Source organism: Lactuca virosa, chromosome 7, assembly GCF_052849685.1.
Source record: "Lactuca virosa cultivar CGN04683 chromosome 7, Lactuca_virosa_CGN04683_v6, whole genome shotgun sequence".
Classification (NCBI taxonomy): domain Eukaryota; kingdom Viridiplantae; phylum Streptophyta; class Magnoliopsida; order Asterales; family Asteraceae; genus Lactuca; species Lactuca virosa.
Genome location: NC_136432.1, coordinates 23,739,382 through 23,811,470, shown reverse-complemented (window position 1 = coordinate 23,811,470; position 72,089 = coordinate 23,739,382). Strand labels below are relative to the sequence as shown.

General features: G+C 38.4%; 1 protein-coding gene across 3 annotated transcripts; it reads left to right on the top strand.

The window, feature by feature from the left end:
* The first annotated feature begins 57,545 nt into the window (after window positions 1–57,545).
* Window positions 57,546–60,645, top strand: LOC145125150 (uncharacterized). 3 transcript variants are annotated; one of them, XM_079060641.1, is made up of 7 exons: window positions 57,546–58,095; window positions 58,643–58,702; window positions 58,984–59,023; window positions 59,382–59,433; window positions 59,621–59,712; window positions 60,095–60,197; window positions 60,460–60,645. In XM_079060641.1, coding segments are annotated over exons 2-7 (336 nt in total). In that variant the 5' UTR covers window positions 57,546–58,095; window positions 58,643–58,654; the 3' UTR covers window positions 60,461–60,645. The 3 variants fall into 3 exon arrangements, with proteins under 3 accessions (XP_078916767.1, XP_078916766.1, XP_078916765.1); XM_079060640.1 differs by having other exon boundaries at window positions 60,445–60,645; XM_079060639.1 differs by having other exon boundaries at window positions 60,442–60,645.
* Window positions 60,646–72,089: the final 11,444 nt, after the last annotated feature.

The window sequence follows — 72,089 nt, the reverse complement described above, 5'->3', positions numbered from 1 at the left end:
TGACCTACTCGCCGAGTCCAAGAAGGGACTCGACGAGTAGGAGCTGGCAGATGAAACCCTAAATCTCGGGGTTTTGCACCCTATTTAAAGGATCATTGGCCTCCCCCAGCCTCCCCTTTACTGCTCCTTGTCCCCCTCAAACCCTAATCGAGTGTGTGTGTTCCAATTGTGTATTCTTAAGCTTGGAAGAGGATTTTGTGGAGAAGGGAGCTTGGAGATCAAGTGTTTAGAAGCAAGGAGCTGGTGGGATCTGAAATCTATCTTACTTGGCATCTTCTGGAAGGTATATATCGCTACCCTGACCTTATCTCACTTCTAGATCCCCTTTTTGGACAAATTTTAGGGTTTTCCTAGTATTTTTGGAAGCTTTTCATGTATATGAGCTAAGATCTGAAGTTGTAACTTCAGAACTGAACTCTCTTGGGCTTCTAAGTCCATAAAGTTTCCAGATCCTCCAAGGATGAGACTCTCCCAAGGTGTAAAGCTCCATTAGAAGCTTAGATTGGTCATTTAGGGCCTTTAGGCCCTTTCATGTGCGTAAAGTTTGCAACTTTACGTGATAAACATGCCTTAGAAGCTTGGATATGTAATCTGGAACCTTGACATGGGTTAAAAAAGTGTCTGCATGGATAAAGGTCTGCAAGGACTCTGCGATTTGCATAGTCAACTCGACGAGCCGCATGAAGATGGCCATGAACTCGATGAGTTGGATGAACAACTCGGCGAGTCCGTTGAAGATTGCCTTGAACTCGGCGAGTCGTTCGAAGACTCGGCGAGTCGGCTAGGGTTTCTCCCAATTCTTGAACACGTATGAACTCGGCGAGTTAAAGGGGAACTCGACGAGCCAATCAAGGATTTCATGACTTCTCGAGTTCAGGAAGGACTCGACGAGTCGGTGAACTGCACTCGGCGAGTCGAGTCAACATGGACTGTTGACTTTGACAGTGGACTTTGACTTGGACCAAGGGTTGACCAGTTGACTTCTGAGGGTATTCTGGTAATTTGGAGATTTATGAAAAAGGGTTGTATGGTAACTATAGGTGGTGGAGTTCGTGTTGGTGATCCGGGAGTTGAGCTTTCTAGTTTCAGACGACAGTTGCGAGGTGAGTTATCCTCACTATACTAAGGGGTCTAAGGCACCAAGGCCGGCCCATTGGATATGTTATCCTAGCAGTGTTAGAGGTTGAGTACGAGTTAGTGTTGCATGCTAGTGGTTATGCCAGTTAGGTAGATCTGTAGGACTACCTGTGATGTTATGTGATTATTGCATGCTCAGTGGTTATGTTATGTGTTTGTTATATGGGATGGGTTGAGGTTGTACTGCTTCGTGCGGTAGCCAACAAACCTTAGGAGCATTCCAGTTACGGGCTAATACTGTGGGCTCGGGAGCATTCCAGTTACGGGCTAAGGGAGACTCGTACTGTGGGCTCGTGGGTATTACAGTCTGTAGGGCTGTGGACCCGTTATGTGTTGTTCTGTTCAGTTTGTTATGATATGTTGATGTGGACTGTATGTGTATCGGTATTTTGGGGGAACCCACTAAGCTCTCGGGCTTACAGTTTCAGTTTATTGTTTCAGGTACATCAGGGGATCGCGGCAAGGCGACGGCATGATCGTACGGTTCCTCACTTTATGTTGATGTTTCTGGGATATACTCTGATAAATAATATTTTGAAAACAAAGTTGTAATGTTTGACGAAGTTTGTGTGCTTTTAAAAGTTTAAATTTGCTTGAAATTTTTGGGTGTTACATCCTCACCCTTTTATCTCATTATCCAAACCATCTTTTATCACACACTAACAATCTCATCTACCCATGTTCTACCCAACATATTTGTAGATACAAATATATATATATATATATATATATATATATATATATATATATATATATATATATATATATATATATATACAGTTTAACTCATTTAAAACCTATATAAAACATCCATTCCACACTCATCTCAAATAAACAACAATATACAAACACATAGCATGTATTTCATAGCAAATACTTCATATTTATGTGTTAGAAGAAAGTAACTACACACTCACCTGATAATACGATGATCAGACAGCACTACGGCTCTTAAAGCAGTAATTCTTCGGTGAAACTGTGATCTCTTCACACACCGAGCTTCTCGCGGGCAGAGCTTCGGCTCAGAAACTCTTTTCTTCTCGGGATCTTCGGAGCTTCGGGACTCGCTTCGGGTCTCGGGATGATAACGAGGCTTCGGGGGTATAAATTGCATGTAAAACAATGTAATATGGGAGAGAGATGAGTGAATTAGCAACCTTGGCCGGCTGCCCCTTCAACTCTATTTATAGGGCTGTTTTCATGAAATTCACGTCGTGAACAGTACTCCCTCATTGTGGGCTTGATCGTCACTGCATCCGTCATCACAAGTTGCGTCTGACAGGCTCTGAAAGGTCAAATCACTGAGTCCACGTCGTGAACACTGTTTTCACGTCGTGGTCTCTGACACAGCTTTGACGTTCGCGCCCCGAACTTCAGAAATTCATAACTTTCGCATACGAGCTCTGTTTCGACGTTCTTTATATCGACACGTAGGTGAGATTATGCTCTACAACTCTCGTTTAGACTTCGTCAGCTAATTTTGACTTTATTTTTATTATATTATTTTTAGTAGGCCGGGATAGGAAAACTCCGTTAGAAAATCATAACTCCTTCGTCTGACGTCCGTTTTCGTCTGTCTTTTCACTGTTGGACTACTATCGATGAGATCTTCGATTCTCGTTTAGATCGTTTCGGCTAGAAATCACTCGATCTCATATTCGAACTTCGGGTTGCATACTGCTAAGCTGAAACTTAGAAAAATCATAACTTCGTCATACGAAGTCAGATTTGGACGTTCTTTTTATGCACGCTCTCGGTTTAACGTATTCTACGACTTTCATTTAGATCGCTAAGGCTAAAAAGTCCTCCATCGTAAATTCACTATTTACGTCTCCCGGTGCCGTGCCGGCTTTGCCGAAAAACTTCGACGGGTCATAACTTCTTCGTTATAACTCGGATTTCGGCGTTCTTTATATATCTGAAATCCTTGTCACGACCAATACAACTTAGTTAAGATTATTCATTCTAAATAATCTTCTATCAAAAAGTCGTTTTCGACACTTATTATCTCTTAATTGACTAGCCTGAATCTGCGGGCGTTACAATTATCTCCCCCTTAGGATGATTACGTCCCAGAATCATCAACGAAATAGGGCTTGTATAATGATTCCATACGTCATACTTCCATCCTAAGTAATCACCGTGATGCTCAATCTTGCACCTGCTCTTTGTACTATGTTCGACTTTCAATCGTAACCTTCGAGTTACAAAATAAATCCTTATTGAGGACTCCTTCTTCTTCTTAGGATAAGTACTTCCCCTTATATTGTAACAGATCAATAGGTCATGTTCTAATGACCTTTCATCGGATGATGCAACGCCTAGGCTCAAGTCTCTTTGAGTCAAATTCCAGAATGGAATATACCTTCCTTCATATTCTAATGTGATATAATCACATTTTAGCATATAGCATTTCTAGCTACAAGCTTCATTAACAACGAGCGCGATGCTATCGGTTGCATTGATTTCCATATTCTGACCTCAGTCAGATGCTACATCGAACTTGGTTCCATGAACCACGTAACAAACTCATCGTAGTTGGACTCAATTTGATATGACCACTAGGGTCAGAATATCAATCATCTTTTTAGTCAATACCGAAACAATGGTAACGACAAACTTGAATAAAAACGAACTCAATTACAAGCTACTTGGTAACCTTGTGACTTTCCCTGATCCAAGCGTGAGTCCTGTGCTTCCAGTAGTATAGATCTCTACTACTATTCACACCTGCTCATACTCGTCCCAAGTATTGTCTCGCAGTCCCCAAGTCCTAAAATCAAAAAACAATTTAACACATACGAATGTGTCCAAATAATCATAGAAATTTTCCTAGACTCTACTAGGACTTCTTCCATGCGTATCTTCAATCATCAATTATACTTCAACTCGGTTGGTGATGGAAATTCCAGACGATGGGACAACTTCAAGAATTGCACCAATCGTTCCATCATCCTGCCAATCGAAGGTATACTTCAGACGTACCGTACTCCTCTAAACGTTCCTTTATTTTATCAGACATATTCTAAAGGCAAGATACCACTCTTACGATATCTTCCTATAGGTGTCATTCACTATCATAAGCCTTTTCCTTTCCTCCATTTACTCAATTCTCTACGAGTCTTTAACATGACGTTTTGTACATCCAAGCAGACGTTCGGTGTATCGGGCGAGAATTTAAGATAAGAAAGCTTTATTTACGATAGACGTATAAATCTCCTTATCACTCCGAAACGTTTACATGCTAGTTCTAATACCGTAGGCGTACGCTTGGAATCCTGAACACATAAGCTTTCCCGATCCGGTCGGCAACAGACCATACATCCGAACAAATAATATCATATATGGCAAACATATAACATTTAGCACATAAAAGCATTTTAGGCATCTTTCCTAAAATATACTAGTGCTCGTGTCTAAAATATGGTAGACACTCATCTCACAATCATCGCTTAGCATTCTAAGTTTAAGTCTAGAAATCCTACAAATTCCTAGTTCGCTTAAACTAATGCTCTGATACCAACTGTGACATCCCCAATTTCACGCCCAGAAAAGACCGATTTGTTTATGCTTTGTTTTAAAATCAGAGTAATATTTTAAAGAAAACAGTTGCGGAATTTGTTCCCAAACAAAATATGATAAAACTTTATCAAAACATTTATCAAAGAGAATGTACTTTTCATTAAAATAATAAAACCTCGGGATGTCATGTTCCGATACAGACCAAAAAGCATAAACAGTACAATTTAACCTTACAGCAGTTATTTACAACTACTGGTCTATAATCCATAATCTCTCGTCAAGTCAACCAACTTATACTCTTGTACCTTTACCTGTAATGCAAAGAAAACTGAGTGGGTCAGACTTGGGAGCCTGGTGAGCATATAGGGTTTTCGACCCACAATAATATATATTTATTATATTCAATCATCAATCAATAAGTCAATCAATCAATCCAAATTACCCATCCCCATTATCTCCTTTATTTTTTAATGATTTACCCTAATAATCAACTATCATTTATTCATTTATTCCTAAGGACTGACCTAAGGCATTGACACAAAGTCCACCGCTGCACAGGTCCTCAAATTACAACCGGTAAACACTTAGTTCACCATACTTAGTGAACACCTAGTTCTAACACTCCTAGTGAACACTCAATTCAAAACATCTGGTGAATACTTAGTTCTAAAACACTTAGTGAACATACTCAATTCAACAACACCAAGTGAACACATCTAGTTCAAAAATACTTAATGAACACAATCCTCTAATGAACACATAGTTCAAAAACACATGTTAAACACATAGTTCAAAACGTCCATTAAACACTCAGTTCGAAAATACCTGATGAACACATAAGTTCAAAACATCTAGTGAACACTTAGTTCAAAATACTTAATGAACACCTAGTTCAAAAACAATGTGATAATAATGTATATCTAAATGCGGCAAGACCACTATTATTAATTAACACATATATATATATATATATATATATATATATATATATATATATATATATATATCATATTTCTAAAACAATCTATCCCATCCCGTCGATCCCCACATACTGACCCTACACAATGATATTACGAGATCTAGTCTAAGGAATCGATATGAACAACGAACTGACGAAGCTGCTTTAGAAATTCCCTGGCAGCAAACGAGGATCAATACAGACATCAAATGAGGGGAATGAAATAAGTTTCACCATGAAACTCCGTTCGTAAAAAGAACCACAAGACAATTAAGTCAGGGGTAGTTATCTAGATAAAAATGTCTAGCCGTGGTCCGAATATCATGAGGTATTTTACCCCCAGACTCACCCTATCCAGCATCGAACTTTACCTAGCAGTGGTCTGAATATCGTGATGTATTTTACCCCCAGACTCACCCTATCCAGCAATATAACACCAGACATGCCTATTAGTGGTCTATTACCGACACACTTTATTAGGCAGTCTACGAAGTTCCCTCAATTACTTCGTGAAAAGAAACGCTGACATATGAAGCTCGTCCGATCACTTCATAAAAGAAACGATGACTCCAAAGCTCTTTCAAAATAAAAAGTATGAGGAAATACTAATAGAGTACTCCTATACGCTCCCGTAACCGACACACAATAGTGTCAAAAAAAGACTTTGTACATGATAGTACTTCTGGCACATTATAGTACTCTGGTATGCATAGGACCCATACCCGAGAACCGAATAATACCTCGACGCAAGTAGCATCAAAGACACAGGGCTTTGAAAAGGACTTCGTACATAAAATGTACTTCTGTACGTAAGATGTACTCCACCGATCATCGATCTCACCACACACGTACTCTTAATAAGAGGCTACCCAATGTCCGAACTTAATTGAACTAAACATCCCTTTTTAAGTCTTAACCCATCACTAGGCAAACCTACGAAGTTTATAATCAACTTTCGATACTATCTCCGTTTAGGCAACACTAACTGGTGTATACTTAACACCGAGTTTTAAATAATAATATCATATATTCACATCTTAACAAATATTGAACCATAACTGATTCGTATGTTGCATATCATCAAATATATCTAACACGTATTTCGGGAAATAACAAATACTTCACATACATATATATTTAATACTTTAATCAATACTTGTATTAAAATCATGTCCATGAAAGGGACTATGCACATGATACCTTATCGGATGAACACATAGTTCAAAAATACATAATCCTTACTCCGGGATCTAAAACTAACCTCCTGATCTGATCCATACTCCCGGATCTAAAACTAATCTCCTCACCCTTTTATCACATTATCCAACCCATCTTTTATCACACACTAACAATCTCATCTACCCATGTTCTACCCAACATATTTGTAGATACAAATATATATATATATATATATATATATATATATATATATATATATATATATATATATATATATATATATACAGCTTAACTCATTTAAAACCTATATAAAACATCCATTCCACACTCATCTCAAATAAACAACAATATGCAAACACATAGCACGTATCTCATAGAAAATACTTCATATTTATGTGTTAAAAGAAAGTAACTACACACTCACCTGATAATACGATGATCAGACAGCACTACGGCTCTTAAAGCAGTAATTCTTCGGTGAAACTGTGATCTCTTCAAACACCGGGCTTCTCGCGCGCAGAGCTTCGGCTCGGAAACTCTTTTCTTCTCGGGATCTTCGGAGCTTCGGGACTCGCTTCGGGTCTCGGGATGATAACGGGGCCTCGAGGGTATAAATTGCACGTAAAATGATGTAATATGAGAGAGAGATGAGTGAATTAGCAACCTTGGCCGGCTGCCCCTTCAACTCTATTTATAGGGCTGTTTTCATGAAATTCACGTCTTGAAGAGTACTCCCACATCGTGGGCTTGATCGTCACTGCATGCGTCATCACAGGTTGCGTCTGACAGGCTCTGAAAGGTCAAATAACCGAGTCCACGTCGTGAACACTATTTTCACGTCGTGGTCTCTGACACAACTTTGGGGTTCGCGCCCCGAACTTCAGAAATTCATAACTGTCGCATACGAGCTCCGTTTTCGACGTTATTTATATCGACGCGTAGGTGAGATTATGCTCTACAACTCTCGTTTAGACTTCGACAGCTAATTTTGACTTTATTTTTATTATATTTTTATTATATTATTTTTAGTAGGCCGGGACAAGAAAACTCCGTTAGAAAATCATAACTCCTTCGTCTGACGTCCGTTTTCGTCTGTCTTTTCACCGTTGGACTACTATCGATGAGATCTTCGATTCTCGTTTAGATCGTTTCGGCTAGAAATCACTCGATCTCATATTCGAACTTCGGGCTGCATACTGCTAAGCTGAAACTTAGAAAAATCATAACTTCCTCATACGAAGTCAGATTTGGACTTTTTTTATGCACGCTCTCGGTTTAACGTATTCTACGAATTTCATTTAGATCGCTAAGGCTAAAAAGTCCTCCATCATAAATTCGCTATTTACGTCTCCGGTGTCGTGCCGGTTTTGCCGAAAAACTTCGACGGGTCATAACTTCTTCGTTATAACTCGGATTTCGGCGTTCTTTATATATCCAAAATCATTGTCACGACCACCACAACTTAGTTAAGATTATTCATTCTAAATAATCTTCTATCAAAAAGTCGTTTTCAACACTTATTGTCTCTTAATTGACTAGCCCGAATCTGCGGGCGTTACACCTTCCACTCAACTATTTGATAATTTCAAACTAGTCCCTGCACTTTATAATTAATACAATTAACCCCAAAATTAATTCTAATTAATTTCTGGCTAACTATTAATTAAACCTTATGATTTCTAATTAATATATTAATCTTTTCACATATTAATAAATCATTTATATTAATTTATTAGTCTTATAATAAATCAATATCTCTCATTTCATAATTTCCTTGTCCAGTTGCTAGGTTTGAGGGCAACCCAAAAGGACTGTGTTGCTATCAATTCAAGTACATACCAATTATAGTTATGGGCTTAGACACCTAATCCAACAGTCTCCCACTTCGATAAGTGTGTAACTATGATTGCTAGTATGACTTCTAAATTTGACCAACAAATTGTAGCTTCCAAAAGCTGCTGCTGAACTCTGACCCAGACAGTTACGTGTCCTTAGATAAGTGATCATATAATCTTTCGTTCTGCAAGATATCCCCAGACATAAGACATGGAATGTAATCAATGTCTTTGTCCAGAATCTATGTTTCCCGATTTCTGATTTGTGATGATGTAGGACTTCTAATTGAACACATCAATTTAGTCCTGGCTGGGCCCAACACATAAGTTTACACCAAATCATCGAGGGGCCCACAGATATCGCTTTTGCGGTTAGGGCAAAAGGAACGAATAAACGTTGACTCATATGCTTGTATCTTTTACTCATCAAATTATACATGACAATACGTTTTATAACACCAAGTTACTGATGCGTTTTCGTATCACCAATGTATAACGGACTTTGTAAATTACAACTCATATATCTTCGTTTCAAGATTATAAGATATTATCATCTCAGTATTACTCGTGATGAATTCCATGAAGTGATACTCTGAGCGAGGGTTTATCCAATACTCAAATCTCAATTTCTGAGTACTCATGAACATTGCAACAATTCTATTGCCATGTCTATCCTTAGACAATCTGCAATCCAATTCACGACAGTCTTAATTCACTACTTACTTCCAAAAGTACGAGCGATTGTGGAGTTTGAATAATCATATTATTCGGGAAGTAAAAACATGCAAAAATGAAACACAATAATAAACAATTGACAAAAGGCAGTAAACAAACTCATAAATAATACCTTATTATTTAATCACCAAAAGTCAATTACATTTACTTTGTAACAAGTTTCTGAACTAGACTAATCTAACTACTAAAACTAATATCATCTTCCAGTCCTATGCTCCGAGCATGCTGAATATGCTTAGCCCTACTCAGACCCTTTGTGAGGGGGTCTGCTGGGTTATCTTCAGATGACACCCTCTTTACTACAAGATGGCCTTCTTCTACTCTATGCCTGATGAAATGGTACTTTCTGTCGATATGTCTGGTTTTACCATGATATGTGGGTTCCTTAGTTAAGGCAACCGCTCCCTCATTATCGCAGAACGGTTCCATAGGCTCTTGGATGGTTGGAACAACTCCGAGATCTCCGATGAAGTTCCTCAACCAAGCTGCTTCTTTCGACACTTCACTCGCTGCTATGTACTCTGATTCACAAGTAGAATCAGCCACCGTATCTTGCTTGGAACTTTTCCAAGTAACCGCTCCTCCATTCAGTAAAAATACCCAGCCAGACTGAGAACGGAAGTTATCTCTATCCGTTTGAAAACTGGCATCACTGTAACCATCTACTCTCAAAGTATCATTGCCACCAAGCACAAGGACCCAGTCCTTTGTCCTTCGCAAATACTTGAGTATATTCTTAACCGCTATCCAATGAGCTCTACCCGGGTTTCCCTGATAGCGACTGACCATGCTCAAAGCAAATGCGACATCAGGGCGAGTACATGTCATAGCGTACATGATCGATCCGACAGCGGAAACATAAGGTACACGACTCATGTCTGCTATTTCCTCATCTGTACTCGGGCATTGAGTCTTACTCAATTTGGTATTGCTTTGGATAGGTAGCTCTCCCTTCTTGGAATTTTCCATACTAAACCTCTTTAGTACCTTATCCAAGTATGTACTTTGACTAAGTCGAATCAGTCTCTTCTTTCTATCTCTCAATATTCTAATCCCAAGAATATAGGCAGCTTCTCCAAGGTCTTTCATGGCAAAACACTTTCCAAGACAAGACTTAACATCTTTCAAGGTTGGAACGTCGTTACCAATGAGTAATATGTCATCGACATATAACACCAGAAAAGTTACTATACTCCCACTAGCCTTGATATACACACAAAACTCATCTTCACTTCTAGAGAAACCAAACTCTTTGACTTTCTCATGGAAGCAAAGATTCCAGCTGCGAGATGCTTGTTTCAATCCCTAAATGGATTTCTCAAGCTTGCACACTCTATTGGGAAACTTTGCATCAACAAAACCCTCTGGCTGATTCATGTAAACATCCTCAGCCAACTTCCCGTTAAGGAAAGCAGTCTTGACATCCATCTGCCAGATTTCATAGTCATGAAAGGCAACTATGGCGAGCAATATCCTAATAGATTTAATCTTAGCTACTGGCGAGAAGGTCTCATCATAGTCAACCCCTGGGGTTTGAGTGAAACCTTTTGCAACTAGTCGAGCCTTGAATGTGTGCACATTTCCATCCATGTCTGTCTTCTTTTTGAAGATCCATTTGCACCCAACTGTCTTACAACCTGGTGCACTATCAACCAAATTCCAAACTTGGTTGTCATACGTGGACTTAATCTCGCTGTCCATTGCCTCTTTCCACTTGGAAGCCTCTGGGCCTGCCATTGCTTCCTTGTAAGTAACTGGTTCATCTAAATTTACCAGTGTCCTATCACTGATGAATCTGTCACCATCTGAAGTAATATGAAAACCCTACAACTTAGCTGGCACACTCACCCTAGTGGATCTTCGAAGAGGTAATGAGTTATCAACTGGTTCAACATGAACTGTTTCCTATGGTTGAGTGGTAGTGTCATCTAATGTTCCTTTATTGGCCACTCTTGAATTTCTTCAAGGTCTATGGTGCTCCCACTGTCCTCTTTGAATATGAGCTCTCTTTCTAGAAAGACTCCTCTTCGTGCTACAAAGACCATATTTTCACTAGGTCTGTAGAACAAATATCCAAAAGACTGCTTTGGGTAACCAATGAAAACAAATTTCTCACTTCTAGCTGCTAGCTTGTCGTGAGTCTCTCGTCTTATGAAAGCTTCACAACCCCAAACTTTAATATGTGCTAACGAGGGAACTTTCCACGTCCACATTTCGTGAGGTGTTTTGGCAACCTTCTTTGTAGGGACAAGATTGAGGATGTGGGCGGCTGTCTTTAAGGCATACCCCCAGAAGTGAATAGGAAGCAAAGAACGACTCATCATAGAACGAACCATGTCTAACAAGGTTCGATTACGCCTCTCAGCTACACCATTTAACTGTGGTGTCCTAGGAGGAGTTAATTATGAGACTATCCCACATTCTTTTAGATAGTCGTTGAACTCGATACTAAGATACTCCCCGCCTCTTTCGGATCTAAGTACCTTTATCTTCCTGCCCAATTGATTCTCGACCTCATGTTTAAACTCCTTGAACTTTTCAAAGGTTTCTGACTTATGTTTGATTAAGTAGATATAGCCATATCTGCTATAATTATCAGTGAAAGTCACATAGAATCGATTAGCATCCCTTGTAGTTGATCTGAAGGGCCCACATACATCTGTATGTATGAGTTCCAACAGACCTTCACCTCTTTCACAAGACCCTGTGAATGGTGATTTCGTCATCTTTCCCAAAAGACAAGATTCACACATATCATCTGATTTTAGGTCAAATGATTCCAACACTCCATCCTTTTAGAGTTGGGCTATGTGTTTCTTGTTAATGTGTCCAAGACGACAATGTCACAAGCATGCCTTGTCCACACTATTAGACAATTCAATATTAAATACACTATTTCCTAAGATATCAACACAAGTCACTGTTTCATACACACCATCACAAGGTAAAGCTTCAAACACAAAAACACCATTCCTATAAACAGAAATTGAACCATTCAAATCATTAAAAGAATACTTAAAACCTTGTCTGAACAATGCATGAAATGAAATAATGTTTCTCCTCATCTCAAACGAATAGCAACAATTCAATAAGTCTAATGTAACATCATTATTAAGCAAAAGTTGATAAACTCCGATCTTGGTTACTGGTGAAGACTTTCTGTTTCCCATGATCAAGTTTATCCTCCCTCGCTCCACCTCCTCACTTTCTTTTAGCCCCTGCAAATCAGAACATATGTGAAAACCACATCCTGTATCAAGGACCCATGAATGAGAAGATAATGAGTTATTAGAAGAAATAGTGTAAATACCTGCTGAAGATGGCTTCAATTTGCCATCTTTGATATCCTGCAGATATTTTGGGCAGTTTCTCTTCTAGTGCCCTTTGTCATTGCAATAAAAGCAATCAACATCCTTTGGATCAGAAACATGGGGAATGGTAGCATTGGGCTTAGCCTTTTGGCCATTTGTAGATGACCCAGCTTGAGCCTTGCTTTTCCAATTTTGCTTAGGAGGATCTTTCCTCTTTTTCCCCTTTCCCTGTCCAATAGCCAAGACAGGGGCACTTGCAGGAGTGGAGGCTACACTTTTACCCTTCATCCCTGCTTCAGCTGTCTGCAACAAGTTGTGCAATTGGGCCAGTGTCTGCTCAGTGTTGTTCAAATGGTAAGTTAGGATAAACTGACCATAACAATCAGGTAATGAGTTCAAGACCATGTCAATGGCCAATTCCTCATCAAAGTTAATGTTGAGCTTGACCAAACGCTTTATGTAGCGTTGCATTCTTTGCACATGAGATACAACCGACTCCCCTTCTTTCATCTTGCAAGCCATGCGTGACTTGACTACTTCAAACTTTTCTTGACGAGCTCGCTTATGGTACTTTTCCATAAGGTCCTTGTTCATCTCAAAGGGCCAGTAGTCCTCATAGTACCTTTGCAGTTCTGGGGACATGGTTGCGACCATGATGCATGCCACTTTGGTAGCATCATCATAGTGTTTCTTGTAGGCATCATATTCTTCAGGAGTAGCTTTAGACTCATCAAGCTCTTTGAGCTCCTTATCAAGGACATATTCTTTGTCCTCAAATCGAAGCGCCATCTTGATGTTACACATCCAATCGTTATAGTTAGAGCCATCCATAACGACTTTGGAACAAATGTTGAGCAAAGAGAAGTTGTGGTTGGAGGATGATGAAGCAGAAGTGTTTCCAGGAGTAGACATCTGAAAAGAAAGAAAGTTTTAGTTAGATTTCAAGATGCCTCAATATAATAACCCAAAGATATAATATCAAGGTTAGGATCCAACTATGAAGATTCATAACTTAGAAATGGGATGCCGAGATCCAAGTGTAAATTTTATAAAGGTAGGTGAATGACGATTCACCAAGTCCACCATTAGACGAAATAAACGAAGTGAAATTCCTACTTCCTTTTGAGATACATCGAAACTATTCAATGACATGTTTTAATCTCGGATTATGCTCTTCTATTTGTGACTGGGATACCGAGGATCACAAACAAGATGTGAATAACCATGCAAATGTGCTTGGTAACCTCATTGTCTTTATCATTAACTATTGATGTACCGGTAAATCACACACGCTCCACCAAAATGATAATTATGAGATACCCATTACTACTCTTTATTAGTGCCTTTTAGTGTGCTGGTAATCCACACACGCTCCACTAACGACCAATAAAGCATAATGTGTAATTTCATGGATTAGCATACTTTTCACATTTTTCCTAAGGTAACTAGAGTTGGGATTTTTTTGTAAAATAATGTTCTAGTACTTTCTTTATAACATTATACTTTTAATGAGATTTAGTTGTCCTATCAAATCCGTTCTGCTAACGACCCTCCACTAATCAAGGAAGCGGTGGGTGAGAGTGGACACCCATTCAACTACCATTTTATAGGCAGTTTCCTTATACCCCCTTATAGACTAGCTTCGTGAATGAGGCATACTAGCGATTTGACTGACCATATTCTTATACATATATAATATTTAACTTTTAATTATAATATATATAAGGTGTGTTTTAAACTTTTTAAAACTTTAGGGTTTATATATAAATAAGCCATTAATTTTAAATTTAAAAATAAACCAAATAACTAGATTTAATATTTATCTATTAATTAACTTTTAACTAATTTATTAAATCTTGTAAGGATTATCTAATTAAATTAAACAATTAATTTAATCCTAATCCATATCCCTTCTAGATTTCGAAAATATGGGGATAGGATAATTTCCTTATTTTTTTCAATTATCCAATAAGGCAATAATTATCCCAAAACAAGAAACCCTAAATTACCATGTAAATTTCGAAAATCAAGGGAGGAAGCTAGGGTTTCCAAAACCCTAACCCTAATTTCGGTTAGGGTTCATGGAGGCTAGGGTTTTTCGAAAACCCTTTGAACCAAAACCCTAAAAATCGAAAATTTTGGCCTTTAGGGTTTAATAGCTATAAACCCTAATTTGCAATTCAACTATTATAGCAATTCAATTTAAAACAAACAATGGCTCTGATACCACTAATGGGTTTTAGGATAAACAAATAAACTAGAAAACAATTCCTAAGTTCACATGCAGCCTACTTTGGATCTATGTTTTAACTATTGAACATATAACTTTGAATTGCAAAACAAGAACCCTAGAGGAGAGAGGCTATTTTCGAAATTAACAAACTAGGGTTTTAGAATTACATACCTTTCAATTGTTATAGCAAACAATTGTTAATCCTCTTGAACTTGATCTTCTTGGAAGCCTAGCACCACAAATGTAATGCCTCTAATGAAGTCACACCCAAAAGCTAGCAAGAAGGAAACTTGAAGGAGAGAGAATAGGGTATGCAAAAATCGGCCCTAGGGTTTCACAAGGGAAGGAGAGACCGAATTTAGGAGCTGGGAGGCTCCTTATATAGCTGAGGGATCTAGGGTTTAGGGAAAACCCTAATACTCCTTTGCTTGGGGCCTAAGCTAATCCAAAGGCCTTATCCAAACCCCTTGGACGAAATCATTAGGGTTTCCCCTATAGATTTCATCCACCCCCTTCCAAGGGGGTTCTGGAACCTTCCACTCAACTATTTGATAATTGCAAACAAGTCCCTGCACTTTATAATTAATACAATTAACCCCAAAATTAATTCTAATTAATTTCTAGCTAACTATTAATTAAACCTTATGATTTCTAATTAATATATTAATCTTTTAACATATTAATAAATCATTTATATTAATTTATTAGTCTTATAATAAATCAATATCTCTCCTTTCATAATTTCCTTGTCCAGTTGCTAGGTTTGAGGGCAACCCAAAAGGACTGTGCTGCTATCAATTCAAGTACATACCAATTATAGTTATGGGCTTAGACACCTAATCCAACATAACTGACAGTTGTCACGAAGACAATTATCATACTACCACCTAAACTATTGGGTCGGCATTGGTGCCTTCAACCCATGGATACAATGAAGGAAACTCACCTCAATTGTTGAAACCACCAGATAAATGTTTGGACTGCTGATTCGGAAAATCTCACACCAACTAACAATAAATACAACATTAATTAATATTTAACCCACTAACCCAAAATCCAAGACGCAAATCAATAATCCAACTTCCTAAAGGGTAAAAGACCATTTTACCCTTCCTATAATTGGCCCAACCTCTCATGAACCAACCCCCAAAAGGCCCAAAGCCCAAAAGGCCCAAATTGAACTCTCGAGGAGTATGCCCCGCGTACCAGAAGTGTACGCCCCACGTAGTCACCCTCAAAGCACAATGCACAAGTTGTTTATGCACGGAACCAACATTATGCTGAGCGTACTCTTACGTACGCCCAACGTACTCATCAGAGGCACAATAATCCGAAATAAGCTCTTAATGGTTAAGACAAAAGCATCCAAACACTTATATGACCCTAAATGATGTCTTAACACGTAAATTTGGCAACTTTACTCCATTGCATGACTTAATGGGATCAAGTCCTTGTTTTTATCCATTTTAAGAACACCAACTCCTGCGTGCATCAACAAGAACCCTCAAGATAACATTCTTATGACTTAACAACTCAACCAGGACCAAATATGAGGCTCAAAGGTCTTGGAGTAGCTTCTACTCACAAGAACAACCTTGGGACCAAAACATGGAAAACCCACCCAAAACTAGATCTATACCATAAAACCATAAAGTTTGAAGCTTTATACATCCAAAAGGTAGATCAAGATGCACAAAACCTGGATCCACAAGATTCAAGTAATCCCACACTTCTTCAAGAAGCTCCTTCTTCTTCAAAGATCACCAAAATGCATGAAAACACACCAAAAGCTCAAAAACCCACACCAATGGAGGCTAGGGTTTTGTTTCTAGGGTTTAATGGGATGGAGGGTGAAGATAAGATGGTTTGAACATAAGTTAAGGAGATTAAATAGGGCTAAGACCCTAAATTAGGGTTTGGGTTTGACTGGAGTACGCCCATCTTACTCTATGAGGCTTCCACTACCACCCTGCCTAGTACACCCAAAGTACTCCTAAGTACGCCCAGCGTACTAGGCTTAGCCTTTAAGCCTCCAAACTTCTGAAAGCCATATTTTCCTCATTCTAAGTCAGTTTTCAACAATCCTTATATCCCCGAAAAGGTAACAAGAAGATCTAGACTTATATCAACTCTCCTTTGCCTTAAAACATTCTGAACTTAAATCTAAAACTCATAAAAGGTTCGCACCATCACTTTACCGATATGCCCTTGGGCTCCAAAACACAAACCGAACACTCGATACCCACAAACTACATAATCCATAAAAAAATGGGTCTAAACCTCTCTTTCCCAAGGCCCGAATGTAACGCTCCGATTCTCAGGTATTGACATTATGACTTTAATTTTCAAGTTTCAAGGTCTACTCGACGAGTTGGATGCCCTGACTCGTCGAGTAGCAGCGGGTTTGGGGCAATGTGTTAAGTGACCAACTCGCCGAGTCAGTAGAGTGACTGGACGAGTTGGAGCTGGAGGGTGAAACCCTAATTTCAGGGGTTTTACACCCTATTTAAAGAACCAATAGCCTCCCTTGGCCTTACCTCACCGTCCCATTGAGCTCTGAAAACCCTAATTCGTGTGTGTGTTGATCTTGTGTGATTTCAAGCTTGGAAGAGTGTGCTAGAAGAATGAGGAGTGAAGCAAAAGGAGTTTGGATCATTGAAGAGCTGGTGGATCTGAGTCTCATGTCTCTTGGCGTCATTTGGAAGGTAACAAGTCGTTGCCTTGCATCCCTTCCTTTTAGATCTCTTCACATCTAAGATTAGGGCCATTTTGGGGCTTATGTGAACCATTTTCGGGTATGAGCTATGAATTGGATTTGCAACTTCAGATCTGAGCTTATCTTACCCCTTTTAGCCATAAAGTTCCAGCTGTAGCAAGTAATAACCTTTCCCTTTTGATCAAATGTCATTCTAAGCTTAGATTTATAGTTCTAAGCTTTTAGAGCCTTGCATGTACGAAAAGTCTGCAACTTTACGTGATAAACATGCCCTAGGAGTGTAGATCTGCAGTATGGAGCCTTTGCATGGCTTAGAAAGCACCTGTAAGGATGATGGATTGAAGGGACTCGGCGAGTCGCATGGTAGACTCGATGAGTCATATGAAGATGGTCATGAACTCGACGAGTTGGATGAACAACTCGGCGAGTCTGATGAAGATTTTCGTAGACTCGGCAAGTCAGTAGAGTGACTCGGCGAGAGGGTTAATTATGCAAGGAACTCGGCGAGTGTCTAGTTGCACTCAATGAGTTCAGGTCAACATGGACTGTTGACCTGGGCAGTTGACTTTGACTTTGACCATGGGTTGACTTTTGGACTTTTGGGGGCATTTTGGGAACTCATGTACATGGTTGTATGGCGATTATAGGTGGTGGAGTTTTCGGCAGTAATCCGAGAGTTTGAATTTATCTTTCGAGTTGACATTTGCAAGGTGAGTTCTCCTTACTATATCAATCGGGTCTACGGCTCCAAGGCCGACCATTTATGATTTACATCGTGGTTAGGGATGGTTGCTATGCTAGTAATCTATTTGATTGATATCCTGGTTGTAGGATGGTTTCTATGTTAGAGATCGGTTAGATCTGTATAACTATCTGTTATTGCATGCTAGCGTATGAGATTTATGTGCACATGTTTATTGGTTTGGGGAAAGGGTTGAGGCAGGTCCTGCTATGTACAGTAGGCCAAGACACCCTGGGCGGACCGGGTAGACTGCAGGCCCGGGCCGGGCAAATCTAGTCAGGCCGAAGGCCCAGCGAGCGGTCCGGATAGGCTGAAGGCCCCGAGAAGGGCGGTCCAGACGTGCCGAGAGCTCGGAGAGCGGTCCAGATAGACTGAGGACCGGGGTTTGGTCCAGTCAGAATGATGGCTCATTATGCATGCTGTTTGCTTATATGTTTACATGATATGGTTATATCTGTATGACGTTGGTATTTTGGGGGTAACTCACTAAGCCTTCGAGCTTACATTTATCGATTATTGTTTCAGGTACTTCTGATGATCGCGGGAAGGCGAAGGCGTGATCGTACCGCTCCTCACATTTTATAATTTTATGATTTGATTCTGGGATACTCTGACAATATACTATTTTGAAAGAAAGTTTTGTAATAATCATGTGCTTTGAAATGTTTTAAAAAGTTTAAATTTGGCATGATTTTTATGGGTGTTACAAGTTGGTATCAGAGCCTTGGTTTGAGTGAATTGGAGGGAACACTCATGTGTCTCCACTCTCAAACTGAGGACAAGGTTATAAAACGATTTTCTTAAAATGTTTTCAAAATAATAAAAGGAGGATGCAAGTGTACGATCAGCCGGAGCTCGCGGATAGACCCCAAAATACCTTACAGATTATTTGAGTTATGAGATATGGTTAGGACAACATGCTAGTACTAGGCTAGGGATCTTCAGGAATTGCATGATAGAATTGCCTGATTATATGATGCCTGATAGCCTAGGGTTTTTCCTTATATGAAATTGACATCATTACTGTAGTTGCTTAGTGTATGCATTACTACTGTACATAATTAAGATCTTATAGCCTGAGAATGTTTGGTATGGCCTTATTTCCTGTTCTTTTTTGATGAAGGGCTTAGGGTAGGATCAGGTATTCGAAAGTTTGTAGGGTCCAACGTTATGTATGGTTAGCATACACGAGTGCTGCAGCGTTGGTGGAAGTTTCATGGATGGGTAGGTTGTTTGGGATGAGTCCACCGATTATGAGATATTCCACCTTCCTCTAGGAGTGAGGATTGAGCGCTCGATATGATTATGTATATTTTTAGGGCGTTGTGATGATACTTGAGACAAATATGGGTAGGTGTGGAAGGTAGTATGGGCCTGTACTACTGAAAGCACAGGAGCCATACGCGTAGCAAGGAAGTCACAACCCCTAGAGTTTATTTGGGAGTTGGTTCCCAGTTCTTTGTGTGGATTATCTGATACTTTGTGTTATGTTTCAGAATGGTGATGACCAGGCACTTTGTGACTGGATCCGGTTCGGGATCAAGATCAGGAGAGGGAGAGGGCGGATAGGGGGGGCCGACAGTGCCCGAGACTATCGGCTAAATAAGATCAGATGAGATGGATGACAAGATTCGGGAGATCCTGTATGATGAGGTTACGGCTATGTTCCGGGCCGATTTGCCGGAGATGTTCGGGTCTATTAAGACTGCTACGGTAGAGTATTTCGATGATCGCTATGCAGCTTCAGCAGCTGTATTGGCGGCAGGGTTGGGAGCCAGACGGGCTTTTCAGTATCGGGACTTCGACAACACGAAGCCCCTTACTTTTGATGGGACTCATGACCCCATCAAAGCCATGAGCTGGCTGTCTGACGTGGAGGGGTGTTTCTTCACGTGCTTGTGTCCTACTGACCAGAAGGTCAGATGTGCCCTAAACTTGATGAGGTCTGGGGCAAAGGACTGGTGGAGGTTGATGACTGGGTCGTATTCAGACGAGCAAATAGCTGCTGTTACGTGGGAGCAGTTCAGGGATATGTTCCGCGCTCGCTACATTCCTCGAGTCGAGCGGGAACAGTTAGCTCAGGAGTTTCTGGAGTTGAGACAGGATCGGGAGACGGTGACGGAGATCACCCGTATGTTCACCGAGAGGGAGATGTTCTGCCCGGAGTTTGCTTCTAAGCAAGCTCAGATGACTTGTTATCTGAGCATGCTCAAGATGGATATTTGATAGTTTGTGGCGACCCAGCGTTGTGATACGCTTCTAGATTTACAGGAGGCCGCCAGGCGGCGGGAGCTTGAGATTGAGTTATAGCTGAGAGAGTAGGGTCGGGCCACAACACAGACGCAACCGTCACCAAAGCGGTCTAAGACCGCTGATTCCAGGTCAGGAGGACATCAGGGCCGCACTTGTGGCAAGTGCGGAAAGGGGCACACGAGGGTTTGTAGGTCTGGTAGCGGATGCCGCAAATGCGGCCAGGAGGGGCATTTTACGAGGGATTGTCGTCAGACGGCCCCGGTTCAGGATATGAGGATCTGCTACCATTGTCATCAGGTTTGTCATGTGAAGACCAACTGTCTACAGCTTGCAGCCAGGCCGGAGCAGGCTCCAGCGCTGGCTACATTGAGGATTACTGAAGGGAGTCAGGGTCGAGCAGTGCCCCCGAGGGCCCAGGGACGTGCCTTCCAGCTTATAGCGGAGGAGGCCAGAGCAGCACCAGATGTGGTTGCTGGTATGTTTCTATCATTTATCTCATTTATTATATATGTTTGATGCTTATCCGTTGTACCTGTGATTAGGTACGTTTTTAGTGAACTCCTTGCCTGCTTTGATTTTATTTGACTCGGGGGCAAATCGGTCTTTAGTATCTCAGACATTTAGTAGGGGGTTTGGTGTGCCAGTGGGCGAGCTAGAGTGTCCGTTGCGAGTCTCTATCGCCAACGAACACAAAGTTTCTGCTTCTTCGATCTATTGAGGATGCGAGTTGGAGATCTTCGAAGTGTCCTTTCTGATATATTTGATACTGATTCCCATGGGGGAGGTGTGCGTGATCGTAGGGATAGATTGGCTTAGCCGTTTTGGTGCCATGATAGATTGCGAGGGCCAACGAGTGGTAGTTCGAACCCCAAGTGGGGGAGAACTGATTGTATATGGCGAGGGCACCAGAGTGGGTTCAGGGTTTTGTTCAGCTGCCAGGTCTCGACAGTACATTCAGCATAGGTGTGCGGGTTATTTAGCGTATGTGGTGGATACGCAGGTCAGGGATAAGACTCCAGTTTCAGAGGTTCCAGTGGTTAGAGAGTTTGCTGATGTGTTCCCGGAGGAATTACCCAGAGTACCTCCGGAGAGACAGGTCGAGTTCAGGATCTACCTAGTGCCAGGTGCGGCTCCTATCGCAAAGACGTCGTACCAGTGGGCACCACCAGATATGCAAGAGTTTTCATCGCAGTTGCAGGAGCTGCTGGGAAAGCAGTTCATTCGTCCAAGCAGTTCCTTATGGAGAGCACCGATACTCTTCGTCAGGAAGAAGGATGGTTCACACCGGATGTGCATTGATTACCGAGAGCTGAATAAGTAAACGGTGAAAAACTGTTATCCACTCCCAATGATAGATGATCTTTTCGATCAATTGCAGGGTGTGTCTTGGTTTTCCAAGATAGACCTGAGGTCTGGGTATCATCAGGTCAGGGTCAGAGAGGAGGACGTGGAGAAGACCGCGTTCCGAAATCGTTATGGAAATTAAGAGTTCGTGGTGATGCCGTTTGGGCTCACCAACGCGCCAGCAGTATTCATGGACCTGATGAATCGAGTCTGCAGACCGATGCTCGATCGATCGGTCATAGTGTTTATCGACGATCTCTTGGTGTATTCCAAGACCCGAGAGCAGCATGTGGAGCACCTGCGGGAGTTAGTGGGAGTTCTGAGGCGAGAACGACTTTATGCCAAGTTCTCGAAATGCGAGTCTTGGTTACGAGAGGTCCAGTTCCTGGGACACCTCGTTAACCAGGAGGGGATTTTGGTCGACCCGGCCAAAATCAAAGCAGTTATGCAGTGGGAGGTTCCGAAATCTCCCTCAGACATCAGGAGCTTTTTAGGATTAGCAAGGTACTACCGGAGATTCATACAAGATTTCTCCAAGATTGCAGTACCTATCACTCGTCTGACGGGGAAGGGGGTGGATTTCCGGTGGGGCCCCGAGCAGCAGAGGGTGTTTGAGACCCTCAGACAGCGTCTATGCAAGGCTCCAGTCTTGATTCTTCAGGAGGGAGTCGAGGATTTTGTGGTGTTCTGTGATGCGTCCATCACGGGACTAGGAGCAGTCCTCATGCAGAGGGGACGGGTGATAGCCTACGCATCGCGGTAGTTGAAGCCGTATGAGGCAAGATACCCTACGCATGATCTAGAGTTGGGAGCGGTGGTTTTCGCTCTCAAGATTTGGAGACATTATCTATATGGGGTCCGTTGTACCATTTACATGGATCACAAGAGCTTGAGACATATCATGGATCAGTCGAACCTGAACATGAGGTAGCACAGGTGGCTGGATGTAGTCAAGGACTACGATTGCGAGATCCTTTACCACCCCGGTAAAGCGAATGTGGTGGCGGATGCTTTGAGCCGCAAGTCAGCTGGGACTTCCACCCCAGCGATATGTATGAGGATAGCAGTGGATTCCCAGCTGGTGAGTTTGATCAGAGATGCTCAGGTGGATGGCATGCGACCATAGAATTGGAAACTGGAGAGGATCAGGGGCGAGAACGCCTGGTTTGTGCAGGATAGCCGGGGGTTATTGACCCGATGCGGTCGGGTATGGGTTCCGATGTCTGGTGGGGTAAGACAGACAGTGATGGAGGAGGCTCGTAAATCTCACTTCTCCATTCACCCGGGGGCTACCAAGATGTACCGAGATTTGAGTTTAAGCTACTGGTGGCCGTGCATGAAGCGAGAAATTGCTTGGTACGTCGAGAGGTGCTTGACCTGTTGTCACACCCCAAAACCGGAACGACGGAAACGTTCGGGGGTGGAGGACGTCATGTTCAGTATCACAACAGTGCAAAGTAGTAAACAAGCAACAACATCATCCATTGCATTAATAATATAATTTCATACAAGTGTGTTCTGTCAAGTTATATAGACACCAAAAATATACATCAAAATAAAAGATGAGTCTTGAACGAGCTCCATCTTCTCAAAACCTGGCACCGGTACCTGTCTACTGGTGACCTGAGAATACAAGTTATTTTGAAAGAGTTTATCAGCTTTAAAGCTGGTGAGATCATAAGTATATTAATGTCTGTGTTTGTATGAAAGTGCTTGTAAGTCTGTAATTGTATAAGTTTGTAAAAGTTTGTAATTGTTTGAACTCTCCTAGAAAACCCTATGTTTCCTACTAAAAGTAGCCTTCTACCAAGGCATCTAGTATCTGTGTGTGTGTGTCTCTTGTAAGAGTGTGTATTTTCCCAAATCATACTATCATTAACCAAAAATATAGTTTTTACATTATTGTTTATTGTGTGAAGATCACAAAGTAAATGTAATGGGAAAATGAAATAGTACTGTAGTGTTGTATTAAGTAACTACTGCTGTACTAACTACCTTAAACCAATTGTTATTTAAAGTACCATGTGATCGGCCTGTATCCGGCTACCGACTCTATAGAAAAACGAAGATGTAAGACGTCGTAAGAAATGACGCTTGGCACCCGTAGACTTACAAGTCCCACTGTAGCGAGCAACAAGGTGTAGGATAATCAATCCAATATAGATCTATACACAAACTCATACGCTCCCCACTTAAGGAGATTATGGATACAAAAACGATCATGACAGGTAGTGCCATGCCCCGTAGTGGCTCACATAGATGTAATAATGTTCTAGTATATGTATGTGCTAGCTGTATTGTGTGTTCTCTCCCTGTCTAGCATGTATGTTTGTTTCTCATCATAGTATTCCATTGTTTGTTTCTCATCATAGTATTCCATTGTTTGTTTCTCATCATAGTATCTATTGTTTGTTTCTCATCATAGTATCTATTGTTTGTTTCTCATCATAGTATCTATTGTTTGTTTCTCATCATAGTATCTATTGTTTGTTTCTCATCATAGTATCTATTGTTTGTTTATCATCATAGTATCTATTGTTTGTTTGTTATGACTCATGTATGAACTGACTCATTGTATGTTTCATTGTTCTAGTAATAGTATTAGTATCTCCCTAAACTATACCTATTATAGTTTACTAGTAATGTTGTTTGTATGTATGAACATGTTTGTGTATACCTTTGCTACCCAAAGGTATTGAACTGAATGAAAGAAGTAACCTTTTATATCTATATACATATACATAATATATAACTAGGATTCAAACGACCTTCGGACAAATAACCCTGATACCCTAAGTCCACAACCAAACAAGGAACATGAAGTAAGGTGAGCTATCAGTCCTAAGTCCTTTCAATCCTACTTATATAACTATATCTATATAGATACACATTTAATAGAATATAAGTTTAAAAGAGTTTAAGTAACAGTATTTGACATGTACAAGAGTTTGATAAAAGCATTTGGTATATAAAAGAGTTTGTAAAATAGTTTGAAGTAAAACAGTTTGGTAACACAGTTTTTAAAGTAAGAAATCCACTTGTTTGGTAGTTATTAATCACATGTGATTGATATAATAACTATAATTGTTCAACTTGTATTCCCCCCCCCCCCCATAAAAGCATTTAAAAACATTTAAAAGGTTAATTAAGGGGTATGAACTCACCTGTAGTGAGTGGTTTGGATGAACGGAAAGTATAGGATGCTAGGTGTCAAGTGAAGACTTGAACACACACAAGGATCCTAGTTAACATATAATAACACATATATGCATCCAATTAGTCATAAAACAACTAATTAACCAAGTTTAAGACATCCTAAGACATGTAAAACACCTTATATAAGTGCTATAAGTCCTAAGGATTGCATCTAAGTGTTGTAGGACATTGCTATTGAGTTTAGGGTTCAAGGGGACCCTTTATTGGAGTTTACGGTTTTGTGACCATAACTCATTGAGTTTACGGTCGTAAACCCATGAGTTTATGGCCGTAAACTCATGGTACTTTTACCATGTTGAGTTTTGAAGCTTTACAAGTCCTTAGAAGCATTTCTACTTGAAGTATAAGCCTTAGGAAGAGATTAGGGCACCATTTCACTCCTTTGTGGAGTTTACGATCCTTGGACCACTTCTCCTTGGGTTTACAGCCGTAAACCCAAATGGCGATTATAGGTGGTGGAGTTTTCGGCAGTAATCCGAGAGTTTGAATTTATCTTTCGAGTTGACATTTGCGAGGTGAGTTCTCCTTACTATATCAATCGGGTCTACGGCTCCATGATTCATATGGTGTGACCATTTTATCAGCATACATAGATTGATTTTGGGGAAAGTTACTATTTTATTTCCTAAATTGGAGTACATCTAGTTCAAAATCTATGATGGATGAATTTTTGTTGAAGGAATGCCTATATGTGAAGCATTTGCACAGATATAACAACCCAACATCTATGATGTTCATGTCAAGTAGTTTGATGAGGTTTGTGGTGATAAACACAAATTACGAAGATTAAATAGTTTTCTTTTAATGGTGTTTTGTTAACACTTTATACTTCTTTTATACAGGATCCATTAAGGTTAGATCTTGTTATAAGCTTTCCAAATCATGGCTTTCATGTTCGTTTTGATCCATGGTCTCAAGTAATCTATTGTCCCCTTCATCTTTCATTTACGAGTTCATAGATAGTTTTATGGAATGTTTTTTTTTCTTTCAAATCTGAAAAGATATGTTGGTGTTTAGTGTGCCATCGAAACAGAGAAAGAGAAAGAGATAGAAGTATAGTGCACAGGGGTCCTTAACCCCCTACCCCCTGTGTTGTTGCTTGGTATGTTTTGTAATGCATCTTATGTTGAAGATTTGATTTTGAATGACATACAACAGTTTTTTATACATAGAGTGTTAATAAATTAATTTTTTTGATTGGGTATTCAGGTGAAAACAGATGAAGATTTTGCAAGCTCATTTTTCCAACTTGTCAGAGTTGGTTGTCATTTATGTCTCAACATTAGTTGGATATAAATGTATTGAAGACTGAAAGCTCAAACTAAAGTATACCCCATCTTAAAAGATCAAATCTTAAAAGTCCGTGGGAAAATTTTTAACCTTCAATGTCAAATATGTTGTATTTTAACTTTGAAATCCTTGGGACATAAAAAAATGATTGTTATTTTTGTAAATTTATCTCAAAAGATCATTACAAATTATTGTTGATAATTTTTTGTTTATGTTAATTTGGATTTTGTATGGTGTTTATATATATTTTTTATTATTCAGCAAAAAATAATACAAAAGGGCAAAATTGTCATTTTGATAATTCAGCATAATAATTCAGAGGTTCCAACCAAACAACATTTAAAAATTCAGATCTTAAAAATTCAGACCCTCTTAGAAATTCAGACCTCTTAAAAATTCAGATCTTAAATATTCAGATCTTGTCAAACAGGCCCTAAGCCTTCAAGCTTACATTTATTGATTATTGTTTCAGGTACTTCTGATGATTGCGGGAAGGCGAAGGCGTGATCGTACCGCTCCTCACATTTTATGATTTTATGATTTGATTCTGGGATACTCTGACAATATACTATTTTGAAAGCAAGTTTTGTAATAATCATGTACTTTGAAATGTTTTAAAAAGTTTAAATTTAGCATGATTTTTATGGGTGTTACACCGAACCCTTAGGATACTTGATCCTCGGTTCACAGCCCCGAATTATGAAACAGCCCGAAACAGGATGCATATTATTGAGTTGTCCCGTTTATCGTATGTTGACGACGCTTTTTTTCTTGGTCATTGGGATTGAGAAATTATAGAAAACACGATGCATATTATTGAGTTGCTTTTATCATGTCTATTGGCGGAAAAATCAATCTTCACAAGTTCGTTTTTTGGTGTTAGTGTGCACGATGAAGAGGTCAAGAACTATGTGATGTTTATTGGATGTGTGATAGAAAACTTGCCTTTCGATTATTTGGGTCTCCCTAAGACTGCCCGAAGGTACATGCTTTAATACACTTCCTTCATAGATTAATGGCATTATAAATAAAGCGTCATCTCAATTTTTTGGAGGAAAGCCTCATTAAATGCCTTTAGACTACCAACATCGATCCCCCATGATTTTATTATAGGTCAAAGGAGTTTAGTCTAACATCGTTGGTTTAATAAATAATCTTCACGAGAATGGTATAATGCCACACTCAAATACTAATATAAATCTAACACCCTGTTCTGAAAGTATCCGTTTATGGATTTCAGAGGCCAAGGCTAGGGGCGTTTTGGTCTTTTATGGGTTTTGAGTTTTTATTCGAGAGGTTTTGGGCCGGGGTGTGTCGCTAGAAGCGTAGGGCTTCTCGCCACCTTTTCGTGGATATAAAGTTCGTCGGAAACGGACTTGGAATGAAGGAGTTATGACACTTTGAAGTTATTGGCAGAAATGGCCCCTAATGGAAATAAATGGCAAGAAGGACCATGCATGCAAGGTGGTAAGCGCGCGAGTACGACCAGCGTAAGGTTGGGTTACGCCCAACATATAAGGTCATAACGTCATGGGTGTTTTTGGCGTACGCCCAGCGTACGTCCAGTGTCCAGAAACCCTAACTTTTAGGGTGAGCCACTATATAAAGAACATAATGGCTCGAACCCTAGCCTCCTTATCTGTCCCCCAACCTCAGAGAAACCCTAGAACGCCTCATATCTTCATCCTTGGGTGATTTGGTCTTCAAGAAGCTCATTTTGGTGGTGTAAGCTTGGAAGAGCAAAAGAAGAAGTTGGCAAGGAAGAACTTGGGAAGTTGGAGCTCATAGATCTGGAATAACATCATCATTTGGAACTCTTTTGAGGTATAAAGTTCATAACCTTACTTCAGAATGCTTAGATCTAGTGTAGTGTGGTTTTGGAGTTATTTTGGTTCCAAGAATGGACCTTTATGATGAAATCTCGTTTGTGAGCTTAGGGTTGCCACCCTCAGAGCTAAAAAGGTCCCATAAGCAGTAAAGTCTCCATCTTGAGTGTCTTAATGGGTTCATGCATGAGATCTAGCCCTCTTTACGGAGGAGGAATATCATTTTTGGGAGTTTGGGCTTGTTTGGGCCAAGTTAAGTCACCAAGTCAGTGACTTTATGGATTAAGACATGGAAAAGGACTTGGATCTGTGTTTGTAGCTTCTGGAGTAGAATATTAAGCACTTAATGGGAAAGTGACTTAACAGGGGGAGTACGCTGAGCGTACATGCAGGTACGCCCAACGTACACACCATTGGCTTGTACGCTTAGCGTACGTGAATGTACGCCCCGTGTACTCTGTCAGTTTGGGCTTTGCATTTTGGGCCACGCTTTGGGTTCTTGGGCCTTAGTGGGCCATCAGAAGTCAGATAATATAGGCCAAGGAAATTTTGGGCTTAGGGTAAGGCCCATTAGAGGGATTGGGCGCGATTTAGCAAATTGGGCCATTAGTGGGCCACTAGTGGGCTTGGGAAGCTTACCTAGTTTTGGGCCTTAGATATGGACCAAGTTGGACTAGGGGTAAAATGGTCATTTTACCCTAAAGAGAATTATTGGTTTTGGTCTAAGTGTTATCTTGGTATTGGTAGCTCGGGGAGCCGGAGGGTCAGCAGTTCGGGAATTGCCAGTCAGCAGCCAGAGGAGTATCAGCAGGGTTCAACAATGCGAGGTGAGTCTCCTCACTGTGTGCATGGGTCTACGGCCACAACACCGAACCATTATGTTTGTGTATAGTAGGAATACCCGGGGGTTAGCCCTAGGCATTATTATGATACATGTTCCGGATTACGATCCGATGCCAGGCGAGGCCCGAGGTATGTTAGTATGCTAGAGGTCTTTGTGATTCTTGCATGTGACAGTAGTATGTTCCGGACCAAGGTACGATGTCGGGGCAAGCCCGAGGAATGTTAGTATGCTAATAATACTTGTTGTCTGTGTGATACTTGTATGTGTCTGGTAGGGAGGTGAGTGTGGGCGAGGTCCCGCATCTCATCACTAGACGAGTATGGACGGGGTTCCGTATCTCATTAGTAGCAGAGCAGGGGCGAGGCCCAAGTTTAGAGGGAGTTGAGTGTGGGCGGGGGCTCGTATCTCACTATCAGCAGCACTGTGGACGGGGTTCCATGACTCATCAGTAGCAGGACAGGGGCGAGGCCCAAGTTAGGTGAGGCCTTAAATCAGGAGTATAGTAGAGTATGTTTAGCTATTTGTTATGTGTTATGTTATATGTCTGTATTTGTTATGTGTTATGTTATTGTTGATAATTTTTTGTTTATGTTAATTTGGATTTTGTATGGTGTTTATATATATTTTTTATTATTCAGCAAAAAATAATACAAAAGGGCAAAATTGTCATTTTGATAATTCAGCATAATAATTCAGAGGTTCCAACCAAACAACATTTAAAAATTCAGATCTTAAAAATTCAGACCCTCTTAGAAATTCAGACATCTTAAAAATTCAGATCTTAAATATTCAGATCTTGTCAAACAGGCCCTAAGCCTTCAAGCTTACATTTATTGATTATTGTTTCAGGTACTTCTGATGATCGCGGGAAGGCGAAGGCGTGATCGTACCGCTCCTCACATTTTATGATTTTATGATTTGATTCTGGGATACTCTGACAATATACTATTTTGAAAGCAAGTTTTGTAATAATCATGTACTTTGAAATGTTTTAAAAAGTTTAAATTTAGCATGATTTTTATGGGTGTTACACCGAACCCTTAGGATACTTGATCCTCGGTTCACAGCCCCGAATTATGAAACAGCCCGAAACAGGATGCATATTATTGAGTTGTCCCGTTTATCGTATGTTGACGACGCTTTTTTTCTTGGTCATTGGGATTGAGAAATTATAGAAAACACGATGCATATTATTGAGTTGCTTTTATCATGTCTATTGGCGGAAAAATCAATCTTCACAAGTTCGTTTTTTGGTGTTAGTGTGCACGATGAAGAGGTCAAGAACTATGTGATGTTTATTGGATGTGTGATAGAAAACTTGCCTTTCGATTATTTGGGTCTCCCTAAGACTGCCCGAAGGTACATGCTTTAATACACTTCCTTCATAGATTAATGGCATTATAAATAAAGTGTCATCTCAATTTTTTGGAGGAAAGCCTCATTAAATGCCTTTAGACTACCAACATCGATCCCCCATGATTTTATTATAGGTCAAAGGAGTTTAGTCTAACATCGTTGGTTTAATAAATAATCTTCACGAGAATGGTATAATGCCACACTCAAATACTAATATAAATCTAACACCCTGTTCTGAAAGTATCCGTTTATGGATTTCAGAGGCCAAGGCTAGGGGCGTTTTGGTCTTTTATGGGTTTTGAGTTTTTATTCGAGAGGTTTTGGGCCGGGGTGTATCGCTAGAAGCGTAGGGCTTCTCGCCACCTTTTCGTGGATATAAAGTTCGTCGGAAACGGACTTGGAATGAAGGAGTTATGACACTTTGAAGTTATTGGCAGAAATGGCCCCTAATGGAAATAAATGGCAAGAAGGACCATGCATGCAAGGTGGTAAGCGCGCGAGTACGACCAGCGTAAGGTTGGGTTACGCCCAACATATAAGGTCATAACGTCACGGGTGTTTTTGGCGTACGTCCAGTGTCCAGAAACCCTAACTTTTAGGGTGAGCCACTATATAAAGAACATAATGGCTCGAACCCTAGCCTCCTTATCTGTCCCCCAACCTCAGAGAAACCCTAGAACGCCTCATATCTTCATCCTTGGGTGATTTGGTCTTCAAGAAGCTCATTTTGGTGGTGTAAGCTTGGAAGAGCAAAAGAAGAAGTTGGCAAGGAAGAACTTGGGAAGTTGGAGCTCATAGATCTGGAATAACATCATCATTTGGAACTCTTTTGAGGTATAAAGTTCATAACCTTACTTCAGAATGCTTAGATCTAGTGTAGTGTGGTTTTGGAGTTATTTTGGTTCCAAGAATGGACCTTTATGATGAAATCTCGTTTGTGAGCTTAGGGTTGCCACCCTCAGAGCTAAAAAGGTCCCATAAGCAGTAAAGTCTCCATCTTGAGTGTCTTAATGGGTTCATGCATGAGATCTAGCCCTCTTTACGGAGGAGGAATATCATTTTTGGGAGTTTGGGCTTGTTTGGGCCAAGTTAAGTCACCAAGTCAGTGACTTTATGGATTAAGACATGGAAAAGGACTTGGATCTGTGTTTGTAGCTTCTGGAGTAGAATATTAAGCACTTAATGGGAAAGTGACTTAACAGGGGGAGTACGCTGAGCGTACATGCAGGTACGCCCAACGTACACACCATTGGCTTGTACGCTTAGCGTACGTGAATGTACGCCCCGTGTACTCTGTCAGTTTGGGCTTTGCATTTTGGGCCACGCTTTGGGTTCTTGGGCCTTAGTGGGCCATCAGAAGTCAGATAATATAGGCCAAGGAAATTTTGGGCTTAGGGTAAGGCCCATTAGAGGGATTGGGCGCGATTTAGCAAATTGGGCCATTAGTGGGCCACTAGTGGGCTTGGGAAGCTTACCTAGTTTTGGGCCTTAGATATGGACCAAGTTGGACTAGGGGTAAAATGGTCATTTTACCCTAAAGAGAATTATTGGTTTTGGTCTAAGTGTTATCTTGGTATTGGTAGCTCGGGGAGCCGGAGGGTCAGCAGTTCGGGAATTGCCAGTCAGCAGCCAGAGGAGTATCAGCAGGGTTCAACAATGCGAGGTGAGTCTCCTCACTGTGTGCATGGGTCTACGGCCACAACACCGAACCATTATGTTTGTGTATAGTAGGAATACCCGGGGGTTAGCCCTAGGCATTATTATGATACATGTTCCGGATTACGATCCGATGCCAGGCGAGGCCCGAGGTATGTTAGTATGCTAGAGGTCTTTGTGATTCTTGCATGTGACAGTAGTATGTTCCGGACCAAGGTACGATGTCGGGGCAAGCCCGAGGAATGTTAGTATGCTAATAATACTTGTTGTCTGTGTGATACTTGTATGTGCCTGGTAGGGAGGTGAGTGTGGGCGAGGTCCCGCATCTCATCACTAGACGAGTATGGACGGGGTTCCGTATCTCATTAGTAGCAGAGCAGGGGCGAGGCCCAAGTTTAGAGGGAGTTGAGTGTGGGCGGGGGCTCGTATCTCACTATCAGCAGCACTGTGGACGGGGTTCCATGACTCATCAGTAGCAGGACAGGGGCGAGGCCCAAGTTAGGTGAGGCCTTAAATCAGGAGTATAGTAGAGTATGTTTAGCTATTTGTTATGTGTTATGTTATATGTCTGTATTTGTTATGTGTTATGTTATTGTTGATAATTTTTTGTTTATGTTAATTTGGATTTTGTATGGTGTTTATATATATTTTTTATTATTCAGCAAAAAATAATACAAAAGGGCAAAATTGTCATTTTGATAATTCAGCATAATAATTCAGAGGTTCCAACCAAACAACATTTAAAAATTCAGATCTTAAAAATTCAGACCCTCTTAGAAATTCAGACATCTTAAAAATTCAGATCTTAAATATTCAGATCTTGTCAAACAGGCCCTAAGCCTTCAAGCTTACATTTATTGATTATTGTTTCAGGTACTTCTGATGATTGCGGGAAGGCGAAGGCGTGATCGTACCGCTCCTCACATTTTATGATTTTATGATTTGATTCTGGGATACTCTGACAATATACTATTTTGAAAGCAAGTTTTGTAATAATCATGTACTTTGAAATGTTTTAAAAAGTTTAAATTTAGCATGATTTTTATGGGTGTTACACCGAACCCTTAGGATACTTGATCCTCGGTTCACAGCCCCGAATTATGAAACAGCCCGAAACAGGATGCATATTATTGAGTTGTCCCGTTTATCGTATGTTGACGACGCTTTTTTTCTTGGTCATTGGGATTGAGAAATTATAGAAAACACGATGCATATTATTGAGTTGCTTTTATCATGTCTATTGGCGGAAAAATCAATCTTCACAAGTTCGTTTTTTGGTGTTAGTGTGCACGATGAAGAGGTCAAGAACTATGTGATGTTTATTGGATGTGTGATAGAAAACTTGCCTTTCGATTATTTGGGTCTCCCTAAGACTGCCCGAAGGTACATGCTTTAATACACTTCCTTCATAGATTAATGGCATTATAAATAAAGCGTCATCTCAATTTTTTGGAGGAAAGCCTCATTAAATGCCTTTAGACTACCAACATCGATCCCCCATGATTTTATTATAGGTCAAAGGAGTTTAGTCTAACATCGTTGGTTTAATAAATAATCTTCACGAGAATGGTATAATGCCACACTCAAATACTAATATAAATCTAACACCCTGTTCTGAAAGTATCCGTTTATGGATTTCAGAGGCCAAGGCTAGGGGCGTTTTGGTCTTTTATGGGTTTTGAGTTTTTATTCGAGAGGTTTTGGGCCGGGGTGTGTCGCTAGAAGCGTAGGGCTTCTCGCCACCTTTTCGTGGATATAAAGTTCGTCGGAAACGGACTTGGAATGAAGGAGTTATGACACTTTGAAGTTATTGGCAGAAATGGCCCCTAATGGAAATAAATGGCAAGAAGGACCATGCATGCAAGGTGGTAAGCGCGCGAGTACGACCAGCGTAAGGTTGGGTTACGCCCAACATATAAGGTCATAACGTCATGGGTGTTTTTGGCGTACGCCCAGCGTACGTCCAGTGTCCAGAAACCCTAACTTTTAGGGTGAGCCACTATATAAAGAACATAATGGCTCGAACCCTAGCCTCCTTATCTGTCCCCCAACCTCAGAGAAACCCTAGAACGCCTCATATCTTCATCCTTGGGTGATTTGGTCTTCAAGAAGCTCATTTTGGTGGTGTAAGCTTGGAAGAGCAAAAGAAGAAGTTGGCAAGGAAGAACTTGGGAAGTTGGAGCTCATAGATCTGGAATAACATCATCATTTGGAACTCTTTTGAGGTATAAAGTTCATAACCTTACTTCAGAATGCTTAGATCTAGTGTAGTGTGGTTTTGGAGTTATTTTGGTTCCAAGAATGGACCTTTATGATGAAATCTCGTTTGTGAGCTTAGGGTTGCCACCCTCAGAGCTAAAAAGGTCCCATAAGCAGTAAAGTCTCCATCTTGAGTGTCTTAATGGGTTCATGCATGAGATCTAGCCCTCTTTACGGAGGAGGAATATCATTTTTGGGAGTTTGGGCTTGTTTGGGCCAAGTTAAGTCACCAAGTCAGTGACTTTATGGATTAAGACATGGAAAAGGACTTGGATCTGTGTTTGTAGCTTCTGGAGTAGAATATTAAGCACTTAATGGGAAAGTGACTTAACAGGGGGAGTACGCTGAGCGTACATGCAGGTACGCCCAACGTACACACCATTGGCTTGTACGCTTAGCGTACGTGAATGTACGCCCCGTGTACTCTGTCAGTTTGGGCTTTGCATTTTGGGCCACGCTTTGGGTTCTTGGGCCTTAGTGGGCCATCAGAAGTCAGATAATATAGGCCAAGGAAATTTTGGGCTTAGGGTAAGGCCCATTAGAGGGATTGGGCGCGATTTAGCAAATTGGGCCATTAGTGGGCCACTAGTGGGCTTGGGAAGCTTACCTAGTTTTGGGCCTTAGATATGGACCAAGTTGGACTAGGGGTAAAATGGTCATTTTACCCTAAAGAGAATTATTGGTTTTGGTCTAAGTGTTATCTTGGTATTGGTAGCTCGGGGAGCCGGAGGGTCAGCAGTTCGGGAATTGCCAGTCAGCAGCCAGAGGAGTATCAGCAGGGTTCAACAATGCGAGGTGAGTCTCCTCACTGTGTGCATGGGTCTACGGCCACAACGCCGAACCATTATGTTTGTGTATAGTAGGAATACCCGGGGGTTAGCCCTAGGCATTATTATGATACATGTTCCGGATTACGATCCGATGCCAGGCGAGGCCCGAGGTATGTTAGTATGCTAGAGGTCTTTGTGATTCTTGCATGTGACAGTAGTATGTTCCGGACCAAGGTACGATGTCGGGGCAAGCCCGAGGAATGTTAGTATGCTAATAATACTTGTTGTCTGTGTGATACTTGTATGTGCCTGGTAGGGAGGTGAGTGTGGGCGAGGTCCCGCATCTCATCACTAGACGAGTATGGACGGGGTTCCGTATCTCATTAGTAGCAGAGCAGGGGCGAGGCCCAAGTTTAGAGGGAGTTGAGTGTGGGCGGGGGCTCGTATCTCACTATCAGCAGCACTGTGGACGGGGTTCCATGACTCATCAGTAGCAGGACAGGGGCGAGGCCCAAGTTAGGTGAGGCCTTAAATCAGGAGTATAGTAGAGTATGTTTAGCTATTTGTTATGTGTTATGTTATATGTCTGTATTGTTGGATATAGTGTCTAAGTCCATAACTATATTTGGTATGTACGTGACCCGACCCGGCATGGTCCATTTGAGTTGCACTTCACCCGAACAATTTATGGATAATCGTTTGAGAATAGTATAAGTTATGATTTATTAATATATTATAAGTCCTAATATATTAATATAAAATCATATTATTTAATTAGTATTGATCTATAATTAATTTAGAATTAATTTAGAGATCAAAAGTATGACTAATTAAATATGAGCTCTTGTATTTATATAGTGTGGGCTAATGCTTATTTGGAATGGGCTAGGCTTGCATGGAAAGTCCATGGATACTCCATGGAGCTTTAACCCATGGATCTCATGGAAATGAAAAGACATGGGTATTAGGGTTTACATGGATGTAACCCTAATCCACCACACTATATAAAGGAGGCTTTGGTTCTTGAAATTGCACTAGTTGATGTGTGTAAACCAAGAGGGCCGATTTCAAGAAGTTTGTGACTATTCTCTCAAGTTTCCAAGTTTGTGGTGATTTGTGACTTCCATTTGAGGCATCCACATTATTGGTGCTAGGCTCTCAAACTCCAAGCAATCAACTACTACTACAAGGTAAGTAATTCTACTAGTTTTATTTGATTCAAGTATCCCATGCCATGCTAGTTAGGATAAGAACCTTGGAAAAATAATTATTTGCATGTATCTTAGTCAAACATAGATCCAAGGTTTCTAGGGTTGCATGTACACCATAGGAGTGTTAGAATGCTCAAAACCCATCAGTGGTATCAGAGCCTGGTTTGTTTATTTGATACTTGATGCAAAAAAAAAAAAAAAAAAACTTGAAAATCGAAGTTTTGTTCAAAAGCTCGTATCAAAATTTCAAGTTTTGTATATATACTTACGATTCTTGAAAATTTTGATATGAACACTCATAAACATATGAGTTTAGAAGATCATAGAAATTATGTGCTAATAATTGATTAGATTAATTCTTGATCTTTATGTGTTTTAATGGAGTCCATAACTAGTTCTTAAGTTATCGATAACCAAAAGTCACATTTATAAATAACCATTAAAAGAACACATAGGTTACAAAAAATGAAGAGTCTTCATTTTTAATAACCATTAACTCATAAGTTATGAGAAATGAAAAGTTTTGAAAGTTTACAAAACTTGCCCTCAAGTTTTGGAACATGTAAAGTCATATTAAAAACTTTAGTTCCAACCCCTAGAATTTTAAAAGTTAAAATTCAACCCTTATACTTTATAATATTATAAGTTTAATAATATTTATATATGTATAAGATCAAGTCGTCTTACCGCTAGTACGCCTCATTCACGAAGCCGGTCTATAAGGGGAGTATAAGGTTGTTGCCTATAAAATGGCAACTTAATGGGTGTCCACTCTCACCCACCGTTTCCTTGATCGGTGGAGGGTCGTTAGCCAAACGGGTAGGACAAGGACTTATAAATTCTCATTAAAAGTATAATGATAATACTAAAGTAACTAAACTTTATTGAATTCCCAATCTTAGTTATTTTAGGAAAATGTGAATAAGGTGCTAATCCATGAAATTACACTTTACACTTTGTTTAAGTCGTTAGTGGAGCGTGTGTGGTTAACCGGCACACTAACTTGAACTTAACAAGGTAGGTAAAGGGTGACTTAATGTTTATCATAGTATCGATGGAGCGTGTGTGGTTAACCGGCACATCGATTGAGGGGTAATACATTAAGGGTACCAAGTAATTTGCATGGTTACTTCACACCTTGTTTTGTGATCCTCGGCATCCCAGTCACAAAACTTGAAGGGCACACTCGAGATTGAAACATGTCATTGAAGAAAGTTCAATGAATCTCAAAGAATCTAGGAGTTTCTAAACCAATTAAAACCTAATTAAATATTTCGTTTTTCATGGTGGAAATTGGTGAATCGTCATTCACCTACTTTCAAATATCTTATAGCTTAGATTACGACATCCCTCTTCTAAGTTATAAAATATTGTGTTGGGTCCTAGCCTTAATATTACATTTGGGTGTTTTGTTAAGGACTATCTCTATATCTAATCTAATCTATTCCCTCTTCTTTTCAGATGTCTTCCAATAACAATGCTTCTGGCTCAAACCCTACTAGCTCCTTCTCTCTCATGAATCTTTGTGGGAGAGTCAGCTTTGATGGGTCCAACTTTACAGATTGGATCAGAAACATCAGGATGGTCACTCGGTATGAGAACAAAGAATATGTTCTCGACAAGGAGCTGAAGGTACCCGAGCCAACTACTACTCCTGAAGAGCTTGCTGAATATGAGGTACATGAAAGAGATGCTACAAAAGTTGCATGCATCATGATGGCCACCATGACAGCCGAGCTCCAAAAGTCCTATGAGGACTATTATCCTTTTGAGATGCACCAGGACTTGATGGACCGCTACCATCAAAGTGCTCTTCAAGAGCGATATGAAATAATCTCCTCCATGATAACAACCCGAATGAAGGATGGTGAACCCATCATGGGCCACATGCAGAAAATGCAAAGGTATGTGGACCGTTTACTGAAGCTGAATGTGAACTTCCCTGAGGAGTTAGCAATAGACATCATTTTGCACTCCTTGCCATCGTGTTATGATCAATTCCGCATGACATATCACATGAACAAGGAAGAAGTCACCCTCAGCAAACTCCAAGGACTCTTGAAGACCGCCGAAAGTGGTCTAAAGGGTAAGTTGGTTGTTACTACTCCTACTCCTACTCCAACTGCGGCCAATGTCTTGGCAATCGGGCATGGCAAAGGGAAGAAGAGAAAGAACCCTTCTAAGGGTACCAAGGGTAAGACCCTTGAAGGCTCCTATTCAAGCAAAACCAAGAAAGGTTTTGTCACTCCTTCTGCTAACCCTAATGAGGCTGAATGCTTCTATTGCCATGAAAAGTCGCACTGGAAGCGAAACTGCCCAAAGTACCAGCAAGATTTGAAGGATGGGAAAGTAAAACCCAACCATGCAGGTATATACACTATATTGTCTAATAACTCACCTCATTCTAAGTCTTGGGTCCTTGATACAGGTTGTGGTATTCACATATGTTGTGATTTGTAGGGACTAAAAAGAATTGAGAATGTGGAGCAGGGAAAGATAAACTTGATCATGGGAAACAGGAAAGCTTCACCTGTCACCAAAATAGGAGTTTATTCTTTAGTGCTAAATAGTGGGTTTACATTAGATTTGAATAAATGTTATTATTCGCCAGAAATGGCAAGAAATGTTATTTCCTTTCATGCATTGTATAAACAAGATTTTACCTTTTATTTTGATAATAATAATGGTAGTATTGATGCTTTCTTTAATAATGTTCTTTATTTTAAAGCATTACCTTGTGATGGCGTGTATGAAACTGTATCTGTTGTAGATAATCTAGGAAATAATGTATTGTGTATTAACTCTTCCACTAGCTTAGATAAAGCATCCTTATGGCATTGTCGTCTTGGACATGTAAGCAAGAAACGCATAGGCCAACTCCAAAAGGATGGAGTCTTGGAGTCATTTGACCTAAAGTCAGATGATAGTTGTGAATCTTGTTTGCTTGGAAAAATGACAAAGTCACCTTTTACTGGCACTTGTGCTAGGGGTGAAGGTTTGTTGGACCTCATACACACGGATGTGTGTGGACCCTTCAGAACCGCCACAAGAGATGCTAATCGGTTCTATGTGACTTTTACTCATGATTTTAGTAGATATGGATATGTCTACCTAATCAAGCATAAGTCAGAAACCTTTGAGAAATTCAAAGAGTTTAAGCAAGAAGTGGAGAATCAGTTGGGCAGGAACATTAAGACGTTTCGATCCGATCGTGGTGGTGAGTATCTTAGTACTGAGTTCCTTGACTATCTTAAGGAATGTGGGATTGTCTCACAATTGACACCTCCTAGGACACCACAGTTGAATGGTGTAGCTGAGAGGCGCAATCAAACCTTGTTGGACATGGTTCGTTCCATGATGAGTCGAGCTTCGCTACCAATCTCATTTTGGGGGTATGCCTTAGAGACTGCCGCACATATCCTTAATCTAGTCCCTACAAAGAAGGTTGCCAAAATACCTCACGAGTTGTGGACTGGAAAAGTTCCCAATCTAGACCACATCAAGATTTGGGGTTGCGAGGCTTTCGTGAGACGCGAGACTCACAATAAGCTCGAACCCCGAAGCGAAAGGTGTATTTTCATCGGCTACCCACAGAAATCCTTTGGTTACATCTTCTACAGACCCAGTGATAATGTGGTCTTTGTAGAAAGAAGAGGATTCTTTCGAGAGAGAGAATTCATGAGCCAAGGAGACAGTGGGAGGCAAATTGACCTTGAGGAAATTCAAGAGTCAAGTGGTGAAGGAACCTCAAACCCTAGCCCTCAACCTGAGGAGGAAAATCCTGTTGAGCCGACTGAAGAATCTATACCTCTGAGGCGTTCCACCAGAGTTAGGAATGCACCTGAGCATTATTATGGTTTTCATATTACTGCAAAAGGTGAGACACTTATCAGTGATAACACACTGGTAAATCTGGATGAGCCTAACAGCTAAACGGAAGACATGGCAGGCCCTGAGGCTGCTAAATGAAAAGAGGCTATGGATAGCGAGATACAGTCCATTTATGACAATCAAGTTTGGAACTTGGTTGACAATGTACCTGATCGTAAGATAGTTGGGTACAAATGGATCTTCAAGAAGAAGACCGACATGGATGGTAATGTACACACTTATAAGGCACGACTGGTTGCAAAGGGTTATTCTCAAACTCCGGGAGTTGATTATGATGAGACCTTTTCACCAGTGGCCAAGATTAAGTCTATTAGGGTTCTGTTAGCCATTGCTGCATTTCATGATTATGAAATATGGCAAATGGATGTCAAAACCGCTTTCCTTAATGGAAACTTGGCTGAAGATGTTTACATGGTTCAGCCAGAGGGTTTTGTCAGTACAGAGTACCCCAGTAGAGTGTGTAAGCTCGAGAAATCCGTTTATGGATTAAAGCAGGCACCTCGCAGATGGAATCTTTGCTTTGATGAGAAAGTCAAAGAATTTGGCTTTTCAAGGAGTGAAGATGAATCTTGTGTCTATATTAAGGCTAGTGGGAGTATAGTCAGCTTTTTGGTACTGTATGTGGATGACATACTACTCATAGGAAATGACATCCCAACCCTACAGGAAGTAAAGTCCTGGCTTGGGAAGTGTTTCGCTATGAAGGACCTTGGAGAAGCTCCCTATATCCTAGGGATAAGGATTTTGAGAAACATGAGTAAAAGACTAATTGGACTTAGTCAAAGCACCTATGTGGACAAAGTGTTGAAAAGGTTCAACATGCATAACTCCAAGAAAGGAGAGTTACCTATCCAGAGTAACGCCAGATCGAGTAAGACACAAAGCCCTAGTACTGAGGCTGAGATAGCAGAAATGAGTCGAATACCTTATGCTTCAGCTGTAGGATCGATCATGTATGCTATGACGTGTACTCGACCTGATGTAGCCTTTGCTTTGAGCATGGTTAGCAGGTATCAGGGGAACCCTGGCAAGGCACACTGGACTGCGGTAAAGAATATCCTCAAGTACCTACGGAGGACTAAGGACTGGGTCCTTACCCTCGGTGGCAGTGAGGACTTGAGAGTTGTAGGGTACATTGATGCTAGCTTTCAGACTGACAGGGATAATTTCCGCTCTCAGTCGGGCTGGGTCTTTACTCTAAACGGAGGGGCAATTACTTGGAAAAGTTCCAAGCAGGAGACAATGGCTGATTCCACTTGTGAATCAGAGTATATAGCAGCAAGCGAGGCAGCAAAGGAGGCTATATGGCTAAAGAACTTCATCGGAGACCTTGGAGTTGTACCAGCTATAAAGGAGCCAATGGAGATTTTCTGTGACAGCAATAGTGCGGTTGCCTTAGCCAAGGAACCAAGAGATCATGGGAGATCCAGACACATTGACAGAAAATATCACTTCATCAGACATCGAATAGAAGAAGGAATCCTCGTGGCAAAGAGGGTATCATCGGATGAGAACCCAGCAGATCCCCTCACGAAGGGACTGACTCGGGCTAAGCATCTCCAGCATGCTCGGAGCATAGGGCTGAAGGATGATATTAGTTTTAGTAGTTAGATAATCTTGAAATTTGTAAAATGTAATTGACATAAAAGCTGTTATTTATGAGTAAAATGTTGCTATCTCTTGTCAATCGTTTACTATTATTTCTTTTTGCATGTTTTGACTTCCAGAATAATTATGTTATGGTTTATATCATATTATTCAAACTCTCCACAGTCGTTCATATGTTGGAAGTAGATATGAATCAAGACTGTCATGGGTTGGCTTGTAGAGGTCTAAGATGTTAGACAAAGCGGGGCTACAGCACTCATGAGTGCTCATAAGTTCTGAGTATTGGATTCAACCCACGCTCACTTGTATCACTTCATGAAATTTATCTCGAGTGATCGTGAGACGGTAATATCATATAAGTCTTCAAACCTAGAGATATGATTTGTTGCCTATGAGTTGGTTATGCATTGATTGCACGAAAACGCATTGGTAACTCGATGTTATAAACCGTGCCTTTGTGTGTAGTTCAACAAGTAGTAGAGCAAACATATGAGTCGAAGTTTATCTGTTCCTTCTAGGATTAGAAGCGATATATGGGCCCCTTGATGATTTTGTTTTGACCTATGTACCGGGCCCGGTCAGAACTAAATTGATGTGTTCAGTTAAGTTCTATGTCAAACAAATCGGAAATCAGGAAACAAATGATGGACAATAAGCAAGACCATGTTCCATGTATTTGTCCGGCTGATATCTAGAACAGAGGATTATATGATCACTTATCTAAAATGGCGCTTCATAGTTCAACAGAGTTTAAAGAGCTACGATTGCTGATCGGTTCCTGAAGTCATACTTGCAACTATAGTTATTAGACTTATCCAAGTGGGAGACTGTTGGATATAGTGTCTAAGTCCATAACTATATTTGGTATGTACGTGACCCGACCCGGCATGGTCCATTTGGGTTGCACTTCACCCGAACAATTTATGGATAATCGTTTGAGAATAGTATAAGTTATGATTTATTAATATATTATAAGTCCTAATATTAATATAAAATCATATTATTTAATTAGTATTGATCTATAATTAATTTAGAATTAATTTAGAGATCAAAAGTATGACTAATTAAATATGGACTCTTGTATTTATATAGTGTGGGCTAATGCTTATTTGGAATGGGCTAGGCTTGCATGGAAAGTCCATGGATACTCCATGGAGCTTTAACCCATGGATCTCAAGGAAATGAAAAGACATGGGTATTAGGGCTTACATGGATGTAACCCTAATCCACCACACTATATAAAGGAGGCTTTGGTTCTTGAAATTGCACTAGTTGATGTGTGTAAACCAAGAGGGACGATTTCAAGAAGTTTGTGACTATTCTCTCAAGTTTCCAAGTTTGTGGTGATTTGTGACTTCCATTTGAGGCATCTACATTATTGGTGCTAGGCTCTCAAACTCCAAGCAATCAACTACTACTACAAGGTAAGTAATTCTACTAGTTTTATTTGATTCAAGTATCCCATGCCATGCTAGTTAGGATAAGAACCTTGGAAAAATAATTATTTGCATGTATCTTAGTCAAACATAGATCCAAGGTTTCTAGGGTTGCATGTACACCCAAGGAGTGTTAGAATGCTCAAAACCCATCATGCATGTGTTTAGCGGGCGAGGCCCAGAGACAGGCGGAAACGTATAAACTCTTGGTCAGAGTATTTTAATCCCAATGCAGGCATGTATACTTAGTAAATATTTTATTATTTAAAAGTATAAACTCTTGGTCAGAGTATTTTAATCCCAATGTATTTATAGTCTGTATATCTTTTATGGGTTGATATACTCAATTCACTATAAACAAAGCTGTGATACCAATCTGTCACACCCCAAAACCAAGAACGGCGGAAACATTCAGGGGTGGAGGACGTCATGTGAAGTATCATAACAGTGCAAAGTAGTAAACAAGTAACAACATCATCCATTGCATTAAAAGTAAAGTTTTAATACATGAGTGTTCTTTCATAGTAATAAGACACCAAAATATGTAATCAAAATAAAAGGCGAGTCTTGTCTGTGCTCTGTCTTCTCAAAACCTGGTCATCGTACCTGTCTACTGGTGACCTGAGAATACAAGTTATTTTGAAAGCGTAGATCAGCATAAAGCTGGTGAATTCATAAGTATTATGGTGTCATTGATTTGAAAAGCTGTTATGAAAGACTTGTAAATATTTGATGAAACATTTAGTATAAGTGTGAAAACCCTAGAAAATCCCATATTTCATACTAGTATAAAAGGTAGTCTTCTACCAAGACCTGAATGCTTTGAAAGTTGCATTTCTGTATCAATGAAAGTTTTTCCCTTGTGTGACTATTATTATAAATATATAGTCTACCTCATCGTTTATGTGAATGTGTCACAAAATAAAAGTAAAAGGGAAATTATATAATCATTTAAGTATTATCCTTTGGTACTAGGATAAACACGACATAGTAATTGCCGAATAGTATTAACCGTAGACATCCGTCGATGTGCATTTTCCCTCTGTAGCTAACAGTTGGGTGTAGAATGGTTAGTCCCGTACATATATAATAGTATCTATACATATAATATGTAATAGTATCTCATCATATAGTATCTATGTAACAGAATCCATGTAAAAGTATCCATGTAATGATATCCATGTAATAGTATCTCTTCATATTGCATGTAATGTATTAGTATAGACTCATGAATGAACTGACTCTTGTGTAATTCCTTGTAATAGGAATAGTAGTTTGTATCCCCTAAACTATACCTATAATAGTTTACTGGAATGTAAATTGAATGTCCAAGTAGGTTTATACACCCTTGCTATACAAGAGTGTTGGAACTGAAGAAAGAATGAAAGCTCTCATATCAATACATATGTATATGAAACATAAGTGTATAGATATGGTTTTTAACAATAAGTTGAAAGAGGTTTTGTAAAATATTTAAGAGTTTTGAACAATAAATAATGATGACTTGATGTCAGTTTATAAAAAGATTCAAAAGTAAATCATTTGATAACAAAGTATAAAACAGCCGAAAACTATTGTATTTATCACATTTTGAAGTATGTGAAATCAGTTGGTTGAAAACACAGTTATAAATCACATGTGATTGATTCTATAACTTCCTGTTTTCTACTTGTATTCCTCCCCCCCCCCCCATGAAAGCATTTAAAATCATTTAAAAGATTGATTAAGGGGTATGAACTCACCTGTAGTGGGTGGTTGCGGATGAACTGAATGATGTAGGATCCTAAGTGTCAAGTGAAGACTTGTACACACACAATGATCCTAGTTAACATATAATCCCATATATGTATCCAATTAGTCATAAAACAACTAATTAACCAAGTTTAAGACATCCTAAGACATGTAAAACACTTGATTTAAGTGCTATAAGTCATAAGGATTGCATCTAAGGGTGGTAGGACCTTGCTATTGAGTTTGGGGTTCAAGGGTAAACTCCCCTGGAGTTTACGGTTTTGTGACCATAACTCCTTGAGTTTACGGTCGTAAACCCATGAGTTTAAGACCGTAAACTCATGTTTCTTGACCATTTTGTGTTTTGAAGCCTTAAAAATCACAAGAAGCATTCCTACTTCATGTTTAAGCCTTAGGAAGAGATTAGGGCACCATTTCACTCCTTTTTAGGAGTTTACGGTCCTTAGACCATTTCCCTTTGGGTTTACGGCCGTAAACCCAAATGATCATGGTCTTTTGGTTGTTTTGAGTCCTAAGCACAGTAAGGAAGGGGTATAGACTAGTTTTCCAAGGCTTAGAAGGGACTAGGGAACACTTTGACACCCTTAATAGGGTTTACGGTCCAAGAACATCTTGGACCGTAAACACCTTGATCTTGTGTTTCTTGGTTGTTTTCTTGATGTTTAGAAGTGTAACAAGCTTTATAATACACTAGGGTAGGAGTACTTACTAGGTAGAAGCTTGAAAAGGTGCTAAAAGTCCAAGAACACTAGTGTGTGTTCTTGGTGTTCTTGGTGAAACTTGAAGATCTACACTTTTGGAATGATTTCACGGATGGAATCATGTTAGATCACTAGATTAGGGTAGATATCAACTTATTAGGGCTAGAAACACTTACAAGTTGAAGATCTTGAAGAAATGTTGGATGATACTTGAGAGAGAATTTGATTTTGGATCTTGAAAATGTGAAAAGTGGTAAAATATGACTAAGTGTCATATTTATACCCCCTTTTAGGGTTTACGGCCGTAAACACCCTTGTTTAGGCCGTAAACTCCAAACTCTTGGAGTTTTGGAATATTATTGTTGCACAATAAACCCAAGGGCATCCTCTCTCCTGATATCTCCTGAAGTACTAACTTAAAAACACTCAAACTTATTCCTAAAAGCTTGAAAGTTAGCAGAAACAGTTCTGACTTCTATTGAAGTGAATGGTTGTATAGAATAGAAATTTCGGGTTGTCACATCATCCCCCCGTTAGAAGGAATTTCGTCCCGAAATTAGAGTTTAAGCAAATAAGTTGTTACAAATAACTAAGTAAAAAGATGAGGATATTTCAGTTTCATCTGATCCTCTCGCTCCCAAGTGAATTCAGGTCCTCGCTTGGCGTTCCAGCGAACCTTCACTATCGGGATACGACTTTGTTTCGTTTGCTTGACCTCCCGGTCCATGATCTCTACTGGTTTTTCCACGAAGTTGAGGCTCTCGTTGATCTCGATCTCGTCGAGTGGGATTACAAGAGTCTCGTCGGACATACATTTTTTCAAGTTCGAGACGTGGAAAGTAGAATGTACGTTACTGAGTTCGCGTGGTAAGTTAAGTTTGTTAGCTACAGGGCCAATTCTTGCGAGAATCTCGAAAGGCCCTATGTACCTTGGATTTAGCTTTCCACGCTTTCCGAAGCGTATCAAGCCCTTCCAGGGTGAGACCTTCAATAGAACACGGTCTCCCACCTGGAATTCCAACGGTTTCCTTCGTTTATCAGCGTAGCTTTTCTGTCGGTCTCTAGAGGCTTTCAATCGTTCACGAATCTGAACGATCTTCTCCGTCGTTTCCCGAATGATCTCCGGACCTGTGAGAGTGCTTTCAGGAACTCGTCCTTTAGCTAACTGGGTATCACCCACTTCAGCCCAGCACAGAGGGGATCTGCACTTTCGGCCATAGAGGGCTTCGAATGGAGCATCCTTTATGCTCGTGTGATAACTGTTGTTGTAGGAAAATTCGACAAGGGGTAAATGAGTATCCCATGCTTTCCCAAAGTCGATCACATAGGCTCGCAACATATCTTCCAAGGTTTGGATAGTCCTCTCACTTTGTCCGTCGGTCTGTGGATGGTAGGCTGTACTCATGTCCAGCCTAGTTCCTAGGGAACTTTGTAGCGACTGCCAGAACCTCGAAGTGAATCTACTATCTCTGTCCGAGATAATGGATATAGGAACACCGTGCAGTCGTACAATCTCCCAAATGTAGGTTCTCGTAAGTTTCTCCATCTTGTCGGTTTCTTTGATAGGCAGGAAGTGTGCAGACTTGGTCAATCTATCGACGATGACCCATATGGTATCAAGTCCACCCGTTGTCTTGGGCAACTTGGTTATGAAGTCTATAGTGATCCGCTCCCACTTCCATTCAGGAATCTCAGGATGTTGCAGTAGACCTGAGGGTTTCTGGTATTCGACCTTAACCTTTGCGTAAGTAAGGCATTTACTTACGAAGGTAGCAATCTCTGCTTTCATGTTAGGCCACCAGTATAGCTTTTTAAGATCCAGATACATCTTATCTGAACCTGGGTGGACGGAATAACGAGTGTTGTGTGCCTCGGTCATGACCAAGTCTCTAAAGCCACCGCGTTTCGGTGTCCAGATCCGATCCATGAGGTATAAGGCTCTGCCACCCTTGACTTCCAAATTTTTATCCATCCCTCTTAGGGTTTTACTCGCCACATTTTCAGGTTTCAAAGCGTCGAGCTGAGCCTCCTTAATTTACGTGGACAAGTGTGAATGGATAGTTAGAGTCAAAGATTTGACTCTATGACCAAAGTATTCCTTCCGACTTAGGGCATCAGCTACTATGTTGGCTTTACCCGGATGATAACGAATTTCGCATTCGTAATCACTGAGTAGCTTGACCCACCGTCGTTGTCTCATGTTGAGCTCCTTCTGTTCGAATATATGTTGTAGGCTTTTGTGGTCTGTAAAGATCGTGCTTTTTGTACCATACAGGTAGTGTCTCCAGATCTTCAGAGCAAACACAACTGCTCCTAGTTTAAGATCGTGGGTGGTGTAGTTGACCTCGTGTGTCTTCAGCTGTCTCGAGGCATAGGCGATGACCTTACCTCGTTGCATCAGAACACAGCCGAGCCCTTGATTTGAAGCATCGCAATAGACAACGAAGTCTTCTATCCCTTCAGGGAGGGATAGTATTGGTGCGGTGCACAAGGCTCGCTTGAGCGTTTGGAACGCTCTCTCTTGCTTCTCTTCCCAGTCAAAGGCCACGCCCTTCTGGGTCAGTGTTGTAAGAGGTTTCGCAATGCGGGAAAAGTTCTGAATGAACCTGCGATAGTAGCCAGCGAGACCTAGAAATTGACGAATTTCTGTAGGTGTCTTCGGTGCTGACCAGTTCTCAATGGCCTTGATTTTGGAAAGGTCCACGTGAATTCCCTCTTCACTAACTACGTGGCCCAAGAATTCGACTCTTCGAATCCAAAATTCGCACTTAGAGAACTTCGCATAGAGCTTCTCCGATCGTAATGTTTCTAAGACTTGACGAAGATGTTGACTATGTTCCTCCTTACTTCGAGAGTAGATGAGTATGTCATCAATGAAGACAATGATGAACTGATCCAAGTAAGGACGACACACCCTATTCATTAAATCCATGAATACAACGGGCGCGTTTGTTAATCCGAATGACATCACTACGAATTCGTAGTGCCCATAACGAGTTCGGAAGGCTGTCTTGGGAACATCCTCCTCTAACACTCGTAGTTGGTGGTATCCGGATCGTAGATCTATCTTCGAGAAGTAGTTGGCTCCTTGAAGTTGATCAAATAAATCGTCAATGCGGGGTAAGGGATAACGATTTTTAATGGTAAACTTGTTGAGTTCCCTGTAGTCGATGCACATACGAAACGATCCGTCTTTCTTCTTGACGAACAAGACCGGTGCTCCCCATGGTGAGAAGCTTGGCCTAATGAATCCCTTCTTGAGAAGTTCGTTAAGCTGACTGGAAAGTTCCTGCATCTCCGCTGGTGCCAGACGATATGGAGATTTGGCTACTGGAGTAGCCCCTGGCACTAAGTCAATTCTGAACTCGACTTGGCGTTGTGGTGGTAATCCTGGGAGTTCTTCTGGAAAGATGTCGGGAAAGTCGCGTACTTCGGGGATGTTCTGAATATCTTTCACTTCTTGACTCTTATCGACGATGTGCGCGAGGAATGCATGATATTCATTTCGCAAGCACTTCTTAGCTTGTATGCACGAAATGATGCGAAGGTTCGTACTAGGTTTGTCGCCGTAGATTACTAGGGTTTCGCTGTTAGGAAGGTTAAGACGAACTGCTTTTTCAAAGCACAAGATGTCGGCGCGATGAAGACTCAACCAATCCATGTCGATAATGACGTCGAAACTTTTAATTGGGACCGGCATGAGGTCTATCTCGAAAGTATGGCCATCTAAAGTTAGAGTACAACCTACGTATGTGCAGTTAGTACTTTCCGTTTTCCCGTTTTCCATTTCTACAGTGAATGATTTATCTAGTGCATGTGGTTTTTGTTTAAGCAAGTGTGAAAATTTTTGGTTTACGAAGCTTTTCTCCGCTCCACTGTCGAAAAGTATGCAAGCATATGAGTTATCGAGGAGAAACGTACCAGTAACTATTGTAGGATCAGCTACGGCTTCCTCGTGGCCTATGGCCAGAACTCTTCCTACCCCGCCAGCTATCCCTGCCTTAGAGCAGTTCCTCTTGTAGTGGCCCACTTCGCCACAACCGTAGCAAGCTTGGCCCACACCGGCGTTAGGAACTTGAGCGGTCGGCCTTGCTGGAGTCTTGCAGAAACGGGCAGTATGCCCCCTTCGGTTGCAGTTAGTGCACTGCATTTCCCGACAAGGTCCGTTGTGATGGAAGGTGCATTTGTTGCACCTCGGAAGATTACCGGCATAAGGCTTTGCTGGTAAGGGATTAGCAGGGACAACAGGAGTTACTGTGGCAGCATTGATTGTAACTAGTTGTTGTCTCTTTGAGGATTCTTGCGAAGCCCCGCTTTTCCTCTTATTCCACCCCTTTTTCTTGTTGTTGTTGTTGTTGTTTCCTTTTTGTTGCTCGGGTGTAGAAATCGTGGGGTTCTGGTGGTTTCCGTGATCTATAAGAGATTGTGCCAGCTCTTTGGCACTGTCAAAAGTAACAGGCCTGGATGCTAACACACTTGACTGGATCTGGGGCGACAGTCCCCAAATATATCTCTCTATTTTCTTGCTCTCAAGAGCAACCATATCAGGGCAAAGAATTGCCAGATCACAGAATCTATTAGTATAAGTTGATATGTCAGAACCAACCATTTCAAGACCCCAGAGTTCCTGTTCGAGTTTTTGAATTTCCCCTCGTGGACAGTACTCTCTCATCAGCATGGCTTTCAAGTTTTCCCAACTTATCGAATTTGCCACTATTAGAGTCAGTGACTTCACGTGGCCATTCCACCAAGTTAAAGCCCTGTCAGAAAAGGTACAAGTAGCAAACTTGACCTTATTGTTCTCTGGGCAGGCGCAGATTTCAAAGACTGCTTCTGTCTTTTGGATCCACTGCCTTAAGATCATAACCCCTCCAGTTCCATTGAAATTTCTAGGTTTGGCATTCGTAAAATCCTTGTAGGTGCATTCCCATGGGGCGCCCATGGCTCTCGCCATGGTTAGAAATAGGTGCACCAGTTCCTGATCCACTAGGGACAGGAGTATTGATGTGGGACATGGCAGCCGCTACGGCCGCCGTGACAGCTGCTTGGAACATAGCAACGTCGAACTGAGGAGGTGGTGGTGGTATCGGTGTTTCGTTATTATTGTTACGCCTCGGATTTCTGCGAGGAGGCATCTTTTAACTATATGTTTAGAAAGATGAAGATATTAATAAGCATTCAATAGGAAAGTTGATGAAAATGACTCATGGACTAACTCTTCATAGTCCAACAGCACGATTAAATGTAGATCTAGAACTAACAGATGATAGCATTTGGATAATAATTTCCATGAGATTAGGTACCTGTCAATATTACTGGAATTACAGATGTAACAAGTTCGGGAAAAATGGCCTAGTAGGAGGCCTTACATCAACCAAGATGGGGAAATTTTGACAGGACTACGACCAAATCAAGACCTAACAGGTCTAAGATTTACAAAGATAGGAAATTAGACCAGAGTTTTACATAACTAGATTATATCCAAAAGAGAAGTCGATGAGATTCTATCGGCGACGAGAACTACTAGAGTGAGTTCTTGATTCCGACAGAAGGCGTTCTATGTCCCTCACACGCCTGTCAGATCTTATTTGCTGAGCTCGAAGTTCCCTGACTTCAGCTTGGGTTCCAGCAAGTTCTCTCTGCAGAGCTGCATTGTGGACCAGAGTCCTTTCATGAGCAGACTCTAGTTGGCGAATGCGGACCGTGTTAATGCCAGAGTTGGCGTCAATCTCCATGACTCGGTCGATAGCAGCTCGACCCTGTTCGGTGTTCCGGGAAATCCTACGAACCATGATGGGTAGGACCCTGTCAGCTGAACCTCCCTCAGTGAGGTTGTAGAAGCTTCTGTCTCCATTGTAGGGGATGGGTTGACTCTGTTCCTGACTCCATCTATTCAAGTTTGTGGCCCACAGAGGTGTGGGTCCTTGAAATGTTGGACGAGGGTTTGGGTCATGAGCAGCTGGGGGTAGATTGTTGACTTCTGGTTCTGAGTCAGAACTATCAGAAAAGCCTTCAGCTTCGTGATCATCCAAAGGAAATGGGTGATCATTCTCTGGCTCTTCTCCGAGCCATCCAACATTGTCGTGGTTAGGGTAGTACGGGTCGCCGTGGGGATGGAATCCAGCCATGATATCTACGCGAGAAAAGGGATATAAGAAGAAATTAATAGACGTACTAACTAAGATAATTATAAGATGATATTTATTAGTTACTTCAATACTTGTTTAGTGCATACCAGTTATATGTACTCAGGACAGGATAGACCTTCGAATAAGTGACCCTAACTCTAAGCCTACAACCAAACAAGGACAAGAAGTAAAGCAAAGATTCACAGATTCTAAGTCTATGACGTCCTAGATACATATAATCTTAGTGTATCCACTCAACAACTATTGACCTACTGATAAAGACCTTTTATTCTCAAATAAGTAATTATAGTAACACCAAATACCCCTATGGTATTTCATTGTGGTAATGTTGGTAAGTTTTTTGACTTGCTGCCATATCACAACCATTCTTGGGCATATGCTAATCATTCCTCGGACCAGCATAGTTGATCAGGCTATGCCACTCCCAGGACTGACCATACAACCCCGAGCTTACTTGTGATATCCAACAATCGTAATACTTTTGTTTTTGTCGTTGTGACACTGATTTTAGTATGAATGCAGGCATGTATACTTAGTTAAATATTTTATTATTTAAAATTATAAACTCTTGGTCAGAGTATTTTAATCCCAATGTATTTATAGTCTGTATATCTTTTATGGGTTGATATACTCAATTCACTATAAACAAAGCTGTGATACCAATCTGTCACACCCCAAAACCAAGAACGGCGGAAACGTTCAGGGGTAGAGAACGTCATGTGAAGTATCATAACAGTGCAAAGTAGTAAACAAGTAACAACATCATCCATTGCATTAAAAGTAAAGTTTTAATACATGAGTGTTCTTTCATAGTAATAAGACACCAAAATATGTAATCAAAATAAAAGACGAGTCTTGTCTGTGCTCCGTCTTCTCAAAACCTGGTCATCGTACCTGTCTACTGGTGACCTGAGAATACAAGTTATTTTGAAAGCGTAGATCAGCATAAAGCTGGTGAATTCATAAGTATTATGGTGTCATTGATTTGAAAAGCTGTTATGAAAGACTTGTAAATATTTGATGAAACATTTAGTATAAGTGTGAAAACCCTAGAAAATCCCATATTTCCTACTAGTATAAAAGGTAGTCTTCTACCAATACCTGAATGCTTTGAAAGTTGCATTTCTGTATCAATGAAAGTTTTTCCCCTGTGTGACTTTTATTATAAATATATAGTCTACCTCATCGTTTATGTGAATGTGTCACAAAATAAAAGTAAAAGGGAAATTATATAATCATTTAAGTATTATCCTTTGGTACTAGGATAAACACGACATAGTAATTGCCGAATAGTATTAACCGTAGACATCCGTCGATGTGCATTTTCCCTCTGTAGCTAACAGCTGGGTGTAGAATGGTTAGTCCCGTACACATATAATAGTATCTACACATATAATATGTAATAGTATCTCATCATATAGTATCTATGTAACAGAATCCATGTAAAAGTATCCATGTAATGATATCCATGTAATAGTATCTCTTCATATTGCATGTAATGTATTAGTATAGACTCACGAATAAACTGACTCTTGTGTAATTCCTTGTAATAGGAATATTAGTTTGTATCCCCTAAACTATACCTATAATAGTTTACTGGAATGTAAATTGAATGTCCAAGTAGGTTTATACACCCTTGCTATACAAGAGTGTTGGAACTGAAGAAAGAATGAAAGCTCTCATATCAATACATATGTATATGAAACATAAGTGTATAGATATGGTTTTTAACAATAAGTTGAAAGAGGTTTTGTAAAACATTTAAGAGTTTTGAACAATAAATAATGATGACTTGATGTCAGTTTATAAAAAGATTCAAAAGTAAATCATTTGATAACAAAGTATAAAACAGCCGAAAACTATTGTATTTATCACATTTTGAAGTATGTGAAATCAGTTGGTTGAAAACACAGTTATAAATCACATGTGATTGATTCTATAACTTCCTGTTTTCTACTTGTATTCCCCCCCCCCCATGAAAGCATTTAAAATCATTTAAAAGATTGATTAAGGGGTATGAACTCACCTGTAGTGGGTGGTTGCGGATGAACTGAATGATGTAGGATCCTAAGTGTCAAGTGAAGACTTGTACACACACAATGATCCTAGTTAACATATAATCCCATATATGTATCCAATTAGTCATAAAACAACTAATTAACCCAGTTTAAGACATCCTAAGACATGTAAAACACTTGATTTAAGTGCTATAAGTCATAAGGATTGCATCTAAGGGTGGTAGGACCTTGCTATTGAGTTTGGGGTTCAAGGGTAAACTCCCCTGGAGTTTACGGTTTTGTGACCATAACTCCTTGAGTTTACGGTCGTAAACCCATGAGTTTAAGACCGTAAACTCATGTTTCTTGACCATTTTGTGTTTTGAAGCCTTAAAGATCACAAGAAGCATTCCTACTTCATGTTTAAGCCTTAGGAAGAGATTAGGGCACCATTTCACTCCTTTTTAGGAGTTTATGGTCCTTAGACCATTTCCCTTTGGGTTTACGGCCGTAAACCCAAATGATCATGGTCTTTTGGTTGTTTTGAGTCCTAAGCACAGTAAGGAAGGGGTCTAGACTAGTTTTCCAAGGCTTAGAAGGGACTAGGGAACACTTTGGCACCCTTAATAGGGTTTACGGTCCAAGAACATCTTGAACCGTAAACACCTTGATCTTGTGTTTCTAGGTTGTTTTCTTGATGTTTAGAAGTGTAACAAGCTTTATAATACACTAGGGTAGGAGTACTTACTAGGTAGAAGCTTGAAAAGGTGCTAAAAGTCCAAGAACACTAGTGTGTGTTCTTGGTGTTCTTGGTGAAACTTGAAGATCTACACTTTTGGAATGATTTCACGAATGGAATCATGTTAGATCACTAGATTAGGGTAGATATCAACTTATTACGGCTAGAAACACTTACAAGTTGAAGATCTTGAAGAAATGTTGGATGATACTTGAGAGAGAATTTGATTTTGGATCTTGAAAATGTGAAAAGTGGTAAAATATGACTAAGTGTCATATTTATACCCCCTTTTAGGGTTTACGGCCGTAAACACCCTTGTTTAGGCCGTAAACTCCAAACTCTTGGAGTTTTGGAATATTATTGTTGCACAATAAACCCAAGGGCATCCTCTCTCCTGATATCTCCTGAAGTACTAACTTAAAAACACTCAAACTTATTCCTAAAAGCTTGAAAGTTAGCAGAAACAGTTCTGACTTCTATTGAAGTGAATGGTTGTACAGAATAGAAATTTCGGGTTGTCACAGAAATATGTTCTTGAAGATGTTTTCCTGGCTATGTATTTGTACATTTGAAGCTTTCACAATTCAATCACGTTCAGTTCAAAGAAAAATGAAGAAAGATGGGCTTTTTGATAACATAGTCGGTAGGGGTGAGCGCGGTGCGGTTCGATGCGATTATTGGTCAAACCCTCACCACTAACTGCAAATACGGTTAATCCATTTTCAAAACCTCTTGGTGCGGTTATTTTTGTGGTGCGATTAGACGGTTATTTTTGCGGTGCGGTTTTGTCTTTTTGTGTTTTGGTTATTAACCGTATGGATTTGGTGTGATTATTTTGTGTGATTTTTAACCGCAATTTAGAGTTCAAAAGGTTTTAAGAGTTCAAACATATTACTTCTAATAATAAAAAACATAAGGTATAAGACAATTAACTTAAATCACAAACAACTAATATCTTAAAAACGTCAAATCAGTAGTAACTAATAATAAATATCTTAAAATTGTCAAATTTCACCATTTTTCAAAGTTAAACGTAACAAAAAACTAACACTTTTTTTTCTAAAATTTTATCATTCTTCATCCATGAAACTTGTCTTATTTTTAATATTTAATATATTAATAACTAACAAAAAAAAAGTATATAATATATGCGGTGCGTTTTTTTTTTTTAACTAATAACCGCACCGCACCGCAAATTTGTGGTTTTTGAAAAAAAGAAAACATCACCATCGGTTTTTATTGCTGTTGCGGTTTATACAATTTTTACAGTTAGTTTTTGTTGCGGTGCAGTTTTTGCTCACCCCTAATTAGGTGGTATGTCATGCAATTAGGTTCTCTTTAGATTTCATAAATTGAAAATGATTTCTGGCGTGGTGCCGTGGTCACAAAACCTTTTAATGTGCATTAGCCTAAAAGTTTTTTTTCTAACATCTCACTAACGTCAATAACATATAATCCTTCACACTATTAAAAATAAATTATTTCACAATAAATATATATATGATATTTTTGGTAATGTTTCAATATAACATAAAAATTATAGGTATTAATAATTGAGAAATCTCCAGAAAATTCCAAATTTTATTTTGTTAACGGAAAAATAAAAATATTTATTACCAGATACAAAATTCAAAATCAGTCATTTTTTTACTAGTAAACGATTTTTTACTCGGTTACCGTCAGAAAAGTCCGCTTATTTTGGCTATGAAATAAAGACTTTTTTTCCTTAAACTTTTTTAATCTTTCAACAAAAATCTGAAAATTTATTTGTTCAAATTATGAATAGGAATAAACCTCATTAAAATCTATAAAACTAATAATCAAAGTCCTCTTTAACCAATTGTTTGCCACAAAATAATGGTAACTAATATCATTTTGAAGTCATTATCGTTCATATAATATGTTTATCACACAAGTTTATGTTACGAGTATTATAAGATATTCAAATTATGTGATGAATACCTTATTATAAATTATCTAAAAGCAGGTTAAATGAGAACCAACTCTTATGTTAATGTAAGAAACCGTTGACTGATGACAAAGAAATCCATATAATATTAGGTTAGGTGAGGTTGTATGGATTCTAGCAAAGAACATGAGTTTATCCTTAAACCATACGTATATATGAACAATTCCTCCATTGTGAATAAGTTTAAATTTCGGAGCTTCAAAACATCAAGATCGTAAGAAACATAATGTTTGTTCTTCTCGGTGTTCACTTCTATTATAACTTTTGGTTTGTCACATGAATGTTAAAAATGAAGTTATGTTTTAGATACCCATATATGATTATGATTTAATGATAAAACTCATGATATTCTCTAGATTCCGTTAAGCCTCACCAAACCTGTTATTGTAGTGATTGGTTTGTCACCAGTCATATGTTTCTTATATGAATATAATGATTGGTTTTCTTTAACCTATTTTTAGATAGATTATGATAATGTGTTAAACACATAATTTAAATATCATATAATACGTGTAGCATAAATTTGTGCGAGGGACGGATTATATGGATGATGATGAGTTCAAAATGATGTTAATCGCCATTATTTTGTGATAAACACTACAAACAAAATGACATTTAATGACATATATTTTTAATGACATATATTTGATGTGTCACTGTATCATGTTTTTAGTGACATATTGTATGTGCCACCATAAATATTAATGGATTTTATGGCATTTAAAATTTTATGACACTAATATTCATAAGTATTAATGGCATAATGTTTTAATATGCCATTAAAAGTTATATTTTATTAAAAGTTATTATATAATTTGATTATTTTACAAAAAAAAAAAAAAAAAAATACAATTTTACCCTTTTTTGGTTTACACTATACCCCCTCCATTCTTAAAACCATTCTGATAATTCAAACAATCAATACAACTGGATTTTCAGCTATCACCATCGCCCCACGCCCCTGCTCCTTCGCCACCATCGTCCCTGCTCATAGGCGTCGTCATAGCCTGCTCCACCGTTGTCCTCGCATTCATCCACCGTCCTCATCGCATTCGTCTATCGTTTCTAGTCTTCACTTAATTTGGTAACCTAGATAATAATTAAGCTCTTCCAACTCTTATACACTGAGTTGATTTTCATATTCTGCTCCTAGATTCAAATTCTTCCAACATACACACATAACACTCGAATCTATGATTATTGATCCGGTAATTTTTGCAAACTTTAAATTCACCATCGCATGTAGTTACAATTTCAACATAATAGTTGTGAAAGGAAGTAGTTACGACCCCTAAGGATTTCAGTTCAATTCTCGTCGGAGGCAAACACAAGTACGTTCAAGTCCGAAGCAATTGTGCCCTAAATCCTCCCTAATGTCTGCATACGTTTTCTGCAATTGATTCTTTGTCGCAGTCCGTACCCTAAATTTGAAGATCTGTTTCATATCTATTGTGATTCAGGTAAGTTTCTTTCACGTATTGATTTATTTATACATGTAGAATCATAGACGCAGATCAGGAAGTATATTAAATCGATGTTGTTGTTCTGATGGTGATATATTGGGGGTCATATATCTGAATTGAATGTATATTGTTGGTCCTTTTTCATAAATTTTTATCTTTGATCTGCAAGCATATTTATGTTTAAGTTTATATAGCATCTGTATAAGTATTAGTTATTGGTCATACATGTTATAGTGAACAACGTATTTTTGAATAACCTTGGATATGGATTAGTTATTTTGCCCAGATAAGGTTGTGAATTAGAGATCAGTCTTTCAGTATTACCAACTGTTATCATACCAGAACTAGTGGAATAATAATTAGCATATTAAACATTCAACATTTGGATACATGGGATTATTGCCATTTCTAAAACAAGGTTGCAAAGTCTAGTTTGTAATGTCATCTTTAGATATGTTAGGAAATTTTCTATTTCTTGCATTTATCCATATTTTTAATCATAAAGTTGTTTTGTAGAGTAATCTTTGTTTCTTCTGCCCACCAGGTGCTCGACATAATGCCTGGTTGGACTTTGTTCGACCTCAAAGCAGCTTTTTGTGCCAAAGTATGTTTCTATTTATTTTTTTTCACTTATTCCATGGTTGTATACTTGTATTCCATTGTTCAATACGTTTGAGGTCCATTTGCAAATATATCCGGTCTCAAATAAGATTTGTGTGGAGTGCTCGAGTGCCATAGAATTTATAAACACAAAGAGTTGGTGTTCACCAGTTTTTAAATGTTAATTATTGTGAACACATGGCATATAAATTAGGGGACAACTCTAATGCAATTTTCGTATTTAATAGTTATTTTTGTTCTTATTTTATTTTTTATTTTTTATAGGTGAAACAATTTCATCATGATGTTATAAAGAGTGATGATGGTAATTTATATACATGATTCATTGTGTCATTCAAGCCTGTGAGGTAGATGATTTTCCTAAGATTTAGGTTGGTAATTGTTATCAAGAAACTTCCTATGATGCATGCGTTTCTTAATATTTTTTATAAACTTTTTAACTTTATAAAGATCTAAACATGTAATTGTTGAGAGATACTCTTCAAAATCTCGATTTTTTTTCCAGGTGTTATCCGATATAAGTAAATCATAGGCTATTGAAAAGGCATGTGAATGCTTAGGTCTTACGTTTAATACATGTTTTTTCCTTTTTTTATTTCATATTTTCTAGTCAAAAGTATAGATCCTATATTCTAATTGTGGGTTTTCATATGGAATTGTAGTGAATGTCAAGACCCTTTTGATGCTCCGGAATGTGAGGCATTTGACATCTTTGTAAGTGAGGTTTTGATAAGAAATTGAAATTTTAAGAACTAAATATGCCATGCATTGTTGTCAAGAAATGGAGTGGAATCCAATTCCATTCTTTTGTTGTTTTCTATTTGTTTAAAAATTTGTCAAATTAATTGGAATGAATATTATATTAAATGACCAAAATACACTTTATTGATTTTTTGTGCAGGATGTCCTTATTCTTTTGTAAAGGCAGCATGGCAGCACGTCATGCCTTCACATTCAGTTCTTCAATCAGAACTGCACATGCAACGTCTCAAGGTTTGTATATAAAATTTATGCAACAAAGTTCCATCTTTTTCTTAACTTATGAAACAAAGTTTCACTTTTTTCCTAATTTATTCAACAAAAAAGTGGTTTATTTTTCCAAAATTATGCAACAAAGATTACTGATGAAATATTGCATGTTTTGATCTTAAAATGAACTCTGGTTTTATCTCTTTTAACAAAAAATCAGTTTGTTGCATAATTTAAGAAAAAAAAATGAAAGTGTTGCATAGATTTGTTTTTAATTATATGTAGAAGTAATTAGCATAGTTGAAAAAACAAATCTAATAATCGTTGGGATTTTACAACATACTCCTCTAAAACATGTATATGATATAATAATTTCTTAGATTATGTCTTTCTTGATCTTAATTAGGTCATGGTGAGGGCTATCAGCTTGTAGTCGGGCATTGCCTTAGAAACTGCATTCATTTTGTAACACCTTCTCAAAGGATTATTCTACAGGAGTTACTTGACTGGTATACAACCATTTAACCTTGACTCCTCAACAACAAAATGAAAAAATGAAAAAAAAAATACGCATAGTTTATAAATCAGTTAATTTTCATTTTTTTGCGATTAGGTTGCTATACTTTCAAAGCATAACAACCAACTTTCAAAGTATGTTGGTATTACTTTGAAAGTGGGATATATAGTTGTTATGCTTTTTGTTGTTGTTATTATGCAGGCTTTTATTTTTATTTTTTTGTTGTTGTTATTAAGCAGGATTTTATTATGCAGACTTCCCCACGATCCGTTACAACTTCTCCAGTATCCAATGATCTATAGATGATTTAAAAAAAAACATTTAGTTGTATTTGACATTTACTTAGATATTTGATTGAAAAAGTTTAAAAATATTGATGAAAAACAATGAAGTTTTTATTATTTTCTATGTGCTATAATTTAATTAATTATTTTATTTTATTTTGTAGATACAAGTTATGTAGATATAAGAAGCTTAAATTATAGAATCTCATGAATATTTACCGGCACAAAATGTGCCATAAAATATTTTTTTGTATTGTGGCAAATAAAAAAGTGCCACTAAAATCTTAAAATATGTAACTAAAAGTAACGTAAAATTTTGAATCATATGAGCTTTCAATGGCACAAAATATGTGCCACAAAAACCTTTTCATCTATTGTGACAAATAAAAAAGTGTCACTAAAAGCCTAAAAAACTACAACGACAAAAGCAAGAAGTGTCACTAAAGGGTTTTAGTGGGAGCGTTTCTAGTGACACTTATTATGTGTGTCGCTGATTATCTAAAAACCTTTAGTATATTTTTTTGGGTTTTTAGTGGCATTTTTTGTGTGCCACTAGATGACATTTTTTGTAGTGAAATAATTGGTTATAAAGGACTTTGATCCCCAGTTTTATGAAACTTAATGATGTTTAGTTCTATTCATAATTTGAACCAAAAAAATTTCTAGATTTTTTGAGAAAGATTAAAAAAGGTTGAAGTAAAAATTTGGGATTTTTTTTGTAAATCGGACCAGGATTTTTCTACATGTAACTATGTAAAAAAATAGTTTACTGATAAAAAAATTGTTGATTTGAATTTTTTATTGGGTAATGGAGACTTTTTCGTTAACAAAATAAAATACGAGACTTTTTCATGAACTAGACAAAAATATTAAGATTTTTCGAAAAATTTCACTTAATAATTTGCATAAAAGGTTAGTGATATTTACATTTAATGTCCTTGATTGAATAGATGATTACAATACTAACAAATATAGAAAACAAATATCAAAATCTTAATTATGAAAATCCAATAATAAAATTCAGCTTCTTTAATAAGTCCCACTCGTATTTATGGTGTTATAGTAGATTGTATGATTTCATGATTGTATTTGTGTAGTTTTTTGCTAGCTCATTAAGAAAATTGGCTCTTAAAAATGAATTAGAATAAAAATACTTCTTTAAGAAACACTGCAACTTTTACGACGTTTTGAACCAAAACGTTTACTTTGATGCTTACTTTAACTAAAAATGTTAATAAACAATGAAACAACTAATGAAACATTAACAATATAAAATAAAAACTAAAGATAATCAACCCTGTAATACTTTATCTAAATTGTTATTTTCAAGATAGATACTCATGTTTTTAAATAAAGACAAACATATGTACAGAATTTTGTTCTAAAGGATGGAAATCGTAGCAACTATTTTGAAACGCTTTGCAAAATGAAAGAGACAATTCCATGTGACGCCGCAATTTTACGAGTGTCCCACGGCAGAAAAAGCAAAACTTGTAAAGAATTAGGAATTCTTTTAGAGTTGTATTTGTTTTATTTAGACAACTTCAGCCGTTTTATTATATTAAAATACTAATGTTTTCATTTTGTTTTTATTGGTTTCAAACTTAAATATTGATCAGGAAGAGTACCCCATAAGTTTGCATAATTTATTAGACGAACAATTTTTTTTTTGCCTAATAGCTTCATAGCTCTAGAAAATTGCATTAATATATATTTTGTTAGTGTTTGGGAGCAGCATGGTCGTTTATGAAATCGAGAGGTGTCATGAACTTGTTTGAAGGATCCTCTTGAACATTTTTCGAATATACTATTTCGACCTACGTCTGGGTATCACGAAATTCAGGTTATGAAGATAATCCTTCAAACAACAGTTTCAAATCAAGACACTGATAAGAAGCCACAAAATAAAATTTTAGGGATAACGACTTAAAAGGGTAACATATTATTCGATTTGTACACATTTGGTCACTGAGTTTTTTTTCGTCCACATTTACCCCTTAAACTTGTTAAACTGTACACATTCAGTCCTTATGACCTGTTACTCCAGGTTAGCCGAGAAAAATGACTTGATAGGGTAATATATTTTTCATTTTGTACACATTTAGTCCTTAATATTTTTGTACATATTTAGTCCTTAAATTTTTTTTTGTTTCAAAATAAGTCCTTTTTTGTACTCATTCAGTACTTATGATTGATTTCTTTAGGTTTTTTTCACGACATCTTACGTGAGACAATCATTGATGAGGTGCTTGGGGTTGTTGATGCTTATGTCCAATGCGATCTCGACTGCTTGGTTGCGTAAGTCTTGTGGTTTGGCTTAGGTCTTGTATTTTGAACATCGTAACTTCTTAATACGATATCAGATTTTAAGGATCTTTATCCACATTGTTCATTTTTTGAGTCTACTACAACTTTCATTAAGATTACCCCCGTTAAAATGTAATATATTTTTACTAACGATTTTATAAAAAAAAACATACATACATGCATTCATAAAAAACGTATGGACAGAGGAAGACGCAGTAATACATAGTAGGTGTTGCCGAGATGAAATAGGTGTTGCCGATACATGAAAAATCGGTATAAGCGTAAAAAAATAGAGCGAAAATTTTTCCACTGCGAATAGAAAAAACAGGTGTTGTCGGTGCAACACCGGGACCATACTAAATCCACCACCGGGTATGGATATAAAAATGGTAAGTAAAAATATATTATTTTTTAATGGGAGTAATCTAAATGAAAGTTGTAGTAGACTAAAATACGTACGCATGGATACAAAAATTGTTAAAATCCGAGATCATATGAAGAAGTTATGACGTTCAGAACACATGACCTAATCAACCAAGTAGTCGAGATCACAATGGATATAAGCATCAAAAGCCCCATACACCTCATTAATGAATGTCCTACGTAAGATTTCGTGAGAAAAAACTAAAAAATCATTAATAAGTACTGAATGAGTATAAAAAAAATGACTTAATTTGCAAAAAAAAAAAGGACTAAATGTGTACAAAAATATTAAGGACTAAATGTGTACAAAGTGAGAAATATATTACCCTATTAAGTCATTTTTACCGGGTAACCTGGAGTAGCCGGTCATAAGGACTGAATGTATACAGTTTAACAAGTTGAAGGGGTAAATGTGGACGAAAAAAAAACTCAGTGACCAAATTTGTACAAATCGAAAAATATATTACCCTTTTAAGTCATTATCCCAAAATTTTAACTAATTTGTACTTTTCTTATTACCAAAGATAAGATCGTATCAACATTAAATGCTAATTTTATCATTTAATTACGGTATGACGGTTTTAACGATAATCATAGGAGAACTTATTTAAAAAATAATATTTTCAACAACAATGTCGTTAATAAAATTAATTTTTTAGGGTCGCTCCCTTGGACCATTTGGTCGAACCAAGAGCAAACTTGTTTTATATAAGTGTATTCAACGCCTTTTAACTTTCTAAAATTAGAGATTATATGCTCAAAACCTGAAAGATAATAGATTTTTTTCCTTAAGTGTTGTAAAATGCATTGATTCACATTCAAATGTATGCAGGGGAGGAACACAAGCAATAGAAGAAGGGGGCCGAATTTATATATATATATATATATATATATATATATATATATATATATATAGAGAGAGAGAGAGAGAGAAACTTAATAGGAATCAATAATATAAATATAGTAATATAAATTATACAATTGAGTAAAATATTACACTTATAAAAGTTTCTACTAAAAACTAATTAAATAATAAAACCCAAATGATAACATTAACTAAAAATTAGCATCTAGAGTAAAGGTATAACAAAAGAAAAAAAAAAGATAAAATCAATTGTTTTGGGATGTAGGATGCACTTTGGGAGTGTCTTGCTTTTCTCCCCAACTAAAAGTTACGCATTTCTGTGTCAGGATGGTTAAAGGCTTAGTGTGTTCTGTGTTCATCTAAACATAGCAACAGACAAAAGAAAATAAATATAAACAGCACAAGTCTAATCCTCAAAAGCAAAAGGAATACAACCGCTAACGAAGAAGAATGCATACATGTTGTTGCAGCGACGCTGGGTAGGTGAAGCAACGCTACAGGAAATGTGAGATAGGGAAGGATCATTGCTCTCCGGTTGCTAGCATCAATTCTCCGGTGGAAGGGGATCTTCTTCCTTGTCTTTCACTTAGTCTTCTTTTAACTTTTTGAAGATATTTTCTTTATTCTTTGATCCGTTTATTTTTGTCAAATTTATGAGTGCAAATATCTTTTTCTAATTTCTAATTTCTACAACTTCTCTCTTCCTACTTTTCTTCCAATTTTATCTCCTTAATTGTAACATATTGGGCGTGTTCGGCAAAATTAGCTAGTAGCGGGTAACTTGTAGCGTTTTGTTAAACGCTACATGAAGTAGCATTTGGATTTGAAGCGTTTTGTTTAAACTAAACGCTAGAAGCTTGTAGTGTCAAACAAGACTTTCTGTTCAAAATGGAGCGTTTTGTCAAACGCTAGAAGCTAGAAGCTCTCAAACGCTCCCAAAAGCTCCGTACCGAACACGCCTATTATTGTTTACTAGTTTATTTTTGTCAAATTTTTTATGATTGCAATATACTTGGGGGGGGGGGGGGGGGGGGGGGGGGGCTAAAGGGATCCGCCCCTGAATGTATGCACTTATATTGTATGACATAGTCAAATTGAGTTTCTAGTATGTTTCCATATAATCCAACTTATCTTATCTTATGCTCAGTGCTATGTTTTTGCTCACAATACTCACTGAAAAAAAAAATTATGTATATCAGTATATGTCGATGTACTAATTTCTAGGAACCATCCTAGCAAGCTTATACATCACAAAAACACATTATACTCTTTATGCGATTAATAGGAGATTTCCTTTTGTGCTAATCTTTGATTTTATAAGATTTTTGGGTATATTCTTTTATTTTATAAGATTTATTTGTGATTCCAATTTATCTTTAAAGCCGTCGCATTAATTTCCCACTAAGCTAATTCCTTAGCTTACAATTAGCATTTTGTAACAAATTCATTATGCAGTTTTGATTTTTGAATGTTTCATTCGAATATTATCTTGACTGATTAGTTATGTGTATTTATGTTATACGCTTTTATCATTTTTTTTCCTTCTTAATATATATAAGGTGCTGTTTGCTTTTTGGAAAAGAGCTCTTTAGACCTCTTATTGCTGCGCGGCGCAGCACACGCGCATCACTTTTCATCTCGCAGCTGTTTGTTTTTCAGAAGTCTTCGGATTAAAAAACCTCTGCGCGTGCTCTTCTTGGCGCAACACTTGTTTTGCCTCTTCCTACCTCTTCCAACCTCTTCTTCTTCTTTTTTTCTTGATAAAATATTGATTATATATTATTGAAATCTTATTTCACATTTTTTTTCGTTTTTTTTTTTGTTTATTCTTTTTGAAATTTTTTTTTCTTTTTTTTATATTGAATAATAATAATTTGTTGATGAAATATCATTATTTTATGCTAAAATATCATTATTTTTTGTTAAAATATCATTATTTTTTGCTGAAATATCATAAATTATTGCTGAAATGTCATACATTATTAAATTTTCGGTATTAAAAAACTATATTCGGATTATAAAATCAGTTTAATTTTTTAATATCTACAGCAGTATGCAGATGTTAAAAAAACAAACACGCTTCTTATTACAGTTTGCAGCCGTTTGGTCCACCTCTTCTACTGCAGAGGGCTGCAGAGGTGGTCCGCAAACTTTGTGAATTTTTGTTTCAAAAAAACAAACAGCACCTAAGTCGTAGTTGTAATTTTCGTTTGAAAACTACTTTGTTACACAAATACTTATTTAACCCAATTATAGAATAAAATTGCAAAAGCTCAAAACAAGAAATATTTCATATATGTGCACATGTTATCTATTACACTACCAGAAATATGTAGCAACTATGTCACAAAAAATTGGTCTAAATAAAGAAAATACATGCAAATAAAGAATGTTTCTAAGGAAACATAGTGTGCTGCTACATACGTTAGAACATAATGATTTTCCATGGTAATTTCGTCCCGGATTTTCTAGGGAATTGTGTAGTGTCGTTAAATGCGTGGGCAATATGAAAAAGTCACACAAATTGTTTGTAGAAAAGCAATCGCTACAACTATTATTCAAAGTTTGGATGAATGTTCAAATTTTTATTACGGATGTGAGAAGTATTTTGTGTTTATTTTAAAACTAAAAATTGAGTGAGTTAGGAAATATGAGTCTTCATGTGTTTTGAGTTGGAAAAGATGAAAGAGAAATGAAAAAAAAAATATGTAAAGCTAATTTGGCAAGCGAGCTGAATGAGTTGGAAGGGAAACACTACATCCTACGGATTAGTGATTATTTTTTTTTCCGATTTCTATTCAAGTTTTATTACAATTAAGTTTAGCGATTACAATGATTATGCCTAAAAAAATATGATAATATGTACTTTAATAAATAAAAATATATTTTAGCACACGCCACACTCTTATTCATTTTGTCACATGTTATTTTGTAATTGTTTTAAATTAATTTTTTCCACATGTTATTTTATATTTCATTAAATTTCACATAGTATTTAAATATAATAATTATAATAAATTTAATAATATATGGTTATGAATTTAATTAATGCAAGTTCCTTTTTACTTTTAAAATTTCTAAATTAAAGCTTAATTATTTTATTTGTGTGTTTATTTATTATTTGTTTAAATTTAAAAGTGAAATTAACATTTCGATTTCAATAATTAAATATATTTTTTTTGCTTTTGTTATAAATTCAAATTTTATAAATGTTTAGACATTTATATATTTTTTTAATAAGTCCGTGAAATACACAAATCTCACAACTAGTGAGATAATATAATATTTCTATCCCAGATTGTAGATTTAATTTTAACATTTAATTGACTGAAAAATAAATGATGAAAATTTTCAAATATAGTGAATTTAAAGAATTAAATGAAGATTTTAATTAAATGTTAGGTAGAAATGGAAGAAAATGTTTTAAGATTATGAGTTTGACTTTTCAGGTTTTGTAGTTGATGTGTTTAATCATGACCTAACCCTTTTCTTACTCGATACTAAGGATTTGAATTGTTACGAAAGTTCCACTTAGGGTAAAGTTTGTGAAAATGATAAAGTTAGAGGACTAATATTATACATGTGTGAAAGTTAAGAAGCCTTAAACCCTATGTTAGTTCTTATCTTTATTTTGTACGATATAAGGGGAAGAAGGGAAAGATTCAATTTAATGAGAGAAAACAAAATATAGAAGACTTTTATTGAATCAAATCAAGTTATATCACAATTCCCTTAGAGAAAGGTAATCAAGGAAGCCTTCTTCTTCATGGTGCTTAGATTAGTGCTTTAAATATGCAGTAATGATGTACCAACCCCATGAATGTCAATTTTGTAGATTGATACTAAATAGTGGGGAAGCCCATGCTTCGCATGGGTCGGTAAGCTATAGCTTTTCATTAGAACATGTGAACAATAGAAGTTGGCTTGCGATGTTGTTTCTTACTTCTTCTTTCATCTGGAGCTATTGATGTAGATTTCATATGTAATTTCGAGTTTGTTTTTGTTGAATTGATGTTGGTAAATCAGATCCTGCTCCAAAATCATTTCCATTTCGTTACATGTAGTGACCCAATTAAGATGACATGTGCAGAATTGTAAAGATCAAGGTGAATCAATCAATCATGAAGAACACAAAGAGTAAATAAAAATCGTTTAAGCTCCCTTAGAATAGAAAGAGTTTACAAATTCGGTATTGTAATAGTTTCTCTCTCTAAACTAAATCTCACATCAAATGGGTTCCATTATGGTTCTTACATAAATGGGAGTCATTCACTTACTATTTATAGGAAAGACAAAACCCATTACACATCACAAGAGGGTAAGCCACATCCAAGGAGAACTTTAAACCCTAACATTCTCTCCCTCAAAGTTAGGATTGGATGTCCCAACTTCAATTTCCATATGAGCTCCAACCGATCAAGACCCAACTCCCCCTTGAAGTAACACCGGTCTTCAAATCCGCTTTGAAAAAGAATATCCAATAATCTTCGAATACCCATTTCATCATTTTCCCCTTTTTATAATCAACAAATGATTATAAAACCCACAAAGGATGAGAAACGCTTGAGGAATAAATGTGACGAAACTCCCCTTCGACGTGTGAAAAAAATGAAACCGTGAAAATCTTGCACCAAAAATGTAACACTCTAAATATTCAAACAATTTTTTTCATTTTTAAAACCTCATAAAACACAATTTCATTTTCTCAAAAACCCAAATGTATAAGTTGTTCAAAACACAAGAAAACAAAATGTTTGACAATATCCTAGAATCCTCAAAACATAATCTCAAGCTGGTGTGTACAATTAAGTCGGCGCCTTCCCGCGATCCTGAGAGGTACCTGAAACACATTTCACACAACACTGTAAGCACGAAACTTAGTGAGTTCCCCAAAATACCACACACAAATAATTAGCCTCTCATGGCTATAGCTCGATAAGGACCCCCCGGTCATATGTCTCAGTGAAGACCCTCCGGTCTCAGAACTCGGGTTGGACCCTCTAGTCCGGTATCTCAGTAAGGACCCTCCGGTCTCACAACTCGGTATGGAACCTCCGGTCTTAACTCAATAAGGCACATAATAGTATACAACATAAATCACAAAGACAAAATGCATGATATCACATAACTCAGTATAAGCACATAAGACCCTCCGGTCAGTAACTCAAATAAGACCCTGCGGCTAGTAACTCAAATAAGACCCTCCGATCACACAGTGTTACCACTCAGGTAAGTATAGTGAGAAAAATCACCTCGTATGTAAGCAAGTAGGTCTCGTACTCAACGATCTGTCTAATCTCCGCCTACATGTCATAATCATCTCTAATTAACAATTTATAACAACAACTCCAAAGATGTTAAGCTAACCCCTTTTCTAACTCTCGGAAAGGGTGAAAGTCCATTTTACCCCTCCATGGTCTCCATAATCCATAACTTGATCAAACCCTAAAAGTCAACGGAAGTCAACACTCGAGTCAACAGTCCATGTTGACCCAATTCGCCGAGTGCATCTATGCGACTCGTCGAGTTCCTTCGTTTCTTCTAAAAAATCGGGAAAATCCATCTCAACTCGCGGAGTTGTCTCACCAACTCGCAGAGTTCGCAACGCGTCCAGACTATCGGGGAAAACCCTAACCAACTCGTCGAGTTGGCTCACCAACTCGTCGAGTCCCTTCAGTCCATTTTCTCATTCAGACGTTTTTAAGCAGAACTAAGCCCCCATACTCTAGATCTAGCCTTCTAAGGCTGAAATACCACGTAAAGATGCAAGATTTATGTTCATGCATGAAATCTAGGGCTAAGTTTGCCAACCCAAAGCTCAATAGAGGGTTTAAGGCATGAAAGTTGGCCAAAGCTTGATAAAGCTTGAATCTTTTGGCCTAAGGGACCTCATATTGTCTAGATCTGAAGTCTCATCTTCAAGGCATGCTCAAACAACTAAAGGACTCAAAGAGAAGATAGAAATGGCCATAAACTCCCTAGTGAAGAGATCTAACAAACAAATGGTCAAGGTGATAGCTTTTTACCTCCAAATGGCAGCTAACACTAAAAGCATACTGGATCCAAAGGCTCCTTATCGTTCCAAGCCTTTTGCTCCTCAAACTCCCTCCAAGAATGCACTAAAACACACACTTTTAGCCTCTCTCTCTCTCTCTCAGATGATAATAGCTCGATTAGGGTTTCTCTCAGCATGTTAAGGTGGTGAGGGAGGTGGGGTAAAGGACTTAAGGTCCTTTAAATAGGGTGCAAACCCTAAAAATTAGGGTTTTCACACTCAGCTCCTACTCATTGAGTCGGGTCGCCGCAACTCGTCGAGTAGACTCTAAAAATCACGCGGCCATCTCAATCTCTACTCGGCGAGTTGGGGCCTCCAACTTGTCGAGTTGCCCTGAAAAAATGAATATAATTTAGTTAAATATTATACCTGGGAGTGGGGATGATACAATTCTCCCCCACTAGAATCAGACTTCGCCCTCGAAGTCATCCTCCGGAAACAACTCTGGGTATTGCTCACGCATCTCGGACTCCAGCTCCCAAGTCCACTCGGATCCCTTCCGATGCTGCCACTGAACCTGAACCAAGGGCACCTCTTTATTCCTCAAGACCTTCACCTTCTTATCCAAAATCGCCACCGGCTTCTCAATGTAGTTTAGGCGATCATCAACCTGAATGTCCACTAAAGGGACCACTGTCGTCTCGTCGGTTACACACTTCCTCAACTGGGACACATGGAAGGTGTTATGAATCTGGATATACTCTGTAGAGAGCTCTAACCGATAAGCTACCTTTCCCACTCGAGCGATCACTTTGAAAGGACCGATCTATCTGTTGGGTTTTGAGCATTCTAACACTCCTAAGTGTACATGCAACCCTAAATACCTTGGATCTATTTTTTCTCTATTATACATGCAAATATGAACTTTCCAAGGTATTCATCCTAACTAGTGTAATAACATTGACTCATATGAATATATCAAGTTAGAATTACATAACTCTTTGATGTAGAATGACTTCATGAACCTTGAGTGCCAAGTGCCCCAAGTGTGACACCTCAAATGGTTCACACAACATCAAATACGCTTGGAATAACTTGAGAGAACATACACACTTCATGAAAATCGGCTAGCCCTTATTATCACTCTAGTCACCGATTTTGTCAACAATAAGATGCTTATATAGTTAGTGACAATTAGGGTAAACCCCAATTGTCATGGCTTTCCATTTCCTTGGATCCATGGGTTCAAATATACCATGGAGCATCCATGGAGCATCTTATGGGTTTTAGCCCAACTTGACAATCAATGGAGCATTAGCCCACTATACAAGTATGGGTGATTTACACAATCAACCCATATATTTAATTAGTCTTCTTTTGATCACTTAATTAATTCCAAACTAATTCTTGATCAATACTAATTAAATAATCTTATTAATATATTATAACTTATAATATATTAACAAACCTTAAGTGTTATTTCTCTCATTATAGTCTATCCAAATGCATGATGCCATGCAACCCAAATGGACCATGCCGGGTCGGGTCAAGTCTTACCAATTATAGTTATGGACTTAGACATTAATCCAACAGTCTCCCACTTGGATAAGTCTAAAACTATTATTGCGTATGACTTCAAGAATCGACTGGCAATCGTAGCTCTCAAAAGCTTCCGTCGAACTCTGACCTTGCCGATGATATCTGACCTTTGTCAATGCCTTGTCCATTAGATAAGGGATCATATATTCCTCCATTCTAGATATCATATGGACTGAGACATGGATTGTAAATCATTCTCTCTGTCCATTTGTTGTTTCCCGATTTCCGATTTATGACGACTGACTGATTGAACAAATCAAATCAGTCCTGGCTTGGCCAAGCACTCACATGTGTCATCGCTAAATCATCGAGGGGCCCACAGATATCACTTTTATCCTGAAGGTAAAAGGAATGGATAAACTTCGACTCATATGGCTTGTTCTACTACTTGTTGAATCATACACAAAGGCA

What these genes read in the sequence shown, in the direction of transcription:
- LOC145125150 (XM_079060639.1), top strand. Translation starts at nt 58,655, where the DNA reads ATGCCTGGTTGGACTTTGTTCGACCTCAAAGCAGCTTTTTGTGCCAAA. An exon ending in AAGCAGCTTTTTGTGCCAAA is followed by an intron (nt 58,703 to 58,983) that starts GTATGTTTCTAT and finishes TATTTTTTATAG; the next exon opens with GTGAAACAATTTCATCATGA. An exon ending in GTGAGGCATTTGACATCTTT is followed by an intron (nt 59,434 to 59,620) that starts GTAAGTGAGGTT and finishes TTTTTTGTGCAG; the next exon opens with GATGTCCTTATTCTTTTGTA.